This window comes from Lynx rufus, unplaced genomic scaffold, assembly GCF_022079265.1.
Source record: "Lynx rufus isolate CCGP_SWC_20201006 ecotype Redwood Valley unplaced genomic scaffold, mLynRuf1.p SCAF_22, whole genome shotgun sequence".
Classification (NCBI taxonomy): Eukaryota; Metazoa; Chordata; class Mammalia; order Carnivora; family Felidae; genus Lynx; species Lynx rufus.
Genome location: NW_025814837.1, coordinates 11,085,426 through 11,157,514, shown reverse-complemented (window position 1 = coordinate 11,157,514; position 72,089 = coordinate 11,085,426). Strand labels below are relative to the sequence as shown.

General features: G+C 36.2%; 1 pseudogene; it reads left to right on the top strand.

The window, feature by feature from the left end:
• Positions 1-20,564: 20,564 nt before the first annotated feature.
• On the top strand, positions 20,565-56,891 carry LOC124517543 (sterol-4-alpha-carboxylate 3-dehydrogenase, decarboxylating-like; annotated as a pseudogene).
• The last annotated feature ends 15,198 nt before the right edge of the window (positions 56,892-72,089 follow it).

The window sequence follows — 72,089 nt, the reverse complement described above, 5'->3', positions numbered from 1 at the left end:
ACAAGCCTATCTCTAGAAAATTGATCTGGAAGGAAAATAAAAGACAAAGACATTGGTGAACTTCCCAATGACTCATTTTTGAGGCCTAGATATTGATTTATCATCAAGACAATGATCAGCAGCATGTGATACAAAATAAATAAAAGAAATTTTAGTTGAAAAATGATCAGTATTTAAATAATAGATGAACTTTACAAAATAAGATGGTACAGAAAGAAAACACTACTTAGCAAGTCTGTGTTTAGCCCCAACCACATTAATAAAACCCTTTTAACATCCTCTGAACTATAGTAATAAAAAGAAGCAGGTCACAGACTGTGTCAGAGCAATAAATATTTTATTTATCTCCCCTTTGAATAATATCTCTCGAGTTCCATAGGTGAAACTTCCCATTATTTCATTTCTCTGAGCCTGAGGGGTGAGACAGCCAAGAGAGGGAGAAAAATATAAAGGGGAAAGGAGGTCAGGACAGGTGAAGAAAGGACACTGTATCAAAATATTGTCTTCTTTTCTTACCTTTTCTCTCATTCTCCTCATTTTCTTCCTAAGTGTCACATTTGTAGCTGAATGCTAATTCCTTAGTAGAAAAACCAGATCCAAAAGTGTGTGTGTGTGTGTGTGTGTGCGTGTGTGTGTGTTTTATTAACATGAGAGGGAGGAAGAGAAACAGAGGGAACTGAGAACAACACAGAGGCAGAGACAGAGGCACAAAACAGAGAGATAGAGAAAAAGGAAATTAGGTGAACAAATGTCAAAGATAAAAAGCAAGAGAGGGAGGGTCACTTTCCACATTTATTCATCATGATACTGGAAGTCCTAGCTAGAGCAATTAGGCAAGAAAAAGAAATAAAAGGAAGTAAAATTGTCTCTTTTGGCAGATGATATAATTGTATATAGAGAAAACCTTAAAGAATCCATCAAAATACTGTTAAAATTAATAAATAATTTCAGTAAAGTTGTAGGATGCAAAATCAATAAGAAAATGTGTTGCATTTCTATATACCAACAATAAACTTTCATAAAGAGAAATTAAGAAAAGAATACATACAATAGCATTGAAAACACAAATACTTAGAAAAAAATCAGGGGCAACTGGTGGCTCAGTCGGTTGAGTGCTGACTTCAGCTCAGGTCATGATCTCACAGTTCATGAGTTCAAGCCCTGCATCAGGCTCCCTGGTGTCAGCCTGTCAGCACAGAGCCCGCTTCAGGTCCTCTGTCCCCCTGTCTCTGGCCCTTCCCCACTTGAACTCTCCCAAAAATAATAAAATACCTAAAAAAAAAAGAAAAAAATTAGCCAAGGAGATGAAAAACTGTACACACAAAAAAACTATATGATTTTGATGAAAGAAATTGAAGAAGACACAAATAAATGTAAAGATATTCTTTATTAATGGACTGGAAAAATTAATATTGTTAAAATGTCCATACTACCCAAAGCAATCTACAGATTTAATATTATTCCTCTCAAAATTCCAATTGCAATTTTCACAGAAGTAAAAAAAAAATAATCTAAAATTTGTATGGAATCACAAAAGACCCTGAATGGCTGAGACAATCATAAGAAGGAAGAACAAAGCTAGAGTCAACACACTGCCTGATTTCAAACTATATTACAAAGCCATGGTAATCAAAACAGAATGATAATGGCATAAAAACAGACACATAGATCAATGGAAAGAGTGACGTCCAGAAATAAGCCCATGCATATATGGTCAATTAATTTTTGAAAAGTTGTCAAAAATATAAAATAGGTAGTGTCTTTGATAAATGGTAATGGGAATGCTGAGTAGTCACGTGCAAAAAGAAAAAAAAAAAAAAAACTAGACCCTAATCTTACACCATACATGAAAATCAACTCAAGTGGGTTAAAGACTTCAGTGTAAGACCTAAAACTGCAAAAGTTTTAGAAGAAAAAAAAAAAGTAGCAAAGAAGTTCCTTGACATTGGTCTTGGCAATGATTTTTTTTTAAATAACACCAAAAGCAACAAAAGGAAAAAATAAATAAAGCAGGCTACATCAAAATAAACAGCTTCTGTCCAGCAAAAGAAACCATCACAAAATGAAAAGGCAGCCTATGGAATGGGAGAAAATATTTGCAAACCACAGCTTCAATAAGGGTCTAATTTTTAAAACAAGAAACTCACGCAACTCATTAGAAAAAGACCAAATAACTCAATTTAAAAAATGGGCAAAGGATGGAAATGGACCTTTTTTGGAAAAAGACTTAGAGATAGCCAACAGATACATGAAAAGGCGCTCAGCATCATTAGGCATCAGAGAAATGCAAATCAAAACCGCAATGAGACACCACCTCACATCTGTTAGATGCTAAGTGACATACGCCAGACGAGAAAGACAATTAGTGCCTGGTATCACTTAAGTGTAAAAATGTAAAAAAAAAAAAAAGTCAAACTGAGAAATAGAGAGGAAAAGAGTTATTGCCAGTGGCAAAGAGTGGAGAAAATAAAGAGAGGTTAGTAAAAATGCATACAATTTCAGTTATAAGATTAATAAGGTCCAAGACTCTAACATATAACTGGTGACTGCAGTTGATAACATTGTGTTGTATAATTGAAATGTGCTAGGAGAACGGAAAAATGTTCTTACCAAAAAAAAAAAAATTAAGGTGAATATGTGAGGTGGTGAATGTGTTATTTGACTCAGTATGAGGAATTCCTTCACAAAGTATATACATATCACATCATCACATACTGCACATTGAATTTTTTTTTTAATTTTTTAACGTTTATTTATTTTTGAGACAGAGAGAAACAGAGCTTGAACGGGGGAGGGTCAGAGAGAGAGGGAGACACAGAATCCGAAACAGGCTTCAGGCTCTGAGCGTCAGCACAGAGCCCTACGCGGGGCTTGAACTCACGAACCGCGAGATCATGACCTGAGCCGAAGTCGGACCCTCAACCAACTGAGCCACCCAGGCGCCCCTGCACATTGAATTTTTTTTTTTTTTTTTACAATTTTCTCAAGTGTAACTTAATGACACTGGAGGAAAAGTCAAAATGGGAAAGGCCATTTGCTGCTGTCTAGATCACCTTATAATAAACACCATTCAACTGACCTTTCATGTCACTTCTAAGAAAAAAAGGAAAGTTCTATATGCTGTGACTCTCACAGCTATTTGCAAGGCACTTAACTTTGTTAATAACATAATTTTATTACAGGTTAAGGGTCAATTGCTTTACTGTGTACTTTATAAAACTGAAACATAGACTTGTCACATATTTCCTACTTAATCTTTTAGCATGTTTTTCATCTGTAAAATGAGCTCTTAATATCTTCTCAGATTATTTTAAGGTATAAAATGAGGTAGCAGATAAGAAATTATTTTCAGATTTAAAGGTCTTAAGGGCAGGTTACTGATGCATCCATCCTTTAAAAGCAAAAAATATGTACTTATTTTTAAAAATTTTTTTTAATTTTTTTTCAACGTTTATTTATTTTTGGGACAGAGAGAGACAGAGCATGAACGGGGGAGGGGCAGAGAGAGAGGGAGACACAGAATCGGAAACAGGCTCCAGGCTCTGAGCCATCAGCCCAGAGCCTGACGCGGGGCTCGAACTCACAGACCGCGAGATCATGACCTGGCTGAAGTCAGAGGCTTAACCGACTGCGCCACCCAGGCGCCCCAAAAAATATGCACTTATAATGAAAACCTGGTATAAGACTATTGGCTATGTATTGAAATTGAGCCAAATATGTGTTTATCTAGAATGAATGTAATAAGATTTGCTTTCATTTTTGTTTGTTAAAAAGCCCCAAAACAAAATAACAACTTATATACATAAGTGACTAATGGACTAACATAATTTTCGGTGCCTGAAAATCACACCTCCTAGCAGAAATAATCTTTAGGAAATCTGACTTGGAAGAATTGTACATATACATCTTAACATCACAACATGTCAGAAGAAACATATAAAGTAATATTTGAATGTCGAATAGCACTTATCTATTTAAATGATTCTCATAAAGAAATGCAATAGCCTAAATGCTAAAGTAAACATCAAAAGGAACTATTTGGAAAATGAACATATTTATAGATGATTTTCACTAAGCTATTTTTAAAGGATGGATCCAATTCTTCAACTTTGAAGAAAGAAGTCATGCCTGCTCCATGCATGCTTTGAGGGGAGACTTGTTTTTAAGAAAGAATCTCTATTTTCAAGCTGTCAAGCCCCACTTTGAGGCAATTGAAGAACAAAGAAAATAGCTACATATGATTTGTGAGTCTGTTGTTTATAGCAACCATCAGTATTTTCTCCGGCAGGAATTCCCTGCTGTCATTTTTGAGTTGGCAAAATAAATTTTTACTTCATCTCTATGTTAACGATAGTTGCATTATCTTACCTACATCTACTGGACATCTCGACCTGGCTATACCATGGGTTCCTGAACCTCAACATTGTTATACCACTTCTCATTTTCCCCCTCAAGCCTGCTCATTCTTTTGTTTTCTTATCTTCCCTATCACCAAATACAGTAATTGTGGGATTATTCTAAACTGCTTTCCATCTTCTATAGAATATTATCAAATTGAATTGATCCCCTCTCTGAATTTCCTCTTTCATTTCTTCTCTCATCTTCTTCCACGTGGCTACTGTTTTAACTTAGGTCTTTCTATTTCCTGCCAACATTTCCAGTAACTTTAACTTGTCTTCCTATCCAGCATCTGCCTACTCCAATCTACTCTTCATGTGTGCCAGATTCTCCTAAAGCGCAGTTGATTTGATCACCTCCCTATTGAGAAATCATTTGGAGGTTCTATACACACATAAAGAAAAGTCTAGGTCTTTTATGTAGTTTAAACAGATTGTCCTTGACCAAACTCCTATACATCTGTTGAGACCCATCCCTCTCCCCTCCACTCCACTCTTCATAGTTAAAATCCTAGTCACTTCAGACTGTCCTCATCTCTCAGATACCAGCATTCACTCAATACCCTTTGTATCTGTGAAGATTTTCCACGGCTTTCTCCCTTGGTAACTGGTATAAAATTAAGCACTTCATTTATCCATTCTAACACAACCTTGTGTACATACTTCTATGACAACATTTGTCCCACTGTAATAATATACGTTGTGAGCCTTGGCTTTGGAGTCAGAGAGGCCAGAGTTGAATGTTTGTTCTGCCATGGACTTGGAGACTTGGAGCAAGTTAGCGTCCCTAAGCCTCAGTTTCCTAATCTGACAAATGGCATTCTGGTATCTACTTCATGGTATTGTAGTCATAGTTAAAAATGAGATCACTCATGAAAATAAGTACAGTCTCTGGTGCATAGTAACCACTCCAAAGATAAAAATTATTAACCTTTTTTTTATCATAGTTAGCAATAGTTGATGCACTGATCTCCTCCACTGTATAATCAGCTGTATGAAAGGAAAAATAGTTACATTTTCATCATGGTATCTCCAGTCCCTGATCACACAGTGCTTGGTATCTAGAAGGCAATTTATAAATATTTACTAATTTAAAAAAGAACATGGAATAAAAAGATCAGAGAAAAAATAAAATTTTATACTCCTTGAATTTATCCTTAATACATCCAGATTGGTAACATGATCTATTGAACAGAGTGTGTTACATTTACAGTATCACTAAGAAACCAATGACGTCTTGATTCCAAAAGACAAGAGACAGCGTATGTAAGTAACAATAACATACATTCTTTCTTTCTACTATCTCTTCCAGTTGAGACCGAACAACTTTTTGATGCATGAATTCAGCCCACTGAGACATGAAAAGGTGAGGCCTTTTCTTTACAAATTAAAAGGAATGGTTATTTTGGAAGGAGATGGAAATAAACAGTATGAGACTTTGCAAAATCATATCCTTCAGAAGCACAGAGTCCTATTATCAATTTTCAAAGCCCAACTGCAATATAAATTTTATTTTATTAATGTCCTACATATCATGTCTTTCTTTTCATTTACTTGCATTACTCATGCTCCATTTAATGATTTCTCTTTGCTCTAAAACTTACACTCTGTCACTTCTAGAAGATTCATAATTATTTTGTTTTTTATAAGACTAGAAAAGTGTTTGAAAAGTTAGAAGTGATGATATGATAGTGTTTGAGAAGACATATTTAGCATAAAGTATCCAGCTGTGTTAGAGTACATTCATCACTTAACCTCATAGATAGTGATGTCAGTTTTTCATTAACCTGTCAAAGACCAAAGAACTTGGGGAATGATAAGTGTGTGTGTGTGTGTGTGTGTGTGTGTGTGTGTGTGCAGGAGATAATTTTTAAATTGCATGGTTTTTCTTTCAAAAACAAACATGAAAAGAAAACCCTACATCAACCTGGTAAGATAATCACTGATACTTCTGTATTCAATTGGATTATTGAAGCATAGTACATGGCTACAGGGAAATTTAAAAGTACCAGAATATACTAAGCTTTAAATACAATTTTTGAGCAGGTAGCAGCATCAGGCTTATTCTCACAATTTATATATGAGAAAAGTAAGACCCAGACGTATTGTTTTTACGTTTAAATCAGATTGATTTAAGAGGAAAGACTAGAATGTGTATATTAACGTGTGTATTACTTTATCATTATGCCATCCCATGTTCATACTTTAAGTTGACCCTTCTCACTTTGTGAAAGAGAGGTTCATCTGCTTTAGTCCAAGAGGGCAGAGTGTTAGCATCTTTTTGGAGGCTGCTGAGTTAAACAAATCAAATGTATTCATTGATAAATTCCCATGCATGATGTTGATTGCATTAATTAGGGTGATGCAGAGCTAAATAATTTATTCATCAAAGAGAGTAGAAGAAAGTAATGATCATTATAGTGGTTCCTATACACTCATTCACAGAGTGGTTTACCAAAGGACCTAAAGTGTGACCAGCATTTTGGAGCTCTCTGGGGAGCAGAATCCGACCCAGATGAGCACTCACAACTTTTCTTGGCCAAAGTTACCAAACATCTCACTGTAACTCCAATTATGGCTTCTTGGCCAACTGCAGAAGCTTCCTGTGCATTCCAACAAGACTTTCCAATTTTTTTTTTACTTTTATCTGCTCATGAATATCCAAGATCTACAGGTAAACTTTTAATTTAGTTTAATTTTGTGCCAAATTATCACTTAAGCTGGAATTTCCTATATATCTCCAATATTTCTTCAGGTGAAACAACTCTCCTGTCAGGTCCTTGAGCTAATATTACTTCCCACTGAGTGTGACTCCACACATAATAACTCAAAATTAGCAATTACTGAATGAATAAGTGAATGAATGAATTCGAGGTTTCGATTCCCTGAGATATAGGGATTACAATTGCAGAAGTGTGCAGCATTATTTTGGTAAGAAAGATAATTTTAATGCCCAGAAGACATAAATTTATGCTGGTTTCAATGAAATCTAAATAGTATGATCACCATACACTTTTAGGAATAAAACTTTTAATCTCTTTGCTTCCTTAAACTGGGTTCAAACCCAGCATAATAAAAAAATATTGCCCAGATTTTGTTATCCAGTAAAAGCTTGGAAAATAAACATAAAGTTAAGTATGTAGGTAGTAATAATGCCTCACATTTATATAATGCTTTCTAAATTATAGAGTTCTTTTTCGTAAAGTTATCCAATTTGATCTGCAAAACTGCCTTTAGCAGAACTGTGCTGTATAAATATAGGTATATGGTCTTTCATCTGCTATTTCAAAATACAAAAACCTCTAAGGAGCAAAAGATGTTTATTTTTATTTTTATTTTTAAATTTGCTGCCAAAACTCATTTAAAAGTGAAACTAATCTGAGCTTTTGTGAGGATGTTACATATCTTACTTTCCCCACTTAGAATAAATATTCATGAATCACTGCAAATACATGAGTACTACCCTTTTGGGGATTATACCTCAGACCCCATTTAGTATTAAATAATATATCATAGATGCACTACATGATTTTTCTTAATCTGATTTTTTTGAGAGGAAGAGAGAGAGAGTGGGAGCACGTGCAAGGGGGAGGGGCAGAGGGACAAGAAGAAAGAGAATCTCAATAGTTTCCATGCCCAGTTTGGAGCCCAAAGGAGGGTCCCAGCCCACAACCCTGGGATCCTGACCTGAGCCAAAATCAAGAGTCAGATGCTCAACTAACTGAGCCACCCAGGCACCCCTCTTAATTTGAATTTAAACATGACTGGATCCACAGGTTTCAACTAACATGTTGTGGGCCATTGGTAATATGGTCAATTTAATGATGAAGTAACCAGTTCCTAGTGGTTATAAAAAAGAGCACCCAAGGTCACACAGCCAGGTAATTCTCATTTCAGGTCCAGTTTCTTGATGACCTTCCTCAAAAACATATTTGGTAGATAAAGAAGGGGATTTTTAGTCGTGCAATAAATATTTAGTGGAGATTTTAGATCACAGTAACTCCTTTTCAAATATACTACTTGCCAAAAATGAGTTGAAGGCAAAATATATTTTTCATTCTTTCATAAATAGACCTGTGGTCAACCCATTCACAAGTCCTCTGAGAAGAAAGCAAATATAGATATATTTCTCAATCTATAACTTACTGAAGTGATGGTCCCTCAAAAATTTAAGTGGATTTTACCCAGAGTGAAAGTCAACTTTTTAATGTACATGGTACACCTGCCAATAAATATTCAGCTAGTAGCGGGAATGCGCTGATGTTTTCAGAATAATCATATCAGAGGAAAAGGAACACATTACAGATCCAGCTATCCTATTTCTTCTACTTACCCTCCACAAACTTATAATTCCTTTTGGAAACATAGAAGTTTATGAACCAAAATAAATTAAAGAACTCTTTAGGGAGTTATTAATAAGTAATACACCACTTTATAATGTATCTTCGATTCACCAATAGATTACATACCACTGGTTATGAAAGATGGTTTGTGGATATGGGCATAAATCTTATTAATATATGCCAAAACTTCCCTGTTTTCCACTCTCAGTGTTCACTATAAGACAGATTTTCTCTTTCTTGATAAACAGAACAGAACTGGGGACCTATAGCATTATTGAAGGGATAAATAGATTCTTCTCTGCCTAAAAATATTACTCACAATCATATAGATCTTTAGAAACAAAAGACATCTCAGAAGTCATCTAGTTTAAAGGTTATCTCCTGTACTTCTAGAAAAGGAAACCTTTCTCCTGGAGTTACATTTTTGTCATTTCTATTTATGAGAAATTCAAAGTAAGTCTCCTTGCAGTTTGCATACACTTTAGCATACTGTCCCTGAAAAATAGCGAATAATTCCAATCTCTTTCACATAAGAGCCCTTCAGATGGTTGAAGTCTGCTACTGAGCCCTCCATTTCCCACAAATTTTCCATTCCTATGATACTCTAAATAGATATTTTTACTTGATTTTGTTAATCATAGTTTTCTGTAGCCACAAAGGTAATTAGGAAATGTATTGAAAGGAAATGATAAGTAGCAAGGTTGGATGAAAGACAAATAGCAGTTATGATAATAATTTACACTTACATGATTCTTTACTATGAGCCAGGAGCTTTTTTCGCATTATTCTAAGTATGTCCTGTGTAATAATATTTAATCCTCACAGTAATCCTATGAGCTAATTACTATTATTATTTTCATTTTATAAATGAGGAAACTGAAGCACAGAGAGGCTAATTGACTCCCTCGTGTCCACACAGTAACTGGCCAAGCTAGAATTTTAACCAGGGCTGTCTAACTCCATGGCACATATGCTTCTCCTCTCTGCCATACTGGATAACTTCCCGAAGATTAATGGAGCAAAGCAGGGCCCCCAAAGAATTAAGCAAATTGTCAATCAATAACCCAAATATCTGAGGACAAGGAGAAGGAACAAACAAGAAAATAAAGTTAGCACATACTATAGCTCACTACTTTCAGCATCCAGTGATGATTTTGCCTGCAAAACTTATTGCCATGATGTTTATTTAACATACAAAGAATACAGTTGAGCTAATATAGCAGTATGTTTAACTTGCAATTTCAACTGAATTTTAAACTTTTAATCTCCAATTCATGATTTTTCCAGAATAGTTTTTCTTTTTTCTTTCTTTTTTTTTGTCTGTAGGTAGGATCACGTGGTTTCAAAGCTGTATTATTAGTGAGAAGAAAAACCTAGAAATATATTAAATCGATGTTCAGCTGCATCTTCAGTGACATCCTAATAATACATACCATCCTCCTTTATAAAAATAATGGGATAAAAACAATTTTACTCTCTATTATTGGTTCACTTTACGTAAGGCCCAAACATTCATTATACGAATCGTTGTGTCATTACTATATAACAGGTACTACTGGGTATCAAAATCCCATAACAAAAGACACTATCTCTGTCTTAAAATCATTCATAGGTTGGTGGAAGGAACAGAGAAGTAAATCATAAATTACAAACCACTGTAAGTTATAGGGCACATGTAATCACAGCTATTACGAGAACAGAGATGGTTTACGTAACCCTGATGAAAAGAGGGAATCTTTGCACTGAGTCTTAAAGAATATGTCAAGTTAACTATGGGGGAAAAAAATGGAACAAATAAGCCTCCGAACAGAAGTTGGACAGAAGCCTAGAGGTAAGAGAAAGCATCGAGCATTGGGAAAATTGCAAGCAATTTGTTTTAGCCAGAGGTGAAGCTGTGCCTAGACCGATTGATAGCAGATGAGTCTGTCAAAATGTGGAGGAATCAGATAACCCAAGATGCGGGTTAGATGACTACATGGTTTGGCTTTTATTCTGCCGAAGATGATAAGGTATTCTAAGATTTTCTTTTTCTCAAGAGTCTCGACATAATTTTTTTAAATGAAAAATCTTAAATTAAATATATACATATATGTTATACATGTATATATTATATGTATATAATATATATGTATTATATATATATTTTAAGGACCTTCCCTTTTATTTTGAAAGACTTCCTATATGCCTTCACACAGCTTTTCATAATATTAACGTCTTTGTCTGAATACAATTATTGAAACCAGGAAATTAACATTAATACATCACTATTAAAAATCCACAGAACTGAATTCAAATTTCATCAGTTTTACACTGCCATTTTTATGGTCTAGATCAAATCCAGGATCCCAAGATTAATTAAGATGGCATGTCTTCTTAGTCTCCTTCAGTTCCTCAGTCCTTCTTTGCCATTTGTGACCTTGACAGTTTTGAAGAGTACTAGTTAGTTATTTTGTAGAATTTCTTTCAACTGGGAATATTTGAGAGCTTTTCATAATTAAATTGATATTGGGCCCTTCTTAGTGGATATATTAGGAGATATAGGATGGGAAGATGTCTCATTACTGGTGATATTAATTTAACTCACACTAAAGGTGGTGTATACCAGATTTCCTCATTGTAAAGTTAGTATTTTACCCTTTGTAATTGTAAGTGTGGGATGATATTTTGGGCCTGTATAAATTTCCTGTCCCTCATCATTTTTAGCTCACTATTTTCAGCATCCAGTGATGATTTTGCCTGCAAAACTTATTGCCATGATGTTTATTTAATTGTAACTCCCTGTTTCCATTTCTTCTACATATTTTTAAGTAAATTCTATCCCCAATGTAGGACTCAAACTCATTATTCCAAGATCGAGTCACATGCTCTGCTGACTCAGCCAGGAAGACACCTCCTACTTCTTCTACATTTATCGATTGGAATTCTACGGTAAGAAAGGACTAAACATTATCCTCTTATTAGTTCTTGAATTATTTATTTATACTAAGAGAGTCTTAGATATCCAGGTTATTCTGTGGGTAGTTTTCTATTGCTACCATTATTTTATTTTACAAACTGATCCAGACTTGACCATTGGAAGCATTTTTGAATTCACTCCTGAGCCCCTTTAACATGGGCCATCCTGCATCCTTTTTTGAGCACTTCTTTACTTTCTGATTTCTAGGCATATCTTCTATATTCCCTAGAATCAACCATTTCACCACGGAGTTCTGGAATCTTGTCAGTAAATGGTATTTAAAAACCAACCTCTGCAGAGATTTTAGATTATTTAACAACATCTATGACAGAATTATGGAATGTCGATCAAATACACGGTATAAATAAAATTAAGGGAAATTTGAAAACTATGTTCCAATGTGTGAGTCAGAGTATTTAAGGAATAGAATGAGCAGGATTTGATTAAATATATCAAAACAAATAAAAATAATGTTATTTAAAAGAGGGGCTCCTGGGTAGCTCAGTCAGTTGAGCGTCTGACTCTTGATTTCAGTTTAGGTCGTGATCCCAGGATCGTGGAATTGAGCCCCGTGTTGGGGCATGGAGCCTGCTTAAGATTTCCTTTCTTTCCCTCTGCCCCTCTCCCCTGCTCATGCTCTCTCTCTAAAATGAATTTTTTTTTAAATGTTATTTAAAAGAAAACCTTTTTTAAGCATGGAAGATTATTTCACCTTCCTGTCACAAAACACTGATTCGCATAACATGTCCGCTTGCTCACTGAAAGCTTTTCAGTTCAAAGTGATATGGAAAGTAAACTATATCTAGATCATTTTGTTCTCGTTTGTTTTCATAGCCAGAAAGTGAAAAAGAATACCCACACCATTTTAAATATGTACGTTTTTCTTCATTTCCTAACAACATGGCAGGAAAACCCTTTCTCAGAAGACAATTAGTTATGCCAGATAATACATAAGAAAGCTTATTTTTGAATGCAAAGTTAAGCCCCTTTAATGCAATCAAAGTCCTTGGGGCTGAAAATGAAGAGAAAAATGTAAATCAGAGCTGGCAATTTGTTGGCTGACAACGGTAATAAATTCGTGTTTGTGTGTAGTGCTTGCTACTATTTGTACAAGTTATGATGAGTAAAAGGAACAGATAGGTAAGTCCTTCCCTAGATCTTCTCCCAGATGGGTGTTCCAGAGGTGCATTTGTTATGGTAATAAGAGACGGAGTAACCAATCTTCTAAGATCGAAGGCAACTAAATAATGTTATCTTTGCACTAGCTCTTTTTCCTTCTTGCTGCACTCATTCTATCCTTAACTTTTGTCTTCCGGATGGCACCCCCCCAATAAGGTACTTGAACTTAATTAACCATTGTTTCAGACTCTATGTTTTTGGGAATCCAGGCAAAGAGAAGGAACCAATACTCACTACCAGAAGTGGAAGAGACATTACCATAGCTAAAGGTAAAATTTTAAAAATAAGAAAATATATTTTGATAAATTTGAAAAATAACAAATTATATTCCCAAGCTTCTTTATAATACAACCTGCTAAAACTGATTAAGAAACAGTGGAATGCCTGAATATACACTATTATTCATCTATCTATATGTCATATAAATAAAAGAAATGGAATTTAAAGAAAATCACACACACACACGTGCACACGCACACACACACACAGAGGTGCTGACAAGTCCAGATAGTTTTAGAGGTGAGCTTTGCAAAACACTCAAGAATCAGATCACAATGCAATATTCTGCAACTTATTTAGAGACTAGATAAGGAAAGAATGCTGAGTCACACTTAAAAAGTTTTTTTGTAATATTTATTTTTGAGAGAGAGACAGAGACAGAGTACAAGTGGGGGAGGAACAGAGAAAGAGGGAGACGCAGAATCTGGAACTAACTCCAGGCTCTGAGCTGTCTGCACAGAGCCTGACATGGGGCTCAAACTCACAAACCTCAAGGTCATGACCTAAGTCGAAGTCAGACGCTCGACCAACTAAGCCACAGGTGCCCATGAGTCACACTTTTAAACAAGATAGACTAAAGTAGAACATATTTGCCCTCTTGTCTTGAACAACCAAAAATAAATAAATAAAACACAAAATATGTGAAATAATTATTTTAAAAGATACTGTATATCAGCTAGTAATGGAAGGTGATTCCTGAGAGACAGAAAACAAACATTATGAGTCCCATGATTGTCCCAACTTACTAACCTGAGAATATTTCCAGGCCACAGTGCAGATACAGGAAAGTCAGCAGGATACCTGTGTTGAGCTGAGAGTTCAGGGTGACCAAAATGGCTAGAGCTGGCAGGACTGAGTACCAGTGAGCAGAGGGCTGCTCATAGAGCGTATTCAAGATATGTCCCCAATAATTATTCACCTGAGTACCGATAAACAAACACACATAAAGAAACTACTTTAAGGCAGAAGGCAGTCCAAAAGGATTGAAGAGAACGGTACTGGTGCTTACATGTGATAGAGAAGAGTGCCTGATCCCATTAGCTACACTAGAAAAACTCATGACTTGCTGGACATCGGCTAGAATACTCAGAAGAATCTTGCCTCTGAAGTAGAAAATAGTCACACTCTGAGTCCTGGCCTGGTCCCATGTAAGAAATCTTAAAATCAAGAACTTAAGGGATAAAACTGTTCTAAGTATCTAGATGCATACTACAACAAAGCTGAAAACTATTTATAGGAATACAAAAATACCCAGGATGAATGAGTTAAAATTAACAATGTCTGAAATTCAATAAAAAAAATTCAGGCTTGCATAAAGACAGCAAGTATGCCCCATAATAAGGAGTAGATTGATCAATCAAAACCAACTCATAACTGTCACAGCTATTAAAATTAGAACACTAACACATAAAATTAGTCACTATAACTATATCCTCTATGTTCAAAAAGTTAAGTGGAGGCATGGAAGACTATAAAAGATCCAATTTGGAAATGAAAACCATAATGTCTGAGAGAAAAATATACTATATAGGATTAGTGAGATAGTAGAAATTAGAATATCGAGAAAAAAATCGGTGAATTTGGAAATAATAATGTAAACTATCTGAAATGCAACACAGAGGTAATATAAAATTTTTAAAATGAACAGAACATCAGTGAAGTGTGGGGCAAATTTATGTGACCTAAGATACATATAATTAGAATTCCTGAAAGAGAGGAGAGAGATGGGAATATAGAAAAAGTATTTGAAGAAATGATGGTTGAAAATCTTCCAAATATGATGAAAACTATAAAAACAAGACTTCAATGAACATCAATCACAAAAAATATGAGAAAATTTATACCACCACACATTATAATAAAATTTCTCAAAACCAGTGATAAAGAAAAAAAATCCTAAAATCACACAGAAAAGAAGACACATCAAACACAGAAGAGCAAACGTAAAAAATATCATATTTGTTGTTTGAAACAAAACAACAAGCAAGACAGCAGCAAACATCGTTAAGCATAAAAAGAAAAAAAAGTCAACTTAGAATTCTATGCTCAACAAAAACGATCTTAAAAAATTATAGTAAAACAAAGCTGCTTCATATGTTTTTCAGACATAGAAGTCTGAAAAACAGTGTGAGTTGATAACCACAAACTCACACTACAGGAAATGTGAAAAAAAATTTCTTCAGGCAGAATAAAAATGATTCCATATGGAAATCCTAATATACAGCAAAAAGGAAAAAAGGAATGAAATATATTGGATATGGTAACAGCATGAAAGATATATAATTTGTGCCTATTATTTTACTTTTTTAAAGTACTTACCATTGTACATAGCATGGATTATTACTCAGCCCTCAAAAAGAATGAAATCTTGCCATGCAGATGGAACTAGAGTGTATTATGCTAAGCAAAATAAGTCAGTCAGAGAAAGACAAATACCATATGATTTCACTCATATATGGAATTTAAGAAACAATACAGATGAACATGGGGAAAAGGGAACAAAGAGGGAAACAAACTATAAGAGACTCTTAACAATAGAAAACAAACTGAGGGTTGGTGGAGGGGAGGTGGGCGGGGGGATGGGCTAAATGGGTGAAAGGCATTGAGGAAGGCACTTGTTGGGATGAGCACTGGGTGTTATATGTAAATGATGAATCACTAAATTCTACTCCTGAAACCAATATTATACTATATGTTAACCAACTGAATTTAAAGAAAAGTTTGAAAACAATAAAAATAAATAAATAAAAGTAATGATCTGTTTAAACAAAATTAATGTTAATTTTTGTGGTGTTTATTATATATTTAATTCAAAACATATGATAACATCACGACAGGGATGGGAGAAATGCAAGTATACTACTGAGTTTTCATATTGTACATTCAATGCTATAATGCCACTTGAAGATATACTGTGATAACTTCAGACATCAGATGTACACTATAAACCCTAATACAAATGCAAAAGTAACAAAGCAAAGAATTATAACTAACCAGACAACAAATGAGATAAAATAGAATCATAAAAAAATATTTAACCTAAAAGAAGAAAAAAGGGGAAGGAAATAAAGAATTGTTAGAACAAATAAAAAAAATCAAAAAGAAAGATAACCAATCTTATCAATAATTGTATTAATACACTGCCTAAGAATCCTTTTCAACTGCAGATATTTTCAAATTTGATAATAAAAGCAAGGCATTACTGTATGCTGTTTATGAGAAACATGCTTTAAATGTAAAAACATGGATTAACATTTAAAGAATGGAAAATATATATCATGCTAATATTAATCCAAAGAAACTTGGCTATATAAATATCTAATAAATCAGAGTAAAAAGCATAGAACATGGCCAGGGATAAAGAGGATCATTTCATAATGATAAAGAAGTCAATTTATTAAAAGAATGTAACAATCCTCAAAGTTTATGAACCTAAAAACTTAGATACAAAATGTTCATAACAACTTTGTAGAAAAAATATTTTTAAAACTTCTAGCCTACAAGAAAATTAATTATCAAACTGTATAATGGAGTCATATGAATACTGAGAAAAATCTAAACCTATCACAAAATGGGAGAAGCCTATTAGCAAGAAATTAGCAGAAAGAAGATATCCAAATAGCCAATAAGTAAATTCTCTCATTCTCTCTAGTAACCAGCAAAGGTAAATGACATTCTCTCTAGTAATCAGCAAAGGTAAAACAAAAGTAAGATAGTATTGGGGCGCCTGGGTGGCTCAGTCGGCTGAGCGTATGACTCTTGATTTTGGCTCAGGCCCTGATCTTGCGGTTTTGTGAGTTCGAGCCCCACATCGAGCTCTGCACTCGCATGCAGCCTGCTTGGAATTCTCTCTCTCTCCCTCTCTCTCTGTGCCCCTACCCTGCTCACATTCTCTCTGTCTCTCTCAAAATACATACAAAAAGTTTAAAAGTGAGATAGTATTTCACAATCATCTGTTAACAATGACAACAAAAAAGTCACATAAAACCAAGTACTGGTGAAGATATGGGGTAATTCGAATTCTCAAGCACTTGTTATGAAGTACAAATAAGTAAAACTTTGGAGAGTATGTTTTTCAGCTAGCCTAACTGAAAATGTACAAAACTTGACCAAGCAATGCCATAATCCCACATGTGCATGGAAAGGATGTTACATAAGCGTAAATTGCAACATTATATATATAAAAAAGTTTAAAATGCACACAACCTAAATCTACTATGAGGATACTGTAGAAAAATAGTCTTATTTGTATACTATAGTATATCTATATAATGTAATATTATATGAGCCCAAATACCATACATTCTATTAACCATGCCACCCACTATTTTGAAAGATTATTTAAATGCTTTGACATTCCATCATTTTCTGGTTTCTAACTGTGGATGAAATTTGTCAACCCTTTTTCTCTTTTTGTTTTAAATTTTTTTCACATTTATTTTTTAGAGACAGAAAGAGACAAAGCACAGGCAGGGAAGGGGCAGAGAGAGAGAGGGAGACACAGAATCCAAAGCAGGCTCCAGGCTCTGAGCTGTCAGCACAAAGCCCTATGCGGGGCTCGAACCCATGAACCATGAGATCATGACCTGAGCTGAAGTCAGATGCTTAACCAACTGAGCCACCCAGATGCCCCAAGCCTTTTTCTTTTTAACATATCCTAATTTTTTAAGACTAGAGATCTACTAGTGTAAGTTGTTGCAAGTCATTGTTATTCCATCCACAGCATGATAGGTTAGGCCAAGTAATTCAGATTATTACATTTTATGGAGCAAATGAAAAAAAAATTAAGGATAATCAGTTTTTAAGTCAGTGGACGTTTCAGTGTAAATAGGAAATATTGCGTATCTCATGTACGTGTATCCTAATGTAACTCTAAATCATGACATTTAAACATAATTGTGACTTTTAAAATAGCACAGCCAAGGGGCGCCTGAGTGGCTCAGTCAGTTAAGCACCTGACTTTGGCTCAGTTCGTGATCTCACTGTTTGTGAGTTTGAACCCTGTGTCCAGCTCTGTGCTGGCAGCTCAGAGCCTAGAGCCCGCTTCAGATTCTGTGTCTCCCTCTCTCTTTGCCTCTCCCCTGCTCAGACTCTGTGTCTCTGTCTCTTTCAAAAATAAACATTAAATAAATTTCTTAATAGCACAGTTGAGGTGATACATTATTTAGAATCTCTAATTTCAATTATATGAGAATACAGCCATGATGTACTTCCAAAATATTATACTGATTATAGTCCCTGTTTTTATTCATATGTGATTAACCAGCCAATAATGAAAAGAAATTTCTCTATTACTATAAATATGATGATTATACTAATCTAATTTATTTTGTCATGAGATCTCTCCTTTGCTTTCTTAGGCATTAATATATACTGCTTGAATTACTGCGAGTGGATTTTCTATTATTATTGTGCAAAAACTAATAAAGACATTAAAAAGACAAAAGACTTAAGAGCATCTACTGCCAACTCATGATTACTCATGAAATTTATTGTCAATGTGGGAACAATGTTTTAAAGCTTTAAAAGTCAATAAAATTATAAAAATTTTAAAATATAAATCTTTGGTTTTCATAGGAGAATACAATTACTCATTATCTATGCCCCTAGTGGCAGTTAAAGATTTAATTGAATATTTTTATCATCAAAAATCTTAGCAAAGAAGTATAATAAGACACATAGATTCTACTTGCTGTTAAAGTAAAAATAAGGGGCGCCTAGGTGGCTCAGTCAGTTAAGCGACCCACTTCAGCTCAGGTCATGATCTCGCGGTTCATTGGCTCGAGCCCCATGTCGAGCTCTGTGCTGACAGCTCAGAGCCCGGACCCTGCTTCAGATTCTGTGTCTCCCTCTCTCTCTGCCCCTCTCCCACTCACATTCTGTCCCTCTCTCTCTCTCTCTCAAAAATAAATAAACATTAAAAATTTTTTAAGTAAAAATAAAAGACGTAATGACCTATTTTATACAAAGACAATTTGGGCAGGGGCATGCCATCATGAAAGTACCACCCACCTCTGTTTGCCATCACCAAATTCATTGAACGAATGTCTGTCTCTGTGCTCGAACAAGTTTCTTCCACTAGAGTAGGTGTACAACCTGACCATGATCTATGTGGAATTTAGAGATAAATTTAATTTAAGCATCCACATAGGGAACTTGACTAAATAAATAAACTTTTTGTAAAAATGTAAAGTTGAGCATGCTATTTATTAAAAGCATAAAAGAGATTGGCAGTCATAGGTCACTTACATCTCATCTTTATGAGAGAAAAGTTGAGTTTCCACATATAATTGCTATATTCAAGTCCTAGAGTTTAATTACAATGTATTCTTCTAAACGTTGTTTCTTATTGCAAAGACAGCCACATTCTCTGGCTGAATGCTTTGCTAAATCAGGCAGCTCTTGTGGAATCTGGTTGCTATGAAAAATTCTAAACACCCCTTGTTTTATTGGACAGAGTTGCATTCATCAGGGAATGAGTCATTAAGATATGTATATCCACCTCAGCTGTGTTATCACTGAAAGGGCCGAAAGCTAAAGGCAAAAACCAAACCCTTCCAATATTTCAAAAGTGGACATGTGTCTTTTTGTAGTCAAAATCTGCATAATTGACTATGCCTACAAAGCGAATTTTCATTAGCAATTTTAAAAGCAATTATTCCCTCCCATGATTTTTTAAATTTTCATTACATTCATATAAGAGATTATGTAGGGAACACATTAATATTTTCAGAGTTCTTTACTGATTTTTTATCATGTCATTTTCTTTTGCCTTAGAGAGTATGAATCGTACTTAAATTCTGAAATCTGTTGCAGCTTCTAATATTTCTCCTACTTGAGCCTAAATTGAAGAACTGTTTAAAATTGTCAAAATAATGATATGTCCACATACAATGTTGAAAAAGAGATAATAAAAATATAAGTGTAAACCCATCAAAACTATGTTTTGACTTATATAATCATAGTCAAGGCATGAAAATTTAAATACCCTTCCATCTAAGCAATTGGTATATTCCAAATACTTGAACATGCTACAGTTAACCTTCGGTAAAAAGAATATGAGAAAAAATAACCCAAAACTTATTTCAAAACATGGTGAAATATATGAGAATGTCCTTTGTCTGTGCAACATTTTATTAATTTTGTGCTATCTTTAGATTCCCAACTTCTTGCTCTACATTACATTTTCCACTTTGCTATATAATACAGTTCAGAAATGGTGCAAATTCTAACAAATGTACTTAGGAACTTTTGTAATATTTTCTCCAGGCCCTGTCAATATATGAGAACTATTTATCAAAAAACAGCTAATGATGTCCAAATTACTAGAATGAACCTTACATGAGGCAGCTCTTAACATGGCAAATGGGATCCATTCTCAAAAAAACACTCCACACCATCTTAGACGCTATGTCCCCACCTTCCAGTCTTCGGGCCATCACCTCTTCCCTGTGCCGCTGTCACTTCCCCTTGACTGCTTCCACAGAGGTATTTCTTCTGTGTGTCTTTCCTTTACATTTTCCGCATTACAAAACTGCTAGGAAGATATTTGAGCCAAGATGTGCTGCCCTTGAAGAATTGTGTTTTTTATTTTATTCAACTCTCTCTCTGTCTACCTTCTTTTCAATAAGGGACTGCTGTTAGAACTACTCTCACTGATCATGTCTTATCCATCTCCTTTCCTTGGCAGAAATTCTTTTTCGTTCCAACTTTTATGATTGCCCCTCTAAAAACACGGCTAACTGAATGGGTAGGAAGTGGAGGATGGATAGTAAGCTGGTGCCCTCCACCCTGTTCTCCTGCAAATTTCTACTTCTATTTCTATTTCTATTTTTACAGTTACTTTAACTGGGATGAATGTTACTTTAAATTTTCTTATAAGAAATGGGTATATACAATGGAATATTACTCGGCGATCAAAAAGAATGAAATCTTGCCATTTGCAACATGAATGGAACTGGAGTGAATTGTGCTAAGTGAAATAAGTCAGTCAGAGAAAGACAAGTATCATATGATTTCACTCATATGTAGATTTAAGATACAAAACAGATGAACATAAGGAAGGAAAACAAAAATAATATCAAAACAGAGAGGTAGACAAACCGTAAGAGACTCTTAAATACAGAGAACAAACTGAGGGTTGCTTGTGGGGTATTGGGTGGGGGGGAAGGGCTGAGGGCATGAGAGGCATTAAGGAGGACAGTTGTTGGGATGAGCACTGGGTGTTATATTTAAGTGATGAATCACTAAATTCTATTCCTAAAATTATTATTACATTAAATGTTAACTCACTTGGATTTAAATTTGAAAAAATAAATAAAATTTTAAAAAAGAAATGATTACTTCAATAAATAAATAAATAAGCAATGGGTAAAAAAATCCACAGTACTGTTTAATTTTCTACAATACCATTTCTCCTTTGTAATCATTATTTTCCTGTTTCTGTATCTTTCCTCCTATTTTCTGATATTCAGCAGGAGATTTAAGGGATTAGGCTACCTTTTAACCTCAGTTATCCTTCTGAAAGTTTCTAACAATTTTTATGTGGAACTAGTCCATCCAGACAATGTGTACATTATTTATCTTGTTCATGCCTTTAATACCTTGACTGGATAGTGATACTTGGAACAAAAAGAATGGTTTTGTTCCATTGCACTTTATTGTACCTATACACTTTATCAGCTATATGACAGATTAAAACAGCCTTTCTGGATTTCTCTAGGAACTTAAACCCATTAATGATACAATGCTTGATTAGAATACAAATTGACAAACTGGGAGTTGAAATTTTTAGTAGGAGATTTTAAACCAACCATTAATTAATAGTCTTATCAACTTTCTATTTTAAAGACAACAAAAGATCTGGGTTTTTTTAGTATTAAAAGAGTATCTTACATTCATTCCCTAAGTAGGAGCCTATTGACACTAAGAAGCTCATAACATGGTGATGATGGGTTTTACTCTTTCTTTGAAAGTCATGGTTTTCTGTCTGTGTACAACTTATTGCTAAGAAGTTTCTTAGAATCTAACCCTATAGCACTGTAGCTGCTGAACTAGTATTATGATCCAAATTAATACCTGAGAATTACTTATCCTTGAACAGCAAAAGCTTACTTTATCACCTGCTTTACGAAAAGGAAGAAAGGCACAAAGGATTGGTGAAGTCACTAGACTATAATGACCTGCTTTAAATTTTCTATGATCTGGCTTAGTTTATGGATTCTATGATTTAATTCTTCATTAAAGGGAAACAAAACTGAGCTTTAGCCACATACCAGGAAGGACTCAGGGAAAGTTGAGTTGATTTGCCCGAGAGCTTTGGCAGAATCATGAGGAGCTAAGAAATGTAACTTAATTATGCATGAGTAAGGAAGAGCCAGAATTCACAGTACAATCACGCGTCAGTGATTTAGCTCTGGCTGAAGGTTTCAGGGTCTTGGAAATGATAACTTTATGTAGGCATTTCTTTCCTCAGGACTTTTCTTTCAAGTTTTTATAGATTTGAAAAAAAGTTATTCAGCTGCTAAAGTACTATTCACATTTAGAGAAGAATGATCTTAATATAACTACTGATATGGAACTATCTTCTTCACCTTAGCAGTGAAATCTCCTCATGGAAGAATCCACTGTGTTGGGGGCTGAGGAGAGTGGGGCGGTTATTTTGGTAGGCATACACAAAGACTGTGTCTCCATTTCCTGGCCCTGGGGTAATCTTTGATAAACCTGCAAGAAAGCCTTTTCTTTGTTCCAGAAGGGCAGATGTTCACAGGAAGTACCAAAGGGATGGAGGGAAGGGGGCCTTTGAGGGAACTTAGGATTGTATGTTTTGTGTGACCTAAATTCTTATCCTTTGTCTCCCGATAATTCTTTAGTAAAATCTACATCGTTCACTAGCATGTTGCAAAATCAGTTTTTTTTTAATGTTACAAAAATGTTGTTTCAGTGTTGGCACAGAGGGGAAATAGAGGCTGCCTCCAGGACAGCCAACCACAACTGGATGAAATGTAGCATGAAATAAAGAGGTTGTTAAAAAGCAGCCAAGATAAATCTTAAGTCTCAAACTTGTTTGCCTGGATTTGTGGGAAAGCTGATAGCTGGAATGCTCTCTCAGCTTGGACAATAAGGATATTAAGAGCTCCTCTTATGGGTGCCTGGGTGGCTCAGTCAGTTCAGCATCCAACTTCAACTCGGTCATGATCTCATGGTTCCTGAGTTCGAGCCTGCATCAGCTGACTGCTGTCAGTGCGGAACCCATTTCAGATTCTCTGTCCCCCACCCCTCTCTCTCTCTCTCTGCCCACCCCCCCTCAAAAATAAATAAACATTAAAGGGGCGCCTGGGTGGCACAGTCGGTTAAGCGTCCGACTTCAGCCAGGTCACGATCTCGCGGTCCGTGAGTTCGAGCCCCGCGTCGGGCTCTGGGCTGACGGCTCAGAGCCTGGAGCCTGTTTCCGATTCTGTGTCTCCCTCTCTCTCTGCCCCTCCCCCGTTCATGCTCTGTCTCTCTCTGTCCCAAAAATAAATAAACGTTGAAAAAAAAAATTAAAAATAAATAAATAAATAAACATTAAAAAGAAAGAGCTCTTCAGGGTGCCTGGGTGGCTCAGTCAGTTGAACTTCCGACTTCGGCTCAGGTTGTAATCTCACTGCTCATGAGTTCCAGTCCCAAGTCGGTCTCTGTGCTGACAACTTGGAGCCTGGAGCCTGCTTTGGATACTGTGTCTCCCTCTCTATGCCCCTAACCCACTCGTGTCCTGCCTCTGTCTCTCTCCAAAATGAATAAACATAGAAAGAAAGAAAGAAAGAAAGAAAGAAAGAAAGAAAGAAAGAAAGAAAAAGAAAGACAGACCAAAACTGCAAAAAAACACTCCTGAGAAGGTTGCAGATACGTCAAAAAACGTCAGGATGATGGTGATCGAGATGGTCTTCAAGGTCCTCTCAGCTTGATGAAACTTTAGACAGATTTCTTTCTGACTATAACCCCTGACCTCCCTTTTCTTAGAGCATTTACTTTAGAAAACTTACAGTTGTAACTTCTCTCTCTGCCTCTTTGAAATATATGTAAATCTTCTCCCCATCTCTTGCAAGTTTTACAACTCAGGAAACATCTTTCTCAAAGACCTGAAAACCATCTCCTTAAATCATAAACATTATGAAAGGACTTAACACCCTCCCAGTCTCTGTGGGAGGTCAGAAGCCTACCTTGGATGAGAGTCAGTTAGCAAACACAGATGACCTAGTCATAAACACATTTACAAACTCAGGGAAAACTCAGTGCGTTCCACTTATACCATTGATCAACTTCCCCACAATGTATTCCACATCTTTTCCACTAACTCATTTCAGCACTTAAAGAAACACTCCACCCTTTGTTTCAGCAGAATTGACTATTCAGACTTGGTCTGTGTTCTCTCCCCTCTTGCTGGCAATAATACTGGAATAACATCAACTTCTGCATACTCCTCTTTTCTGGTGCAATGTTTTCTTTAACAATGGGTAATTAGCTCTGGAAAGATACCAAACACTGAAGAGAAATGTGCTGAGAAAAAAAGAAGTGAGAAAATAACCAGCTATTTATAAGCAAGCCTCCTTGTTTTTAAATACTTGCTATAAGGCAATGTTTTATTACATAACTCTTTAGAGATTATCATTTAAAAATTGTTCAAATACATTCAGAGATCTAATTCTATAGAAAGAAAATAGATGTATTTCTGACCCACCAACTTCAGAAAAGTTTAGTTCCTATCCTAACATAGCCCCCTGGGTAACACACCTGAATTGTAAGCCTGAGCTTCCAAGAAACACATTTAAAAAAATAAATAAAGAAATAAAACCATATCTAAGGACATTTAATATAGCTCAAGTCTTAGAAATCATCATTTTAAATAGTGGATCTGAGTATTAAATTTAATGATGCAGGTGAAATTTTTAGCACAGTGCTTGGCATCTAAAAGATGGTGAGAATTTAGGCAGTCATCCATCATCTATGAACCTCAGTTTCTTCATCTGTTAAAAGGGGATAGTAATAATGGCTATTTCATAAGGTGATCATGAGGAATAAAGGAGATAGTGTGAATAAAGTACTTAGCAGATTGTTAGGCACATACTAAGGGTTACCAAATTTTTCACTGAGTTGCTATTATTAATAGGATCCTTGGATCAAAAGGAAACCAAGTCCATAACACCCACGTAGACTTAGAGATTGCTACTCCAAGCTACTTCTTGTATGAAGCAGTTCTGTTACTGGATTTGTTTTCTAACCTTATCCACCAGAGTCCATTGATACTTTCAAAAATCCTTTTATGACCCTGAGGTTCTAGGAGAGACCAAGCTACAATGTTCTTCATTCATAACTTTCTCAAAGGAAATCACAGAGCGAGGTTTACTGGGGTAAAGAAAACATATTCTGAGCCTTGGAAAGTCCATAGTATGCAATATGTGTTTGCCAACAGCTCCTTTCAGGAGCCTACCCAGGTAGACCAAAGTCTATCCACCCAACAACCTTCTTCAAGCCCTCCCTCATCACACTTCCTCAAATACTGAGGCTCTTGGAAAATCATGTAAAAACCAAAGAGCCTTTTATGAGAACTTCTCCAACTATTTCCTCTTAGAGGATAGGGATATTCAATCACTTATTCTAAAGTTCTTCCACTTTCCTTAGGCTTCACCTGTACTTAGGGATAGAGTCTTACTAAGAAGAATAACTTCATTTTTCTTTACCATCGCCTTAATATTTCTTTCTTTCTTAAATATTTGTGTATTTATTTTGAGAGACAGAGAGAACACAAGCAGAGGCGGGGCAGAGAGAGGGAGAGAGAGAGAATCTCAAGCAGACTCCATGCTATCAGTGCAGAGCCCAACGGGGAGGGGGGGAGGGGGAGCCTCAATTTCACAAAGTGAGATTATGACCTGAGCTGAAATCAAGAATTGGGCGTTTAACTGACTGAGCCACCCAGGTGCCCCTGCCTTAATATTTCTGATGAAGGATTATTGGTCGCATGAAATTTTTCCCCTGAGTATTTCTTTGATTCAGGGATTCTTCATATACACCTAGAAATATGTCTATTTCATCTAGCACAGTGTTGCTTAAGCAGTGTAGGGGGTGACAGGATGGGTAGGCAGCTCCTTCTGAGCACTACAGAGTCTCCCAGAATGCTACCATGATGACAGTGTCCCTTTGGTGACTTCTGTGGTTTTAGCCACTTACAGTGCTCTGACAGCAGCATGTGGTAAAGTGGGGGGAAGGAATGCTTGGTTTCTACTTTCCCATAATGGTTTATTAATGGGCCCTCATGGTTGTATTTCTTCTGCTCCCACAGTACTGGTCATAGGCCAATAATTCAATAATACCAAAAAGGATGTACTTGAAATATCTATTCTTTTCAGAAATTCATGTTTAGTATTTATGGCTTATTCTTCCCTCTGGTTGAATGAATTTTCCTCAGAGGCTCCTCATTCCTCATGTAGCTAGAACACCGGCAACAAATCAGGATTCTGGTCTCATCCATTTTGCTAGACATACCCAGGCCCATCGGATTTTCACTTGGTCTCCAGAGGGGTGTCTGATACTTCAAAACTAAAATTATGGAATTTTTACCTGCTACATTTAAATGTAAAGTATTGGTCACCTTATTTTCAAACTATCTTTCATTATATCATTTCACGTTTTAATTTAAATTATCTAAACCTAATAGATTTCATCACTTAACCAATTTTTCTTATCAATCACTTTCTTACATTCTCTACTCAATTACAGCTCAACTTGATTGTTTTAATTTCAACTTTAAAAATACGTTTATAGGGGTGTCTGGGTGACTCAGTTGTTAAGCATCCCACTTTTGATTTCAGCTCAGGTCATAATCCCACAGTTCGTGAGATGGAGCCCTGAGTTGGGCTCTGTGCTATCAGCAGGGAGTCTGCTTGGGATTCTCTCTCTCTCCCTGACTCCCTGCCCCTCCCCCACTCTCTAAATAAGCATTTTTTAATAAAATAAAATGATAAAAATACATATATACTTTTGATTTCAACCCAGACACAAAAATGATAATATTAAAACTCATGTATGTGCTAATAATACTGTGCTAGTAATAAAGATGAACTCTCTAAAAACAAAAAAATACATATTGCTAAAGCCCTCTTTTAAGATATGTTTTGATCTTTTTTTTTCCTATGGGGTACTGTATAAGAACTTAAATATATTTGCTGTTAGCAAATACTTCTTTATATTTAATCATACTGATATTTGACCAGATTACTCTTCGTGTAAATATGCATAAGTGACTGCACTCTCAGATATTATATTTGTGCCAGACAATCAGAAAAAAATTGAGACAGAAATAATTTATAGTTTTTAAAAATAGTTTATTACATAAACATATCTTGAAAATATGCTTATTGGCTTCTCTCTCGGACAGTGTTTATTCGGCATCTCCAGGGCAGGGGTTCTAATTTGCTTGGTGTATCTAAGCATGTGTCCAATGCTCAAGAAAATACACTCTCTAGAAGGTGGAAAAGTCCTCCTTTATTATATCAGAAAATGTTAGCATCTTCCAATATGTGGTTAGAAATGAAATTGGTATTTTATATGATTTTTTCAAGTTTTATGGAGAAGAAGGGTTTTAAGAATCAATTAATGCTGCATCCTCAAATACAACTTATCACTTTGCTTCTCTATCAGGTAAAATCAAGTGTTTGGATTAAAAATAAATACAAAATAAATAAAAGGAAACCTCTAAAGAATAATACCGTTTAGTAGTTCTAAATCAAATCTATTTTGTCACCAAGGAGATAACATGCTTTCAACTTGTTTTTCATACCAGATGTCCATTAGGCCCATTTCCAATTTTACATAAATCTGAGACATGAATGGATCCTAATTAATCTGATTCCACACACAAAGGTGAGCAACCATGTCATAAAAATTGAAGGAACTCAACAAATAAAACCGAAGTGTAAATACTTAAAATGACATGAAGGAAAAGAAGTGTTGAAATTAAAGAAGTAAATCCTGCAATATTATCCTAAATCCAAAATCAGCAAAGCATGAAATCCTAGGTCTTGGAAGGATTTTGAAAATGTATTTAACCCAGCAACATTCCTTGAGCTCCATTCAGACCTACTTTTGCTCTCTGGTTTACACTGTGCTAATCACATAATTTCATTTTATCTTTGCAGTAACCCACGGAAGAAGATATTATAATTACTTAGCAAGTTGGTACAGCAAGGCTGGAACATAACTGCAACCTTCAGTATCATCTTCTGCATTCTTTCCATTATATAACATAAGCAACGATTTATCCTGTCTTTATTCGGCTCCAGTGACCACACTTTAATTATCAAGAATTATTATGCACCATCTGTTATAATAAATATGTACAGATTTAGTCATGGAGGAAAGGTAACCCAGCCTAAGGGGTTTTGTGCAAGCTTGACTGTTGAAATAGGACCTGAACTCACTGAAGAATAAATAAAATATGATTAAAGGGGAAAAGAGTCTAATGAAGTTTGGGACTGGAAACTTGGAATCAAAATCAGAAATTTCTGCTAGTAGCCTTTCGTCCCTACTCTGCTACTATTAATTTGGGCTATACTTATGTAAAGGCAAATGCAAATTAAAAATAAAAGGCTTTATTCTCCCTGATAAAAATAAGGAAAGAGATTCCTCACCTCCCATATCATACCACTTATTTTAGAAAACTTATAATAAGTTCTTACTCTGTCTCTTTGAAAAATTTGTAAATCCTTTTAAAAGTTAAATTAGGCTTTTGCCACCTTAAGGACCCAAAAATGTCTTTTTCAAGGACCTGGGAAATATCCCATTAAAAAGTAAACACCAAGAAAAATAGCACTGTAGTCTCCCAGTTTCTGTGGAAGGGCATTTATTTTAATAGTTACATACTTATTTTATTTTTCCATTAGAGCAATGATAATTACTACCTCAAAACTATGATTTTATGGGCATTTGTCCTTGATTTGAGAGTTCCCCTAACTTGAGGCTAAAACAATATAGTGAGTTGGTTTAAGGTAAATTTAAAGAAAAATACAGCTATCTTTCAATGGGACCAAAAGATTTGCAATTTGGTAAACTATGGTCAATAAATTTGAAATCACACTTGTATGTTCCTCAAAACCCTAATTAATACATTTAGAGAAAAAAGGGGAGCCTGGGTGGCTCAGTTAAGTGTATGACTTAGGCTCAGGTCATGATATCAGGGTTGGTGAGTTTGAACCCCACATTGGGCTCTGTGCTGATATTTCAGAGCCTGAAGCCTGCTTGGGTTTCTGTGTCTCCTTCTCACTCTGCCCCTCCCCGTTCGGCTCTGTCTCTTGCTCTCTCTAAAAAATGAATAAATATTAAAAAAATTAAATATATATAGAGAGAAAGGAAAAAAAGAAGAAAGAGGAGAAATAAAATATTCTTGTAATCATTGTATAGAATCTATTATTTTTAAATTTAGGTTAGACTTGTTTTCAAATATTTAAATTACTAAACACAAAACCTAATTAAATATTATCATATGAGAGAGCTGTTTTGATTCTACCTAAAAAGTCACCATAATTCATAGAAAGCTGGTGTATACAAGACTGTGTACAGGTCTTTTATTGAGCACAAACAGTAGGTCTTGTTATTTTTACAATTGTTTAATATTCATTCATTAATTCATCCATTAATTAATCAATAAATATTCCTTTTTTTAAAGCTTCTCTTACACACATATAAATGTATGCAAGTCACAAGTTTTACAGCTCACTGAATTATCACAAAATAAACACACCATGGTAGCCAACGTCCAGACCAAGTACCTTTGAAGTTCACTACCTCTCCTTCCCAAAGTCATCACTGTCCTAATTTCTGACCCCAGAAGTTACTGTTTCTTGATTTCTGAGTTTTACATAAAGGGAATCACAATATGTAATTATTTTGTGTCACGCTCGCTTTATGGTAGTCGATTGTTTGAATACACCACAATTACTCCATCCAATCTACTGTTTTTGGAATTTGGGATGTGTCCAGTTTGAGACGATTACGAAGAATGTTATTCAGACATTCTTGTATATGTCTTCCGGCGCACACATGAATGCACTTTGCGGGGCACCCCTAGTTGTGGGCACCCCTAGTTTGCCAGCGTCAGCTGTAGAGAAAATGCAGGCAGCGTTCCGAAACGGTCACACGTTCACACTCCCACAGGAGCTTCCAAAAGCTGCTCCAGATCTCGGCCAGCTCTGCAGATTTTACTACTCTGGCAGTGCTCGGTGCCACCTCCTGATGCTTCCGGTACGGTTTTCCCTGATGAGGAGGTGGAACACCTGTCCATCTGTCAGTGGCCTTTCTGGTACCCTCGTTTGTAAAGTGTTTTCTAGCCTTTTGCCCATTTTTTTAATTGGGTTGCTAATTTATTTTATTTTATTTTATTTATTTTATTATTTTTTTACTGATTTGTAGTCATTTTTTATATGCTTTATATGTCTGGATGCGAGTTACATCCAGTTACATGTGTTGCCAGTTACATGTGTCTGGATGCAGTTACATTGCCAGTTACATGTGCCTCTCCCAATCTGGGTCTGGTCTTTTCATTGCCTAAATGTGTATTTTGACGAACAGAGCTTTTAATTTTAACGTTGTCCACCTTATCAATCTTTTTTATGGCTGATGCTTTTTCTATTCTGTTTAAGAAACCTTCTTTGGGGAACCTGCATGGTTCAATCTTAAGGGTAAGTGTTTGACTTTTGATTTCAGCTCAGGTCATAATCACACCATTCCTGAGTTGGAGCCCCCACATGGGGCTTTGTGTTGACAGTGCAGAGCCTGCTTGAGATTCTCACTCTCCCCTCTCTCTCTTCCCCTACCCCACTTGCTCTCTCTCTTAAAATAAGTAAATGGACTTAAAAAATAAAATAAGAAAAGAAAGGAAAGGAAAGGAAAGGAAAGGAAAGGAAAGGAAAGGAAAAGAAAGGAAAGGAAAGAAAAAGGAAAAGAAATCTTCTACCTTAAAATTTTAACCCCCTTCCCCTATTTTACCCATCTCCCCCACCTCCTCCTCTCTGACAACCACCAAATTATTCTCTGTATTTATGAGTCTGTTTTGTTTCAGTGAACAAATATTCTTATGTAGTTATTATAAGCTAGACACAGATCTAGTGTTAGGAATATAATGATGAATGAGAAAGACATAGAATCCGCCCACATTCTAGTATGGAAGGCATGAAATAAATAACTGAATGTCTACTTTGTTATAAAATACTACTGGGTTTTGAATTATCTATAGATTTTATACTTATATTCATTCTATTCTTCTCATTGGAATGGTTATCATGTTAGTAAATTTTTTTCATAAATGTTTTGATATAGATAATGCATTTTTGCTCAATAAGGTCAATCTGAAAGATTCAAACATGTGGGCATAGACTGTTTTTTAATATATATATTTGTAAAATATAACAGTTAATGTGGGTTTTCAGTATTAGAATTTCAATTGTGTTAACTCAAGGAATACTAGCTACATCTGTTTCTTCTTATCAATGTTGCAACCACTTTTGTTTTAGAGCTTCTATTTAAGTCATCTTTTAATCAGTTCTTATTTAAAGAGCAGAGAACACTTCATTTATAGTCTTCTCAAAAAAGCACAATTTCTTTCTTCTAAAGAGCTCAGAACAATGATCTTTTAGTCCTGTGTCACTCTGATATAACTGTTTAATTTTGATTTTAGACTGCCTCTTTTCAGAATGAATACAAAAGTTAGAAAAAAAACAATTTTTTATAAACTCATCTTTATTTTTTATTGTCCTTAAAAAAAAAGAGGCTCAACCCCTGCACCAAATTTAAACTTAGAAAAATAGGTTGGACACAACTTTGCACATATAAATCCTGATTTGGTAGAATTGATTAGTGAAAAACAAACATTTCAGAGCATTTCAGAGAACTGATGGACATATGTAGTGCCACACTACTGCCTTAACTTCAAGTAAGGAAAAGTAATTTTCTTTAAAGAGCTGTCATAGAAGTGAACATAGCTAATGAATTATTTTCTTAATTGCCACTATTTCCACAATTAAGATTTCGTTGCCAAGAAACCAATTTTAGGAAAGCCTAAACTTTGATCAGATGAAGTTATTTTCTTCAGCTCACCAACTTCAGGTTACCTTGACGTCCTGGATGTATTTCTTCAATTTGCTCACTACAGTAATTGGGATTTTTGTGATAATTCCAATACAAACTAAGAGACTAGACAAGGAGCTTACAGTATTGATTTCACTCAAGAGAATTATGATAATGTTGGGCAAAGAAGTACTATTTCTGTCAGAAATTGCCAATGTAATGACTTGAGAGATTGATTTATAGAACTCTTCCAGAAAAATCAGTAAGACAATTGATTATGCGTATGTGGAAGTTAAGGCATTTTTTGTTTAGCAAAGGTAGGAAGATTGTGCTGAGTCTTCTGAGTTTTACAACATGACACACTGTATATTAAAATCTAAATCGGTGTGATCCGGAGAGCTTTAGTCATTTAGGAGATCTTCATGGAGAAGGTAAGACCACATATGGCTAAAGAAGAAGCAGGAGATGGGGGGCAGGTAGGTGAAATAGATAAAGGAGCTTAAGAGGCACAAACTTCTAGTTATAAAATAAGTCACAGAGATGAAAACTACAGCATATGGAATATAGCCGATAATGTGGTAATAACGTATAACAACAACCACTGCACTTATAGCGGCGAGCCCTGAGTAATATATAGAGATGATGAATCAATATTTGTACACCTTAAAACTAATATAACCTTGCATGTTAATTGTACTCCAATACATTTTTAAATAAAAATTAAATGATCTTAAAAAAAAAAAAAAAGAATCAGTAGACCAAAGTATTATAAATATCAGAGGACATAGCAATGGTAACAAAACGTGAAAGCATAAGAAACCCAGAGCATTGGGTTTGTGTAGAAAAGTGGTGGTTGTTTTAAAAACAGGGTTAGAATTCTGCATAAAATGCTAAGAAACTTAATGTAATACATAGGAATAGAAAACTTGATTTTTTTTTTTATTTTCTGGCTGGGGAATTAATTTAGAAGATAAACGTGTGTTAAAGAATATCAAAGTGATACTTCTAAATAATGACTCATGACCAAAAGTTTATTTTTTCTATTTCTCTAAGAGTATGTAGTAACTGTCCTCTTTGCCTGTTGGGAGGACCGCCATATCGTGATGGAGCCAGCTAAGTGGGCAGGGTCACATTCTGCCTTTTGGAAAGCAAATTCATTGGGATGAACAAGTTCTATTTCGGGCTTGAGCCACAGGCTAAGAATTTGGGTATCCTGAGGATGGGCACACGGACTCTGTCTGGGAACTCAGAGCTTGGAGCTGCAGTGCAAAGTCCTAAATCCACAGCACAGTCATTGTCCGCTCTGGCATTCAGAAAGCAAGTATTTTAGAATAAATGCTTCAGTCAAAAATAAATTTGGCGAGGGCCCATGCGTCACTCAGTCCCTTAGGCGACTGACTCTTGGTTTTGGCTCAGGTCATGATCTCATGGTTTGTGAGTTTGAGCCCTGCCTTGGGCTCCACGCTGACAGCACAGGGCCTGCTTGGGATTCTATCTCTGCCTCTGTCTCTGCCCTTCCCCTGCTCGCATACACAAGCTCTCTCCCTCTCTCTCTTTCTCTCTCTCCCTCCCTCCCTCAAAAATAAGTAAACTTAAGGGGCGCCTGGGTGGCTCAGTCGGTTGGGCATCCGACTTCGGCTCAGGTCATGATCTCACGGTCTGTGAGTTTGAGCCCCGCATCGGGCTCTGTGCTGACAGCTCAGAGCCTGTTTCAGATTGTGTGTCTCCCTCTCTCTCTGACCCTCCCCCATTCATGCTCTGTCTCTCTCTGTCTCAAAAATAAATAAACATTAAAAATTTTTTTAAAATAAATAAATAAACTTAAAATTTTTGGAAAAAGAAGCAATCAATATGAGTGAAAAATCCAGAGATTTTAGAGAAGAAAAAAAAAGTCCCCAAAACATGAACAGGAATATGAAAAATATGGAGAGGTTTGACAGAACGTGTGCAGAAACGGATAGTGGAGACAAACTCTGTTCAATATAATGCTGGTGAACTAAAGGATAAATAAATCTTGTTAACTTAGAAACTTTCACAGATAGGAAAACCTTTCTTGCCAGAACAGTATTTCTACACTGCTCTGATATGTTAAACTGGTGAAAAATATTCCTGATCTTGTATCCCCAGAGTGGAATGAAACCAGAAGAAATCTCTAAAAGGCAATGTCTCCATCTCCATAATAGCTATGCATTTACAATTTCACCATTTTCTGTTCATCAACGCAGTCAGAACTTTATATTAGTTCATGCAGAGAGCCTCATTCCCCTCAAGTCTTGGCACAAGAATCTGGACTTATCTTTGTGTTGCATAAATGTTTTCCTGACAGACTGTTACCCTAGGGGAATCCAATATTCCAAATGTAAGGCCCTGGATTGAACCACCTGGTCTCAATTTCAAAACCTTCAAGTTAATATCTGTAAAAAATTCAAAGTTTTGGATAACAAATTGTACATGCTAAACTTTCCAAGATTCAGAAAGGAAATAAGAAAAGGGAAAAAAATTATTCATTTAACAAATAGTTGTTGAGCTTGATTAGCATAGAAATAGTCCTCCCATATAAACCTCATATGTATCTCATCTTACAAGGTTTCTCCTCTGGTCAGTTTTTGATATTTGCTATTACATGCCAGAAATATTTGCCTGATTACATGCCAGAAATTTCCATTTAGGTTGAAACAGAGTTTTATAAATATGACTCGTGTCCATGACCAATTTGGAAAGCAGGGAGTAATACATCCATAGGGGAAAATTTTTCATGGGGCTATAGAGGGAAGGAAGTCACTAAGAGGTAGCACAAAGGTTCACCTTTCAAGAGGCATTGCCTACCTCAGAGGTGAGGCCAGGACATCCCAAGCCATCTTGTAGACTGAGATATGGAATTGAGCATCCTTTCAGTTACTTCACTGCATGTCTCTGAAGTGTTCAAAGAAATAGCACATCTGAAAGTTATGAAGCTAGAGATTTGGGGACTGCAACGCTACCCTCGGGCATTGAGACTGCAGGAGAGACGTAGAAGAAGCTCTTCTCCCATCTGTCACCCAGCACACAAGAGAAATGAAGAGCACATTTCTCATTTCAGATATAGAGACCAGAAAAGAAATACTTCAAATTTAGATCATTGCTTCGTGTTTAGCATTCCTGCACGTGTATCACTGTGGTCCTATTAAACCTGATTGAATACTCAAAAATAAAATCCTCAAGTATGACTAGTCGAGAATGTCTAGTTAAGGAAAAACAATTTATTGTTTACCTCAGTCTTGCCTGTATGCAGAACTAAGTTTAGATCGTGTTTGCTTTAATAACTTCTAAACTTTTAAGCTTTAAAGTTTAAACTTTAAACTTTTAAACTTTTAACTTCTGAGTTGAAATATAGTTAAAATGTGATGAATGTAACTGACTATACAGTTATTGATGATGCAGATGGAATGAAATTATTAGAAATTTTTCAAAATGGTAGAAACATCCTGAATTAAGAAAATGTAGGACTTCTGGGAAAGGTGGCAGTGTAAGGGAGGACCCTACACTGACCTTTTCCCATGGATACAACTAGATAACACCCACATTAGCATAAATAACTTAGAAAATGACCCAAAGGCTGGCAGAACAGACTCTCTACAGCTACATAGAGAGAGGCCACATCAAAAATGGTAGGAAGGGGGCGCCTGGGTGGCGCAGTCGGTTAAGCGTCCGACTTCAGCCAGGTCACGATCTCGCGGTCCGGGAGTTCGAGCCCCGCGTCGGGCTCTGGGCTGATGGCTCAGAGCCTGGAGCCTGTTTCCGATTCTGTGTCTCCCTCTCTCTCTGCCCCTCCCCCATTCATGCTCTGTCTCTCTCTGTCCCACAAATAAATAAACGTTGAAAAAAAAAATTAAAAAAAAAAATGGTAGGAAGGACTGAGACGCAGTCGGGAACCAAGCTGACATTTTATTCAACATAGTACTGGAAGTCCTAGCCACAGGAATCAGACAACGAACAGAAATAAAAGGCCTCCAAATTGGTAAAGAAGAAGTAAAACTCACTATTTGCAGATGATGTAATACCACGTATAAAAAACCCTAAAAGGGGCGCCTGGGTGGCGCAGTCGGTTAAGCGTCCGACTTCAGCCAGGTCACGATCTCGCGGTCTGTGAGTTCGAGCCCCGCGTCAGGCTCTGGGCTGATGGCTCGGAGCCTGGAGCCTGTTTCCAATGCTGTGTCCCCCTCTCTCTCTGCCCCTCCCCCGTTCATGCTCTGTTTCTCTCTGTCCCAAAAAAAATAAATAAAAAAACGTTGAAAAAAAAAATTTTAAAAAAACCCTAAGGAATCACCAAAAAACTACCGGAACCACTAATTGAATTCAGTAAGGTCACAGGATATAAAATCAATGTAAAGAAATCGCTTGCATTTCTATACACAAATAATGAAGAAGCAGAAAGAGAAATTAAGAAAGCAATTCAATTTACAATTGCACCAAAAAGAATAAAATACCTAAGACTAAACTTAGTCAAGGAGGTGAAAGACCTGCACTCTGAAAACTATAAAACATTGAGATAAGAAATTAAAGATAACACCAACAAATGGAAAAATATTCCATGCTTATAGATTGGGAAACAAAATATTGCTAAAAAGTCCATACTATCCAATGTAATCCCTATCAAAATACAAACATCATTTATCACAGAGCTAGAAAAAATAATTCTAAAATTTGTATGGAGGCACAAAAGATCCCAAAAGTCTTGAAAAAGAAGAACAAGGGGTGCTTGGGTGGCTCAACTGGTCAAGCGTCTTTCTCTTGATTTTGACTGAGCCCGTATTGGGCTCTGGACTGACAGCACAAAGCCTGTTTGGGATTCTCTCTCTCCCTCTCTCTCTGCCCCTACCCTGTTCTCTCTCTCTTTCCCTCTCTCTTTTTCAAAATAAATGAAAAAAAAAATTAAAAGGAAAAAGGAGAACAAACATAGAGGTATCACAATCCCAAATTTCGAGGTGTACAATAAAGCTGTAGTATGGTACTGACACAAAAATAGCACATCGATCAATAGAACAGAATAGAGAGCTCAGAAATAAACCCACAATTAAATGTTTATGTTTGTTGGTCAAATATGTTTATATTTGACAAAACAGGAAAGACTATCCAATGGGAAAAAGTCTCTTCAACAAATGGTGTTGGGAAAACTGGATAGCTACCTGCAAAAGAATGAAACGAGACCACTATCTATCACCATACACAGAAATAAACTCAAAATGGATTAAAGACCTAAATATGAGACCTGAAACCATAAATCCTAGAAGAGAGCACAGACAGTAGTTTCTGTGACATTGGCCATAGCAAAATACTTCTAAGCATGTCTCCTGAGATCAGGGAAACAAAAGCAAAAATAAACTGTAGGGACAACATCAAAATAAAAAGCTACTGCACAGCAAAGGACATAATCAACAAAGCATTAAGACAACCTACTGATTTCTACCAAACATTTAAAGAGGAGTTAATACCTATTTTTCTCAAACTATTCCAAAAATGGAAGGAAAACTTCCAAGTTGATTCTATGAGATCAGCATTACTCTGATACCAAAACCGGACAAAGGCATTATAGCAGAAAAGAGAGTAATACAAGCCAATATCTCTGATGAATATTGACGCAAAAATCCTCAACAAAATAATAGCAAACTGAATCCAACAATACATTTAAAAAATTAATTCACCATGATCAAAAGGAATTTATTTCCAGGATGCCAGTGTAGTTCAATATTCACAAATCAATCAGTGTGATGCATCGCATCAACAAGAGAAAGAATAAAATCCATATGATCATTTCAGTAGAAGCAGAAAAAGCATTTGACAAAGTACAACATCCATTCATGATAAAAAACACTCAACGAAGTAGGTTAAGACGAAACATAGCTCAACATAAAAAAGTTTTATATGAAAAACCTATAGCTAACATCATTGTCACTGGGAAAAAATAAAGCTTCTCCCCTAAGGTTTTTGCATTAAATTAACCTAACACTTAGTGGCTTAACATAACATTTTGACTGCACCATTTCTGTGAGTCAGGAATCTAGGCATAGTTTGTCTTGTTCCTCTGGCTCTGGGCCTCTCACAAGGCTGCAATGAAGGTGTTGGACAAAACTGTAGTCTTACTTTTAAAATTATTTTTAGTAGTTTTATTGAGGCACAATTTACACACAACTGTACATATTAAATGCGTACAGGTTGATGAGTTTAGATGTAAGCAAACACCTGTGATACCATGATTGCAATTAAGGTAAATATACACATCACCTCCAAAAATTATCTCATGTCCCTGTTTCTGTTTTTATTTTTGTAGCAAGAACAGTTAACACGTGATCTACCCTCTTAACCACATTTTGAAGCTCACAATACCTCTATTGCGAACTGTAGGTACTGTGTTGTATAGTAGAATTCTGGAACTTAGTCATCTAGTATAGCAGAAACTATGTCCTTTGAAAAACAGCTGTCCATATCCGCCTCATCTCAGTCCCTGTTACTATTGTGTTCTCTGCCTCTATGAGTTTGACCATTTAAGATACCTCACACAAGTGGAATCATACAAGTGTTTGTCCTTCTACACCTGGCTTATTTCACTTACCGTAATGTCCTCCAGATTCATCCGTGTTGCTGAAAATGGCAGGATTTCCTTCCTTTTTTATGCCTGAAAGATATTTCATTGTATGTATATACCATATTATCTTTACTTATTGGTTGACACATACAAGTCATTTCCATATATTGGCTATTGTGAATAATACTGCACTGAACACGGAAAAGAGACATGGTGTCTCTTTAAGATTTGATTTCAGTTCTTTTGAATATACACTCAAAAGAGGGATTATTGGATCATATGGTAGTTCTATTTTTAATTTTTTAAGAATCCTCCCTACTGCCTTCCAAGGCTGCCACAGCATTTTATGTTCCCAAAAACAGTATACAACTGATTTACAATAGCATCAAAAAAAATATGATACTTAGGAAAAACTTAACCAAAGAAGTGAAAGATTTCTAAACTAAAAACTATAAATATTTATAAAAGAAATTAAAGGAAACACACTGAATGGAAAGATATTCCCTGTTTATGAACTGGAAGATTTAATATTGTTACTGTCCATACCACCTAAAGCGATCTAGAGATTCAATGCTACCCCTATTAAAACCCCAATGGTATATTGTACATAAATGAAAAAAAAAAAAACAGAATTCATATGGAATGATAAAAGTCCCAGTGTAGCCAAAGTAATCTTGAGAAAAGCTTGAGGCAGCACACTCCCTGATTTCAAAGTTATAGGGCTATAGTAATTAAAACAGTATGACACTGGCATAAAGATACACATAGAGCCCAATGGAACAGGTTAGAGAGTCTAGGAATCAGCTCATCCATATAAGGTCAGCTGTTCTTTGACAAAAGTTGATCTTTGACAAGAGAGCCAAGAATACACAACTGGGAAAGGATGGTTTCCAATAAGTGGGATAGAAAAAACTCTGGATATCCACATGCAAAAATAAATATATAAACAAAATTGGACCACAAGATTGCACAAAAATCTACTCAAATTGGGAGTGCCTGGGTGGCTCAGTTGGTTAAGCATCCTACTTTTCTCAGGTCATGATCTCACAGTTTGTGGGTTCAAGCTCCATATTGGGTTCTATGCTGATAGCTCAGAGCCTGGAGACTGCTTCAGATTCTGTGTCTCCCTCTCTCTTTCTACCCCCCCCCCCACTCATGCTCTGTCTCTGTCTGTCTCCCAAAAATAAATAAAACATTAAAAAGTTGTTTTAAAACTCAAATGGACTAAGAACTGAAATGTAAGGCCTGAAGCTGTAAAATTCTTGGAAGAAAACAAAAAGTAAAAGCTTCTTGACATTAGTCTTAGCAATGATGTTATTGGAGGACATCAAAATAAATCACAGGCAATAAAAGCAAAAATACACATCAAACAAAAAAGTTTCTGCACAGCAAAGAAAACAATAAACAAAATGAATGGCAAACTATGGGATGGAAGAAAATATTTGTAAGCCATGTACCTGATAAGAGATTAATATCCAAAATATATAAGGAAATCCTACAACTCAATAGCAACAAACAAACAAAAAATAACTTAAAAATGGGGAAAAGACTTGAACAGACATTCCTCCAAAAATGGCATCCAAATGGCCAACAGGTATATGAAAAGATGTTCAACATCATTAGTTATCAGGGAAATGCAAATGAAAACCACAATAAGACACTACACTGTTAAGATGGCAATTAATCCTGTGAAGATATAGTCTTGTTTTAAAACTTGAATTGGAGTGAATTCACAATAATGGTTTTGATAAGATTCAGTGCCTCACAAGCTTTTGGCTTCAGATCCTTGTTTCCCTGCCATGGAGAACATACTACTATGTAAGCAAAGGGGAGAGGGAAAATAAGTAACAAGACAGAAGTCACTATATTCTTTAATTTGATCTAGGAACCAACATCCTATAATTTTTGCCATGTGCTATTCATAAAAAGTAGGTCACTAAGCCTATACCTTAAACAAGGGCATAAATACCAGTAGACAGAGATCACTGGGAGCTATTTTAGATTCAGCCTACCATGTATTAGAAAATAAAACTGCTTCACTGAATCTTAGGAATAAAACTACGCATACTTTTTCAGAGTTTTTTTTTTTTTACTGTTTTCTTACTTATTTGTAGGTTTTCTTTAAAAATTACTGCTCAACTACTTTCCACACTTTGGTTCCTGAACTCAATAGTTTACCATTGCTTATTTATTTAGAGTGTATACTTCATCCTGAAAGACAATATCCTTTCTTTTAGGGTAATGTCTCAAACTGGCACATCAGCAGAATATTGAAAAGACCATTCAACTATTTTATCAGGTTGGCAACTTCAGAGTGTGGTATGTGATAGACCAGTGTGGAACCCACCCACGCTCTTCTGCCCATTGCTGTGCCTCTTTGCTAAGAAGTGGATGCCTTAGTTTGAGATGATGTTGTGAAGCATTCAGTGTCAATGGCTGAAAGTGTTTGTAAGTTCTCAAAGTTCAGGAAGCAAAGGAAAATGCACACTTGGAATGTGTTTTATAAATGTTCGTGTTCCCCCCAATTCATATGTTGAAATATCAACGTGATGGTATTAGGAGGTGGGGCCTTTGAGAAGTGCTTAGGTCCTTAAAGCCATCATGAATGGAATTAGTGACCTTATAGAAGAGGTCCCAGAGACCTAGCTCAATCCTTTCCCATATGAGGACACAGCAAGAAGTCACAGTCTACAGCACAGAAGAGGACTGTCACCAGTACCTGACCATACCGTCGTCCCAATCTTGGACTTCCAATTTCCAGAACTGTGAGAAATAAAGTCCTATTGTTTAAAAATTACCCAGTCTTTTTTATTTTACTATAGCATCCCAAACAGACTAAGACGATGTGTGAATCTCAATCAAGAACAATTGATTTCAGGGGTGCCTAGGTGGCTCTGTCACTTAAGCATCCGGCTCTTGGTCTCGGCTCAGGTCATGATCTCACAGTTTGTGGGATGGAGCCCCCTGTGGGGCTCTGCGTTGTGGGTGTGGGGTCTGCTTGGGATTCTGTCTCACCCTCTCTCTCTCTGCCCCTCTCCTGCTGGTGCTCTATTTGTCTCAAAATAAATAAATAAATGTGTTTTTTTTTTTTTAAAGAGGAATTGCTTTCAGGGTAGAAGGGGTTCAAGAGAATATATTGCCACCAAATTGGCCTTCTTAAGATGGTGCCGTATCAGGGGCTTACCACTGGTCTCTGTTGCTGGCAGTTGGGATAGTCAGCAGCGATGAGTAGCAGTCTTCATGAGGTGATCCAGGCTTTCGGGTTTATGTATAGCCCTCGTCCCTGTCATCATGGTTACTGCATCCATTTGTTTAATTTGCCAGCAATGGTTTGCCAATAGCTAACTACGCTGTGCGGTGTAATTTTATCTATTTGGTTATTTAGTGCTTCTTCTATTGGTAAAGGTGGATCAATTCTACAAGGCATTCATTTATATGAGTGATACAAAAACCTTACACACTTTGTACCCACTCCTATCTGTCCATCCTCACACCTCTTCACAGCCCTCCTTACCCTTATCTTCCAAACTTTATCCTCCAGTCCCCTGACTAATCTGTCTACATTCTTGCTTTAGGCACATCTCTTGCTCCACCATGTTGATGACTACATGCATAGTGTGGAAACTTTTGTACAAATTCTCCTTCTGCATCATCGTTCAGAGCCACTTCTAAGTATGAGTATTGTGCATCAGCATTCCATTTTCAGTTAGCCCCAACACACCAAACTGACATATCTATGAACCAGCCTTGATTTTTTTCCCATTTCCGTCAGCTTGTTATAAGAGAACTCACTCCATTTTGGCATAGGTGTAAGATGAAGATAGGCAGATAAGCAGCATGTAACTGTGGTGGATGACTATAGTTAAGGCCTGGCCCATCTGCTAATGCAACTTCTTGTACCTTTTTTTGTTTAAGCTTATTTATTTATTTTGTGAAAAAGAGAGCATGCATGCACACAGAATAGTGGAGGAGGGACAGAGAGAGAGGTTGAGAGAGAGAATCCCAAGCAGGCACTGCAATGTCAGCACGGACCCTGATGTGGGGCTTGAACTCACGAACTGTGAGATCAGAACCTGGTCCGAAATCAAGAGTTGGACACTCAACAAGCTGAGCCACCCAGGCACCCCATCTTCTTGTGCCTTTGACATTGATCATGCTTATCCTAGACATATCACTTTTATCTAACAGGGGATTGCTACTGAGCCTACCTAAATTTATGATTTGATTCATTTTACCCATGATGGCTATCTCTGATGGCATAGATGCTTGGTGTCTCATGGTTACACAGTTCATCAATATTAGTTCTTAACAAAACAACAGAATGCCTTATGCTTTATGAGTGGTGCTACAGATGGCATGGGGACTTTCTCTAGAAACACAAAAGTATTTGTTATAACTTTTCTATTACAGCTTGCATGACATCTTTTCCCACCACACATACAAAAAGGCTTCCTATATCTGTGACTCAAGAGACAAAGCTCCTTGCAACACAACTTGGATATGCCTCATAGCCATACTGGAAGCTAGTTCTCAGCCTTCCGTGTCACTGGGTAAATTAGTTAGAGTAATACTCTCAAGTACACAATATGCTACCTTCAGAACTTGAAGATGCCTAACAAATGTTCTCTGCCTCTTCCTCAAAGTATACCTGAGAGATGTCCTTTCAGCCATAATAACACACACTTATCCCACATGCAAAAAAAAAAAAAAAAAAAACAAAACAAAACAAAAACAAAAACTCATCCCCACTCTATCAAAAAATCCTTGAAAGTCTTAACGAATCATAATATCAGGCTTAAATTCTTGGATCTGGTAAAGTATATCAAGTCTAAACATGTATTCTCTTGATTTAGAGACCTATAAATTTAAAGAGAGAGAGAGAGAGAAGAAAACATACAAGTAAATTTTTTGACCTCATGTATACATCACATAGTTTTGGGAATAGAAACCAGAGAACTCTCTAAAACACACTCCCATTTGAAGGAAAAAAAAAGTGCACAGAAGTCACTACTCCTTGGCAACTCAGAATTCCTGCTATGCAAGTGTTTCCATGCCTCCGTCCTCTGGAAGTCAAAAATGTTCTTTAATTAGGTCCCAGTTCTGCTTCCTGGGAGTGGTTCTCAGCCACTTAAGGGGATTAGTCTTTTGTCATCATCTTTCTCCAATTCTAAAGAGGTTGTTAAAGGATGTGCCCTCTTTCCTTTGACTAATTTCTGCCTGCAAAATTGGGAACCCAAAAGTTATTTTAGATATTAAACAGCTTCAGTCCTTGTTAGCCCTGGCTAGTGGTACTTTAGCCAAGCATCCCCAAATCCAGGTGTTTTATTTACTTGATCCCAGTCAACTACATTTACAAAAGAACAAATGTGTGGGTTTTATCATGTATTCTGTTTCCATGAACCGTATTTCTAAGGCCACAGACCTTTGGGTGCTTTGAGTAGTATGGCCCATTAGGAGTCTGTGGGGCTATGCTTTCTAGAGGCCCTTTTATTCTCTGCAAGACATACTAGGTATAACCCTAAATCTTTTAAATAGTTTAGGAAAGCACAGGAGGACTACTCCTTAGGGTCTACATCCCTAAGCTACATCTTAAAGGCCCTTGATTTTTTCTTTGCCCCCAAACTGCATCTATCTTAATTTGATAATATTTTACTGGTTTGCAGGGTTAGAGAGCCTGAAGAATTTTAAAGAGTTTTATAAACCAGTGCTTTGTGGAAACTCTCTATTGCCCCTTCATTCTGTTTACTAACTGGATAGTGCTTTACTGAGCTCATGTCTCACTTTCATTACCTGATTACATCCACCTAAATGAAGTTAGATCTCTCATTCTGCACTCTGCCTGGAGTCCATCTTATCCAAATCTACAAATTATTACATGTGATATCAGTCTTCCCAAGAATCAAAAAGAGCACTTTTTACAAACATTTCATGACAGCATCATATGGGCTACCATTTTCTAAGCCTCCTATATCAGCTTCTTTCTCTTGCCATCAGGCTTAAAATCAGTGCCCCATATTTTAGGTTTTTTTATCAGCATTCCACTTCAAGTACCACTTTTTGCATCAGATGACTTTTGCTTTATAACAACCACAAAAATCAGCGAGATACCAAAACAATAATTTACTTCTCACACATCTTACCAGGTTCCCTCTACCTTTGCCAGTTGAATTCACTCACACGTCAGTGGAACTACTGAGTTTGGGTAGTGCTACTTCAAACATAGGTCCCTGGAGTGGCTTTTCTACATGATTCTCACAACCTCGTTGGACCAGCAAGCTAGCCAGGGCATGGTATTCTTACGGAAATAATAAAAGTGCCAAAGCATATGTTCAAGCACATTTCAGTCCCTACATGCTGAAAAAGCTCTAGCTTTTAGCCTCCCATTGGCCACACCAAGTTACTTTATTAGCTAGCCCAGAATCCAAGGGGACAAATATACTTTGTGTTTTGGGGGAGGATTTGCAAAATTACATGGAAACAATGTCAACTGAGGAAGCAATGATATCTACTTTACTACTAAAGTAGTTTTGTAGAAAAGATAATGAATATGATGCATTTTATACTCCAAAATACATATAAACATCCAGGGTATATCCAGGAGGCAACTGAGGTCAAAGGCTTGGTGATATCAAAGCTAGAGAAGTAGATTTGGGCAACACTGGTATATGGATATGCAACAATTTTGCAGTACATACAAAATCATTAGGATAAAAAGATTGTATGTTATAATAAATACAAATTCATTGGGGTAGACAGTAGATGACAAGGCAGAAGAGGATGCTAAAGTGTATAAAGTACAAGTGAGTATATGGTGGGCGCCAGAAATAAAAGAGTTTGAGAGAAGAAGTTGTAAGATGTGCAGAAAGGTAAATAAGGCTGAAACCCAGAAATAGATAATTACGTTTGACAAGTAAGAGGTCTAATTTCCATGTTACAGACGTATGAAATAATCACATAATTTATACGTGGGTTTAATGATATCTAAATACAAATCATGCATCATAGCATCTGACTTTAGGGCTGCCTGCCCTAAGATCAATTTAATAAACATAAGACCTTGCTCATCATATTCCTAGGGGCAAATTAAATATTAAAATTCTTTGATATCTACATCTAAGAAACCCTTATAATTAGATGCATATGGAAGGAGAGTAATTCAAATGACAAAAGCTGAAAAAAAATTAGTATGACAATGCCTCTTCAGCCTGTCTCATTTACAATATGAGTAATAAAAAATATAATTAGAATAAAGCACTTTAGGAAGAACAAATTCCCCAAGCCTACCCTACAAGTTTCAACTCTGTGTTCCAGGGGAACTTATCTAAATGAGCAAAAAGAAAATGCAACCCACAGGGAATAACAAAATCATAAGTAATATCAGTAAAGTTGTTTGCTCCCCACAAGAGCACACTCAATAATATCAGTTGGAATTCCATACAAGAAGAGATAAAGTGTTAGATTCTGGTCCATTAGGAATAATTTGCTATCTATCCGATTCTAACTTGTTCAGATAGATTAAATAGTTAAAGAATGCTATAATGGAATATGCCTAGCAAAGCTTCATCTATTTTTTTTACAAACATGGCACAAAACAAAATTATTTTGATCACACAGGTTGATTTTTGTGTATGCAAGTATTATAAGTTGAACTGTGTTCCCCAAAAGGATATATTAAAGTCATATTCCCCAGTACCTAAGAATGTAAATTTATGGGGCGGGGGGGGGGGGCACCTGGGTGGCTCAGTTGGTTGATCATCTGACTTTGACTCAGCTCATAATTTCACAGCTTGTGAGTTCAAGCCCCACATCAGGCTCTGTGCTGACAGCTCAGAGCCTGAAGCCTGCTTTGGATTCTCTCTCTCTGCCCGTCCCTTGCTTGTGTACACACATTCTCTCTCTCTGTCTCTCAAAAGGAAGGAAGAAAGAAAGAAAGAAAGAAAGAAAGAAAGAAAGAAAGAAAGTTATTGCAGATGTAACTAATTAAGATGAAGTCATGCTGGAGTAGAGTGGGCCTTCAGTATAACATCACTGTTGTACATATAAGATGGTTCCTTGAAGATGGAGACACAGAGAGAAGACCATGTGAAACAGAGGACTGGAGTGACACATGGATAAGCCAAGAAACATCCAGGATTGCCAGCAAACCACCAGAAGCTAGAAAGAGGCAAGGGATGACTCCTCTATATATTTCAGAGCCAGCATCGTTCTACCAACATCTTGACTTGAGACTTCCAGCTCCTAGAACTGGTAGAAAATAAATTTCTATTGTTTTGAGCCACCCAGTCCATGGTAGGTACTCTGTCATGGCTGCTCTAGACAGCTAACACAGCACGTCTCAATCTGACTGAATATAAGCAACTTACACATACATTTATATCCTATATGAAGATTTGGTGGGACTTTAAATGTGCCCATTTCATAAAATAATTATCCAGACACAAATTTTTAAAAAGCAAGATTAGCAACGTTACTGGTGAATATTCAAAAGGGGAGGATGTAGATTAGCAATTGTTTAAATGACTTAACAGAAAAATATGCCCTGTTGATAAGGAGGCAAATTTTAATATGATGTTTGGTGGCTTTAAAGTCAGGCAATCTTGATGTAAAAACATCCAGTTCCACCATTAACTAACTGCTTGAGGTCAAGCAGTTTATTTGATTTTCCCAAGAGCCAGTTTCCTTATGTGTAGAATGAAGATTATAATAATATCTGTCCCACAGAGTTTTCATAAAGACTTAAGTATATTTTCTTTAAAGCATAGTTCCAGTGCATAATGAGAGTGTTATTCTTATTCTCTTACCTGATAAACTTTTGTATCTTTTTAGAAATCCTCATTCCTCATTAATGCAAATTAGAATATTTGCCTTTCATTTTCTTTTTTTTAATATTTTTTATTTATTTTGAGAGAGTGTGTGTGTGCACAAGTCAGGGAGGGGCAGAGAGAGAGGGAGATAGAGAATCTTATGCAAGTTCCACGTTCATTGCAGAGCTCGACACGGGGCTTGATTTCACGTGTCATTTTCTTTTATCATCATATTTCCACATCCTCTAGCCAACCTGCACTTCAAAGATGAAATGTATGTTCTATCCTATCAGTGATTAGGTGTAAAAATGTACAGTCTCTACCGTCAGACAAATCTAGTCTTCCTCCCAGCCCGGGAAGACTCAGACAATGCATCTAAACTCTCAAAGTATCTATTTGTTGTGCTATATAATAACATTATAATAATGTGTACCTCATATTAAGTGCAAAATATACACAGAGTGTCTGAAACATAGAAGCTCAAAAGTTTCTGGGGCGGACCTCTCCAACCCCTCAATTCATTCAGGCACCAGTTTCAATTCAGGTTATCTCCATGGTTTTTAGCTTTACCAGGGCCTCAGCCCTCATTGCCTCACGACAGAATCACTCAAACACTTTTCTAAACTAACTCCCTCAGCTTTGATCTCTCCACCCAGTCCTATGCATCCAGCATACTAGTAATGGAATGAACTTTATGGTGCTATTATGCCTTAAAAAAAAAGACACCTGTTCACCATTGATAATCCTTCTTTCTGACTTGCCATAGTCGTTATAGTCTAGTTTCACCCCACTGCAATCAACACTGTACTACACCACCCAGATCCCTACCGATGAAGGAGTACATCATTGAAGTTGCCCCAGTTACAGAGTGCTGACAGTAGACAGCTCTCAACTTCCAGGAACATCAGAGATTGCCTTATTGCACAGAGTCACTGCAGATGTTATGCCCCCTTCCCAGGCTTCCCAACACCCAATGGCTCATCAACGAAGGCATACAGAGTCCGGATCAAGTTGACCTATAAAGCTGAAAGGTCATTCTAGCTCCAGAGCTCTCTCCATGGGTTTGGCAGAGGCTATGATTGGAATTGCATTCTCAACATCTCCTTCTTCCCACTCCTGCCTGAGTGCCTTTCTTTCACAACTGTGGATCCCAAGGGCTGCCCCTAAAAATCACCCTTCTTAACAAATTCCATCTCACAGTTGACTTTCCAGGATATGAATCTGACACATCCACCTAAGCCAGCTTTGTTTCAAAGAAGCCATCACTATAAATGGTTGTCAAGGTCGGCTTTTCTTCTCTCTTTAGCAAACTAATCACACACATACAATCATTTGTTCATCTATGCCTTCATTTTTTGAAAATGAGTAGAGCATGCTTCCTTCCCTGTAGGCTTCTTTCCTGTAGACTAGGAGGGGAACATAAGCATTTAAAATAAATGTGATGAAAACAGGATAGTAGCTCTTCTAGAGGTAGGTGTGACGTCCATATGAGCACACATAAGGAGCTAGAAATTGTTATTGCTGTGCTGGTTCATAGGCAATTCTGCGGCATCTTTTTTCTTCTCTCTGTCAATGACAAACTCAATATTCACCTCTTTGAGGGAGTTCCTCCTGGCAAGTCTTCTCACGCCATTTATTTAGATTTTTTGCTGCCACTTATGTACATCTTTCTGGTGAAAATATCATTACTTTTACTTTTAATTTAAAACATGTGCCTACAATAGGCAAATGTATAAAGAACAGAGTTTCGCAGAATTGATTGGGGAGATGATATGTGTAAGTTAGGCATTTTCCCAGATACCCCAGCTGTCAGTCTGAACAACTCTCTGGAATGTATGGAAATGGCAATAAGAGATTTCAAGATAAAACATACAGGTTCCATTGAGACAGGGTTCACTATTTTCAAAAATAAAATAATATTGATCTCTACAGCTCTGCTAAAATGTTCTCTCTCTTTCCATATCTCCAAATAAAGGCAGGGAAGTTTTTTAAAAAGCTGGGAACACAACAAAAGTTAACTTTCACTTTACCCAGTAATTCTTCACTTATTACTCCAATACTAAGATGTTCTACCTATGTCAAAATGACACCCTATCACCTTACCCAGAACCCATAGAACAAGTTAGGAGCTCAATAAACATGTAAAATGAATACTTGATGAATAAATTAATAAGTTACCTGCAGCTTCTTTTCCATTAAAAATCTGAAAAGCATACTCTTTGAAAAGCATTTTTGCATGCATATACTGTAAATATATTATAAGGCTTTGCCTCTAAATTTCTAGAGTTAAAGGAATAAAAAATAGAGTGTTAAGGTAAAACCAAATAGGCAAGTAAGAAGCCATGTCACATAGGATTGTAGAATCACTACCATATCCCAAAAGAAAGAGTAACATACACAGAAGTTCTAATTTGCACCTTTTTCGGTGGGTAATTGCATTTTCAGGACTTATATATTTAAAGTTATTCTGTACTATTTGCTTTATAGAATTTTTCAGTGATAATTATGCCAAAAGTCATGTCTAAATCACCACTTTTGTATGAACTTGCTCTAAATTTAATACTGTACTCAATAGCTGTTCCTATGTTTTCTTAGCAACATTTCAATGATTTAAAAAGAGAATATTTTAAAAAGTTGTAGATATTCTATTTGGGATGAACATACTAATCAATTATTCTTTCCAAGACACTTAAGTATACTTCAAATAAAAATTCTTGACTTTTTCATTATAGGTGTGGGTAACATTAATAGCTTTAAAATAACAAATTGCAGTGAGCTGATTACTTCACCACGATTACACTACCATAAATTACAGGAAGGAGGAACCCAAGGCTTAACCTCCTGCGTGTTTCTCCTACAATGAGATTCTTACTGATTGTCCAAGACTTTTAAGGAAGCACTGATATTAAAATATTTAGTGTGAGCACTGTAGGATATCGGATCAAATGGAGAATTTAGGGTTGGAACAACACAACTGGATTTGGGATAAAGCAGTAACAGGAGGTGGTGGACTTAAATCTAATTCTAACATTTAAACTCAAATGTGATCCTTCCTAAGCAAAGATGGCAAAAACATTTGTTTGTTTCATATGTATATATATATATATATATATATATATATATGTGTGTGTGTGTGTACAATTGCATATACTATGTATGCAATTACATATGCTGTATATATAATTGCAAATATGTTTTGCATATTCATATTAAATTTCAACCTTCTTTCCACTTCTGAACTTCTGTCCCCCTTTACCCTGTTCTGCTCTTTTGATAGGACTTATCCCCTCCAATTACATAGAATTGACTGGTTGTTGATACTGATTGTCTGTCTCCCTTAGAATGTAAGCTTGAGGAAGACCAGGATTTGTAGAAATTTGTGTGCCTTTTGTTCATTGAAGTATCCCAAGCACTTACAGCTGTACCTGGCACATAGTGGGTGCTCGATAAATATTTTGTGGGTAAATACCAAAAAAAAATCTCAAATGTGATCCAATACTAATCTCTCTGGCATTTTATCACCTACAGTTACATTAACCTAGAAAGTCAATCATTAAATGCAACAAAGAAAGGTACATTTCTATATAAACTGTACAAGTTGACAACAATTCATCATATGCTTTTTTATATATTCTGCATTTATTAATTTTAGTACATTTGTATACACAGAAAAAAATCTTACTAAGAGCATCTTCAAAGGGCAGAACTGCAAACTGGTTGAGTATATTTAATTTGATGATGCTTAATTGCAGGAGATGTGAAAGCAGGATGATGAAAGAGAATAGGAAAAATATAAAAAGATAAAGAAAACGCCCTTCCTAAAAAGATTTTAGTCCTTCCTTCCCATTTTTTCATGTCTAGAGGCTGGAACACTATGTTTCATTCTTTGGTTGACCTTTCTTTCCCACTTAATAACTAATGAAGCAAAATCTACAAGGCATGTTTTCCAGAATTAAAATTTTGTGAGTATAAATAACTGTGAGTATAAATAACAAGCAAAACGTATAAGGAATTCGCTGTAAATATCTCCCCAAGATATGTTAATCTTGAAAATGAGTATAAAGTGTATTAAATTTTATAAATTCTTTACTCTTGGTATCTCTTTATAGTGAAAGATTTTACACAACACTTAAGTGTTACCTAAGCTCTTCCTGTTATCAAGCCTAAGATCTTTGAGGGAGGATATTACATATGATTTAGTTTGTCCATTTATAATGTGTGTGTGTGTGTGTGTGTGTGTGTGTGTGTGTGTGAAGTAAAAAGAGAGTAAACAGAGAAAAAGAGTGAAACAGAATAAAAAGAACCAGAAAAAGATCAGGCTTGGGCAGGCTGGTCTCTTTTAGGTAACCATCATAACTGCAGAAATGAAGATAGAAAGAATGAATGTTTAGCTTTGGTATAAAAAGTTTAAAAATCAAACTTTTGGCAGATTCTTTAGCTTTTTAAGTCACAAGAAGCTAGATCTTTACAGCATCAAAAGCCAAGTTCTTGCTATCAATATAGGCATAGAGTGAATAGATAATTGATCAGTAAGTGATATCTCCAGACACTTGAAACTGCAAGTTGGGAAGAAGTCAGAAGAGTCAGAGAGTGAGTCATTGAAGGAGCACTGAATCTTGCCCTACCTATCGTTAAGTTCACCATGTATGCACACATGAGGGGTAGATTGATCTCACTGATGCTTCAGGAGGACACATGTTTCTTGCATGTCAGGAAGCAATCTGAGGCAATGTCAGGAGAGTCCTCACATGCTCTGATAGGACATAAGGAGCACGCAATCCCTCAGACCCTTCTATGCTCCTTGGCTGGGAGTGTCCAGGTGCAACACCCGAAGCTGGTTGGCTGAAAAGATTTGCAGTGGTTACAAAGACATGCGTTGGTGGCCATGGAGAATGAATCAGATGAGAGGTCTCTCAGCACAAGCTAATGGTAAAGATGTCAATAGCAGTGACTGGGTGCCTCCCACTCCTTCAGATATGATGATGTTTTTGGTACATCCAGGAAAAATGTCTCCCCCAAAAATGCAAAATAGAGGAAGAACCTAAATTCATTTTTTTTAAATTTCAAATTGATTAAGTTTATATGAATTGACTAAGAAATATTATGTTTTCTCTCATCAAATTGAATGGGAGCATTTCTTTTTTTTTTTTTATATATATATGAAGTTTATTGACAAATTGGTTTCCATACAACACCCAGTGCTCATCCCAAAAGGTGCCCTCCTCAATACCCATCACCCACCCGCCCCTCCCTCCCACCCCCCCTCAACCCTCAGTTTGTTCTCAGTTTTTAACAGTCTCTTATGCTTTGGCTCTCTCCCACTCTAACGTCCTTTTTTTTTTTTTTTTCCTTCCCCTCCCCCATGGGTTCCTGTTAAGTTTCTCAGGATCCACATAAGAGTGAAACCATATGGTATCTGTCTTTCTCTGTATGGCTTATTTCACTTAGCATCACACTCTCCAGTTCCATCCACGTTGCTACAAAAGGCCATATTTCATTTTTTCTCATTGCCACGTAGTATTCCATTGTGTATATAAACCACAATTTCTTTATCCATTCATCAGTTGATGGACATTTAGGCTCTTTCCATAATTTGGCTATTGTTGAGAGTGCTGCTATGAACATTGGGGTACAAGTGCCCCTATGCATCAGTACTCCTGTATCCCTTGGGTAAATTCCTAGCAGTGCTATTGCTGGGTCATAGGGTAGGTCTATTTTTAATTTTCTGAGGAACCTCCACACTGCTTTCCAGAGCGGCTGCACCAATTTGCATTCCCACCAACAGTGCAAGAGGGTTCCCGTTTCTCCACATCCTCTCCAGCATCTATAGTCTCCTGATTTGTTCATTTTGGCCACTCTGACTGGCGTGAGGTGATACCTGAGTGTGGTTTTGATTTGTATTTCCCTGATAAGGAGCGACGCTGAACATCTTTTCATGTGCCTGTTGGCCATCTGGATGTCTTCTTTAGAGAAGTGTCTATTCATGTTTTCTGCTCATTTCTTCACTGGGTTATTTGTTTTTCGGGCGTGGAGTTTGGTGAGCTCTTTATAGATTTTAGATACTAGCCCTTTGTCCGATATGTCATTTGCAAATATCTTTTCCCATTCCGTTGGTTGCCTTTTAGTTTTGTTGGTTGTTTCCTTTGCTGTGCAGAAGCTTTTTATCTTCATAAGGTCCCAGTAATTCACTTTTGCTTTTAATTCCCTTGCCTTTGGGGATGTGTCGAGTAAGAGATTGCTACGGCTGAGGTCAGAGAGGTCTTTTCCTGCTTTCTCCTCTAAGGTTTTGATGGTTTCCTGTCTCACATTTAGGTCCTTTATCCATTTTGAGTTTATTTTTGTAAATGGTGTGAGAAAGTGGTCTAGTTTCAACCTTCTGCATGTTGCTGTCCAGTTCTCCCAGCACCATTTGTTAAAGAGGCTGTCTTTTTTCCATTGGATGTTCTTTCCTGCTTTGTCAAAGATGAGTTGGCCATACGTTTGTGGGTCTAGTTCTGGGGTTTCTATTCTATTTGAATGGGAGCATTTCTATTGAAAAACAAAAATGTCACCATTGAGCACATTTGACTCATAGCCTGGAACTGTGTTCATACTACATACATCTTTCTTTTTGTGAGCTTTCCATAATTCTCTTAGGCTGTCTTTGAAAAAATCTAGTCTAGTCTTTTATTCAATTTACCTGTCCTTGTTATAACTCTGAAATCTTGAATTGGGCCTATAGCATTAAATTGGCACTCAATAAACATGAAGGAAGGAAGGAAGGAAGGAAGGAAGGAAGGAAGGAAGGAAGGATAGAAGGAAGAAAGCTATAAAACTAATGCCTCCCTATATCTTACTCAATATTTCCAAATGCATTTGAAATTTACTAATTATTTTGCCATCATATTTGTTATATGATCTACTTGTTCCATTTAAAGAAGAAAAGGTAAATTACATTTGGGAAGGAAAAAGATACTAGTAAAGACAAGTGCTCCCAAGAGAGGGAATTCTGTCCAGGCATCTGGCTTAAACTACATGTATTATGGTTTTTCAGGGCTCTAGAAGAATGTTTTAGGTTACTATTTTTTAAATCATGGTGAAGGGTGAATTTTCTAAAACATGAAACCAATACAGATATCATTAAGAGAAATATTTTAGGGTATATAATAAAATAAGCAATTGAAAGGTAGACTTCAAATAGAGAAAATTATTGTGTGCATAGGACAAAAGATTATTGTAATAAATCTTTTAAGTCAAATAGAGAAATATAAAATTAAAAAGAGAGAGATAAAAAAGGGAGAAAATAGATAATGAGAATGTGTAGGACATAATTATGAGATCATTTTAAAAAATAGTCATTAAAATATGAGTAATATACAACTTCACTAGCCATTCAATAAGTGCAAATTAAATTAGTTTTTTTCTGAAAATAAGATTGGCAAATAAAAAATTGATAATAAAAAACAAAGACATAATAAAAATGATAGTAAAAATGATAGCACCCCAATGCCAGGTGCAACATTTTGGAGGACAGTTTAACAATAGGCATCATGGTACTTAATGTGTGGATACTTTGACCTATAAATGTCACTTCTGAAAATTTAACCTAAATAATCAGACATATTATAAGGAAAGGGTGCAAGGATTTGTACACCTGAGTTGTTTAGAGTAGTGAAAAATAACATTAGCTTAAATGGTCATCAACAGGATTTAGATACATAGTCTAGATACATACAATAAAAAAATACTCTGTGGAAATTAAAAATGATTATGTAGTTGGCTTTTGGATGTATACAAACTATAGTAAGTGTAAAATGAAAGTCCTAAAAAAATGCAACCTATGAAGGTTATTTTTGTTTTAGAAGCTGAAGAGGAGGGAAAGAGAAAGGGATGGGGCAGGAAAAGAAGGGGAGAAAGAGAAAAACAACATAAACTAGAAAGACATTCTGCAAATATATTGAAAACGATTACTCTTGGATTGTGGGTAATTATAATCTTCTTCATTAAAATTTTTATTTAAAAATTTTATTTAATAGCTTACAATGAAGGTGCATTAGGTTCAATGTCAGAAGAACAAGCTAATAAAGACATTTCTATTCTGGAAAAAATAGAAGTAATTAACAAGTTAATTGTTTATGGAAAAATAAGGTCCTTGACATCAAAATGACTGCATCAGGGTAAAGGGTGGCACTGGCAGCTGGAGGTCTTTGGGTGCAAGCTGAAAGCACTCTGAGGCTGGCCAGAGGAGCTCCCATGGGTGGGAGACTGGGAAGTGAATAACCATTATTTGAAGGGCCAATAAGTGCACAGTGATAGGAGGCTCTGGATTCCTGGGGGAGCACGCGGTGGAGCAGTTTCTAGCCAGCTACTCTATCAATGTATTTGATATGCAGCAAGGGTTTCACAATCCCTGGGTGCGGTTCTTTCTGGGCGACCCCTGTAGCTAATAGGATCTGTACCCAACTCTTAAAGGTATAGGACAGTTGTCCACTGTGTGTCACCCCCACCAACCAGTAACAACAAAAACTCTTTTATAGAGTGAATTGCGTTGGCACGAAGAATGCTATTGAAACTTGCACAGAGGCTGGGGTTCAAAACTCATTTTAACCAGAAGTACCAGTGTCATCTTTGAGGGTGTCAACATCAAAAATGGAACTGAAGATCTCCCTTGTCCCATGGAACCCGCAGACCACTACACAAAGACCAAATCTTACAGGAGAGAGCAGTCCTGGGCATCAACAATCCTGAGAGGCATTGCTTAGCCATGGCCACCTGCTGTCATGGCATTTTCAGCCCAAGAGACCCCCAGTTGGTCCCCATCCTCATCAAGATGGCTGGGAAAGGCAAGGTGAAGTTTGTGATTGGAAACGGAGAGAACTTGGTGGACCTCACTTTTGTGGAGAACCCGGTGCACAGACATATCTTGGCTGCAGAGTACCTCTCCTGAGATGTGGCTGAGTGAGAAGGCACTTCACATCATCAACCATGAAGTCACCCCTTTCTGGACATTCCTGTCCCACATCCTGACAGGCCTCAGCTATAAGGCCCCCAAGTACCACATCCCCTACTGGGTGGCCTGCTACCTGGCCCCCCTGCTTTCCCTCCTGGTAATGGCGATCAGTCCTGTCATCCAGCTCCAGCCCACTTTCATACCAATGCCAGTCGCATTGGCCAGTACGTTCCACTATTACAGCTGTGAGAACCAAAAAGGTCATGGGCCACCAGCCACTGGTCACCATGGATGAAGCCATAGAAAGGACCATGCAGAACTTTCACAACTTGCATAAGGTTGAGTGAAGCACCCCAGAGTCTGGACCCTCTCAGCGCATTCCCTGGCTGCTAACTTTCCCCTGTGGACCAACAAACTAACCCTCTTCACATGAGTTTCTTCTGAGCTTAGGTCTCCTCCTGCCAGTTAGATGAGAGCCGACTCAGCTCTTCCGTGACCACAAAGTGGGAGAAAACAGCAGACATTTCTCCTTTTGTAGGCTTGGATTTGAATTTCTTAAAGCAAGCAACTTCATATTCTACTATTTTGTGTTTTCTCCTTCCTTCCTCACTTTTTCTCTCCCTCCTTCCTTCTCTCCCACTCCTCCTCTCTCCTGGGATACTCATCATTCCAATGTCCTTGCATTTAATCAAGGAAGCTATAGGAAAAAAACAACTCATTTGCTGATTAATGATGGGAAACTAAATTTACTTCCAAGGAAACCCACACTAAAGGAGAAGCCTAGTTCAAAGAAACCCATATTACAAATATCTTAGAAAAAAAAATCAGAAGTTACAAACACTTCAAATGTACATTTCAAATAGATGCAGAATTTAGAGCAAAAACTTTGAAAAAGTTTCAGTAATTATAGCCACACCACCACCACCAATCTCCAGAAGGAAAAGACTGCTGGTTGTTCACCTCCTTCCATGCTTCCAAGTTCCCTCTCATGTACAGCTGGTGTGCCTGCCTGCATTGTTTTTTCATAAAGCATTCTCTCACAGACACATCTCTGTTTATCAGTGGAGCCCCATTGTCCTTTTTCATTGCAAGATTGTAGCCTGCCCCAGTGGCCTGCCATTTTAGCTGTATAGCTCCTCTTCTGACATGGGACATGGGGCTGGTTGATGGTAAGCCATTGAAAAGGTCAGAGAGAAGAACCTCCTTCATCTGCTTGGAGTTTAGGCAGAAACTCCAGGAGATGATGCAGAAAGGGCTGTTTCTCTACAGCTCATGCTCACAGAACCCTTCAGGCCAGTTTCCAAAAGGTAAATTACATAAAATGCAGTGTTCTCTATTTTCTGGTGACGATATGCTTACAGAACGTGTTTTTTTTCCCAGACTAATCAAAATGCAATGTTCAAAAAAATAAAAATGATTTTATTAAAATGATGACTCCATTTGCTATTTTAGCAAATTCATTTCTATATGTTCTTTAAATATTGTTTATGTGTTGCAAATGTTTTTGGAGTTTGTTGTCTCTCATTTTCTGATGTGTTTCGGTAATGGCATGTCTATTTTATTGTCATATATTCTTTCTGTAGGAATTTTTTGTTTTATAGTATCTTTAAAATGATAACCAGCACTCAAAAAATGGGAAACTAAATTATGTTTTCTTCTAGCATTTCTATTGTTTACTTATACATGTAAATTGATACAGAGTTAATTCTGATGCAAGTAACAACATATTTGGGTTATAGCTTTTAATCTGTTATTTAATTGTCCATAAATTGGAGAAGATATTTGCAAATGACATAGCAGATAAAGGGTTAGTATCCAAAATCTATAAAACAAACTTATGAAACTCAATACCCAAAAAACACATAATCCAGTAAAGAAATGGGCCAAAGACATGAACAGACACTTTTCTAAGGAAGACATCCAGATGGCTAACAGACACATTAAAAGATGCTCAACATCATTCATCATCAGGGAAATACAAACCAAAACCTCAATGAGATGTCACTTTACACCTGTCAGAATGGCTAAAATTAACAACTCAGGAAACAACAGATGTTGGCGAGGATGCGGGAAAAGGGGAACTTTTTTACTGCTGGTGGGAATGCAAAATGGTGCAGTCACTCTGGAGAACAGTATGGACGTTCTTCAAAAAATTAAAAATAGAGCTATGCTATGATCCAGCAATTACACTACTAGGTATTTATGCAAAGGATACAAAAATTCTGATTCAAAGGACCACATGCACCCCAATGTTTATAATGGTGCTATCAACAATAGCCAAATTATGGAAAGAGCCCAAATGTCCAACGACTGATGAAGATAAAGAAGATGTGGTATATATGTACAATGGAATATTACTCAGCAATCATAAAGAATGAAATATTGCCATTTGCAACAATGTGGATGGAACTAGAGTGTATTTGCTAAGTGAATTAAGCCAGTCAGAGAAAGATAAATGTCATATGATTTTACTCATATGTGGAATCTAAGAAACACAACAGATGAACATAGGGGAAGGGAAGGAAAATAAGACAAAAACAGAGAGGGAAGCAAATCAAAAGCAACTCTTAAATACAGAGAACAGAGGGTTACTGGAGGGGTGCTGTGTAGGGAATGGGCTAAATGAATGATGGGCACTACAGAGGGCACTTGGGATGAGCATTGGGTGTTGTATGTAAATGATGAATCACTAAATTCTACTTCTGAAACGACTACACTATATGTTAACTAGTTTAGATGTAATAAAATATAAAATAAAGTAAAATGAAATGAAATGAAGCAAAACAAAGCAAAACAAAACAAAATAAAATAAAATAAAATAAAATAAAATAAAATAAAATAAAATAAAAACAGCCCATAATATCCCTATTGACTCCAAATGACACACTTATCCAATGTTATGATAAACATAGGCTACTCCTGGGCTTTGTATCCTAATCTCTTGATCTGTCATTTTATTTTTTTTAACTTCTTTCAATGTTTATTTTTGAGAGAGAGAGAGAGAGCACGCGCACGAGTGTGAGTGGGGAAGGGGCAGAGAAAGAGAGGGAGACACAGAATCCGAAGCAGGCTCTAGGCTCTGAGCCGTCAGCAGAGAGCGCAACGTGGTGTTCAAACTCACAAACCACAAGATCATGACCTAAGCTGAAGTCGGACGCTTAACTGACTGAGCCACCCAAGTGCCTCTCTGTCATTTTATTTTTTAGCATTCTGTTTTAATTACCTAGTACCATTCTCTCTGTTCTCCTGAATTCACATGTTTATTTCTTATTTTTTATGGTCATTTCATGTAAGGAGATATTTTGAATATGAGCATATTTCAGTAAAAAATTATTCTAATGTAGAAAATTATGTATAGTTTTGCAATGTTGACAACTCTTGCCTATTCAAAAGGAGAGCTAGAGTCATAGGACTAATCTATTATTAAACTACTCTTACTAACCAATAATATTTCTTAAATCTCATTTAAAGAAAATGGAAATTATATGAATAACAATTTCACAAAAAATGAAAACAAGATGGGAATAAATTTAGAAACGGTCGGATCATTCACACACATACACATGCAAAAAAATATATTCTATCAAACAGCAACAATGCCCCATTTCCAAACTGCCAAAATGATACCAGACAAAATATTTTATAAGATCTTATGTTAGTGAAGCTATGACAGAATAGGTATTGTCATTTTTATAGATGGAAATGTCTATTTTTGGAAAGCAATTTAGAAGTATAGATACAAAAATTCATATTGCAAATCAACACATCCACAAGCCCACTATAAGGAAATACCCAACAGCTTTCTCAAAGATAAAAATGTTTGAAAATTCAACTGACAATGTTAATATCAAGAAGTAGGAGACAGACCTAGTAAACTACTATAAAGCTGTACAATGGAGTATTATGCAAGGGATTAAGAAAAATATGGTAAATTGACATGAAAAGGCACAAAAAGCTGATTGTAATAAGTGACCAGTAAACATAAAATGAAGGGCCAATCACAGAATGGTAGGTTAAGAATGATTCTATTGTATAAATTAAGTTATTTATAAGCCATGTTTCTATCATACAAAACTGACTGTGGGAAAGGGAAGCGATAATCATAAAGACTGACTTTTTTAACCATTATTCATATAATGTACCTTCTGTATCTTTCTCTGTGTGCCATTATTTTATCATATACTGAAACATGTATTACCACTTTTTCAATAGACCATTTTAAATTGTGAAATATTTAAATAAAAGATGTCAAGCAGTGTGGTAAAACTAGTAACCTTTTGTGTTATGGTTAGATTTCGATTTCTATACTTATTCAAATATAAAAGCCATTACCAAATGGCTTTTAAAATTCAAACAGAATAATACAGTCTAATAAATTGATGCTTTTATAACTTTATGTCTTAATATTCTTAATGCTAAAAAGGCATAAAATTAAAGTATTTTGTGTCATAAATGTAAAGTAATTGTTAGTACTAATGTAATAATAGTATTTATAATATCCAACATTTTTTAAGTTGTCAAGGGCTTGTACTGTACATTATTATCTTATTTGAGCTTCATAACAGCCCTATAAATTATAGATGAATATAATAAAATTTTAATAGAAATTACCCCCAAATCCCCTATATTCCACAAATATAAACATCTTAGGGACGAAATGTTGCATTTTAAAATGCATTGTAAATATTAGCTGAAACACAGATTTCAAAAATGTACCAATCTTACAATTTACCTCACTAAAGATCCGGATGAATAAAAGGACCACATTAGCATCTCCTATGTACAACAGTAAATTGTTTATCCGCATTGAAAACCAATGTTTGGGGGAAAATAAATAAATAAAACCAATGCTTGGAATTGTTTTCGTAACTACTAGTTTGCTCCACATGCAGAGAATTGTATAAACTCGGGTAAAAACGAACTTCCCTTCTTCCTCACTGCAGCCATGTCTGAGGCTGCTGCCAGCCATAGTTTCCACCTGGAACACCACACAAGTCTGACTCTCAGATGCCATCATGAAATTTATTTACTTTTCTTCCGCTGTTCGTACACACCCTTTCAGTGAGGTTTAATTTTCTCCTTTTCTGGATGAATCCTCAAGCAGAGCCCATAACTTTTCCAGCCATTATCTGCTTTATAAAAGCCTCCTGTCACATTAATGGCTCCAATGGATGCAAATGATCCATTTCAGTAACTGTTGTATTCAGGCAGAGTAATAACCAAACTCCACATTTTTCTAAAATGCACAATTACTCCCTCCCTCTCCTTGGGTCTGCTGAAGGCAGAAGGGGATGGGGCGGGGGGGGGGGGCTCTTTGACACTTCTCTTTCTTCTTCTCCTCCTTCTCCCTCTTCCTCCTTCCAGCTAGAAGAAGCAAGGGGTCAAGAGAGTCTTACTTCTGTCTACTGTGAGAATATGGTAAGTTGTCCACGGATTCCCTCCCACTTCCTGGGAAATATGTCTCCAATCTAGGCGTTCTGGTCCCTCCAACATACTTCATGTCACTCCAGATGACTATTGAATGGGAAATATAGTATATGTTTCCTTCTAATTCGTCAACGTGAAACACTGGGGAGAAGCATAAGAGTGAACATGGCTGGTGATGTCAGTGCCTAGACAAGGAAGGGGAATCTCTAAACACATGAACCAAATGCAACTGTTTGGGAGAATCATTTTCACATATGACTACACCTAAGCCAGCATGTGTGCTTGAACTCTGAAAGTTTTTGTAAAAATTTAGTATCCAATTTAATCTTATACTACTTCTCAAACACCCATCCTCTTATTTTAATCTTGACTATAATAACATTTATGTGTCTATACTTAAAGGCATGATTTATGCACATGTGTATGTTAAAGATATGTGATGTCTTTAGGCTCTTTAAAACTAACTTAACTTTGTTTTTTGCATTGGGTGGTACATAAGAAATTTTTAAAAATATTCTCTGGATCAGGAAAGATCCAAGAGTAAATTATTTTAATGATATTTCTCCTATGTATGCATAGATTTAGTTTATCAGGAGGATGATAACAATTAGCAAAAGAGGCAATTTGTCAGGTGAGGAATCTTCAAGTCATAGTTAGTTGACACTATCACTTTGTATTAAAATGTTGGTGAAATTTGCCACTTCAAATAAAAGAAATTCAAGTTTCATATTTATTAACAAAACTAATATAAGGATGCATAAAACGATGCTCACTTTTACATCCCTAACAACCACCTAACTCTATGTTATCTCATCAGGAAATTCACTATCCACCTGCTATAATCAAAATCTATGTTTTTGAAATTGATATGTATCTTGTCTTATTCCTTGCAGGGGAAAACAGAGATGAGTATCTTATCATTCATTTAATGCCTTAGGGAGATAAAATGTACGTTTCTACTACAATTTTGGTGTCACAGAACAAGTATAAATATTTGAATTTAGGATTTCTACATTTTAATAGATAAGATTTTCTACCTGATAGTCTCACAACCAGTGGGAAGCAATTCCCTTATTACTGTTTATCACCATTGGCAAAAATTGTGGAAATCTCAGCATTCTGTTGTACTTTGTTTCTTGAAAAAAAAATCATTTTAAGAGCTAGGGATCATAATGCAGTTATGAATGAGGAATTATTTAATATTAATCACAATTTGGAAAACCTATAATGTCTTTTTATATTTTTGCAGCCATACAAGAGATTATTTGGCAAATTTGTTTATTTGTACTGTACAAGTTTGTTTTATTTGTACAAATTTGTACCTGTTCTACTCCATTCAAGCTGTATATTAGGTACTCAGGACACAAATATGGGGGGCAGGATTGGCCTCTACCTTCTAAGACTTTATAGAATGGAGATAGAAAGTATAGGCACACTGACCAAAATTACTATGCAATGTATTCTTGCTATATTAAAGTTATATGCCAGATGCAGGAAGAACTTAAGTCAGATTGATGATTGTTATCTGAGAGAATCCAAGATGTATTTAAGGAGGAGAGGAGCCTTGAGCTAAGACTGACAGGATGAAGAGGCACTTGGGTGACAATCAGCAGCAGACATGACAGATGAAAGGAATATCAGGTATGAAAGCATGAGTTTGACAAGGTCTGGGAACACTAAGTAATTCAGAAGGGGAAAATGGAATGTTGAATCAGTTGAGATAAAACATTTAAGGAAGCCTCACGCTAAGCAAAATTTGATATATTTTGCAAAACATCAGATTATTCTCTAATTAAGTTTTCCAAAATTATATTTCCATTCTTAGTTGACCAGTCAGATATCTGTGTTGGAGAGATCATCTTGGAGATGATATCGAGCATGGACTAGAGAAATATAAGCATAAAGAAAGAAAGATAATTTAAATTTTTTTAATGTTTTTTAAATTTATTTTTTAGGAAGAGAGAGCATGAGCAGAGAGAGGGGGAGACACAGAATCCGAAGCGGGCTCCAGGCTCTGAGCTGTCACCACAGAGCCTGACAAAGGGCTTAAACTCATGAACCATGAAATCATGACCTGAGCCAAAGTTGGATACTTAACCAACTGAGCCACCCAGGCGCCCTGAGAAAAAGAAGATAATTAAGGAGAGCAATACAATTAATCAACTGAGAAGAATAAAGGAAGAGAATTAGGGTAGGTAGGTACAGTGAGGATGAAGAGGAGGGGACCAAGAAGAGAGATTTTTAAGACTGAGAAAGGGCCAAGTTACTGACTCTGGAAGGTAACGAAGAGGAGAAATCTAGGATCAAGTTCTTCTGATGAAGAAGAACTAATGAAAGGACAATGTTAACAAGATTAGAAATATAAAATGGGTATAAGTTTGGTTTGAGTTTTAGTGAGAGTTTGAGGGAAAGAAAGTTATACTGAATTGGAAGTTCCTATGAAAAGCTTTATGGATTTTCCCATTGTGGAATAAAAAATATTTTTAAGTCTATTTTTCTCTCTGTTTTACATTATTGGAGATTTTCATGAAATTACTACAGATGATTAAATAAGGTTGGTATCAAATGTTAATATTTAAATCACAGATATTAAGGTAATTGAACCACAAGCTGTCTTAGAACTACATAGTTTAAAGAAAATATAAAGTAGTGATTCCCTATGCCTTGAAAAAGACTATTAATGCCAAGGTGACCTTTGTAGTATCATTCTCCAAGGCTTTGCTTCTCAAATATTTTTGAACAAGGCTCCCATAATGTACCTTTTCACACTTTCCACTGGAGTCAAAGGGGGGTAAAAGTGAGAAAATTCAGTGATAATAAGAGTGTCACCCCTTCCACCAAATTATACCAAGCTGGAAGGAAATGGACACAGACCCTGGAGTGTAGCAGGATGGACAACAGTGTGCTTACCAAAACTCATCTTAAGCAGAATATTGGATGTAGCTGAAAGGAAGATATTGATAAATCATGTAGGGTCAGAGTGGAGGTTAATGAGAATCCCATGGACCATTCTTGAACAATAACAGATGGACACTAAACGGTCTTTCGAGAAAGATGAGTCCCATTATATTCAAGTTCTTTCTTGAAAAAAAGCATGCAACTTCTCAGACAGAACTAATTTCTTAGTTACAATATAGGAAACCACTGATTCTATCTCCATGGGTCCTGCCATTCTGCCTTGGCCTCAGCCTCTAGGACAAAAACAGTCTAACTTGTGTTTAGAAGGATCGTATCTTACTTGGCTTGTGTGAGGCACCCAATTATTTATATTCCTAAAGCGCCCATACATTTAATCCCCTTATTCCAAAAATATTAATTTAAAATATTCTTATTTCCTACCCCCACAAAAAAAGCCTTTAAAGGGCTCAAAGATTTTGTCTTTCCATTTTTTTAAACCTCTACCATTTATTATTATCTATTCTATGTTTGACTGTGAGAGAAACACCTCTTTTAGGGTCAGCGTGTTTTATATTGTCATGTTTACCTCTAGTATCCAAACTTGAACAGTTTTATGATTATGAAAAAGAGGCAATATGCTGGGGATATTAGTACATAAATCATTGTCAGGAAACCAATGCTGTGTTTCAAAGCAGGAAAAAGCTTTTAAAGTATTGATATAGGTCCAACCAAAAGGGCATGCAGAATTTTCTCTTTTGTTCTAACTTGATATTTCCTAAGCACGTGGCTTTTAAGTCAGGAGAAACTCAGCTGATTAAACATTCTTATAAGTAGATTCATTTAATGGACCTTAATTAAAGAAAGGCTGTCAAAACTGAATTTCTATTCTTAATATCTGCCATTTTACACATCATTTTTTAAACGTTAGAGTTAGAAATGTAAATTGTTCTTTTAGAATTAAAGCACTTACCCCAAACAACAACTGAAGCATTTTTCTAAAACAGCAGGAACAAAGACAGTCATTCTAATCCATGTTAAGAATTTAGAAGAAAAGGAGTAAAGATTTATTATTAAATTCTAACATGTCAATTATGCTGAGACATGCAAATAGTGTATTTTTAAAGCATCATTCAAAAAGTCTCCATTAAGATGTTTACATTTAGCTTATAATTTCATCCCTTGACTTTATGAAACAAGTTTTCTGGGTGATGTGATAAAAATGATCTAAATGATGATGTTAAATAGAACTTTTAGGTCTCAATTTATCTACCTTATTATGAAAATATTTTCACATTTTCTCTGTATGTAGGACATGCTCAGAAGAGGAAAATATTTTTATTTTTATTTATTTTTTAAATGTTTTTAATATTTATGTATTTATTTATTTATTTAAACTTTGCTTAAGAGTTTTATTTTTTATTTTATTTTTTGTTAATATGAAATTTATTGTCAAATTGGTATCCATACAACACCCAGTGCTCATCCCAACAGGTGCCCTCCTCAATATCCATCACCCACCCTCCCCACCCTCCCACTCCCCCATCAACCCTCAGTTTATTCTCAGTTTTTAAGAGTCTCTTATGGTTTGGCTCCCTTCCCCTCTAACTTTTTTTTTCCTTCCCCTCCCCCATGGTCTTCTGTTAAGTTTCTCAGGATCCACATAAGAGTGAAAACATATGGTATCTGTCTTCCTCTGTATGGCTTATTTCACTTAGCATCACACTCTCCAGTTCCATTCACGTTGCTACAAAGGGCCATATTTCATTCTTTCTCATTGCCACGTAGTACTCCATTGTGTATATAAACCACAATTTCTTTATCCGTTCATCAGTTGATGAACATTTAGACTCTTTCCATAATTTGGCTATTGTTGAGAGTGCTGCTATAAACATTGGGGTACAAGTGCCCCTGTGCATCAGCACCCCTGTATCCCTTGGCTAAATTCCTAGCAGTGCTATTGCTGGGTCACAGGGTAGATCTATTTTTAATTTTTTGAGGAACCTCCACATTGTTTTCCAGAGCGGCTGCACCAATTTGCATTCCCACCAACAGTGCAACAGTTCCTGTTTCTCTACATCCTCGCCAGCATCTATAGTCTCCTGATTTGTTCATTTTGGCCACTCTGACTGCTGTGAGGTGGTATCTCAGTGTGGTTTTGGTTTGTATTTCCCTGATGAGAAGTGACGTTGAGCATCTTTTCATGTGCCTGTTGGCCATCTGGATGTCTTCTTTAAAGAAGCGTCTATTCATGTTTTCTGCCCATTTCTTCACTGGATTATTTGTTTCTCGGGTGTGGAGTTTGGTGAGTTCTTTATAGATTTGGATACTAGCCCTTTGTCCGATATGTATGTCATTTGCAAACATCTTTTCCCATTCTGTTGGTTGCCTTTTAGTTTTGTTGATTGTTTCCTTTGCAGTGCAGAAGCTTTTTATCTTCATGACGTCCCAATAGTTCATTTTTGCTTTTAATTCCCTTGCCTTTGGAGATGTGTCAAGTAAGAAATTGCTGTGGCTGAGGTCAGAGAGGTTTTTTCCTGCTTTCTCCTCTAGGGTTTTGATGGTTTCCTGTCTCACATTCAGGTCCTTCATCTATTTTGAGTTTATTTTTGTGAATGGTGTGAGAAAGTGATCTAGTTTCAGTCTTCTGCATGTTGCTGTCCAGTTCTCCCAGCACCATTTGTTAAAGAGACTGTCTTTTTTCCATTGGATGTTCTTTCCTGCTTTGTCAAGGATTAGTTGGACATACTTTTGTGGGTCCAATTCTGGAGTCTCTTTTCTATTCCATTGGTCTATGTGTCTGTTTTTGTGTCAATACCATGCTGTCTTGGTGATTACAGCTTTGTAGTAGAGGCTAAAGTCTGGGATTGTGATGCCTCCTGCTTTGGTCTTCTTCAAAATTACTTTGGCTATTCGGGGTCTTTTGTGGTTCTATACAAATTTTAGAATTGCTTGTCCTATCTTCGAGAAGAATGCTGGTGCAATTTTGATTGGGATTGCATTGAATGTGTAGATTGACATTTTAACAACATTCATTCTTCCAATCCATGAGCACAGAATGTTTTTCCATTTCTTTGTATCTTCTTTAATTTCCTTCATAAGCTTTCTATAGTTTTCAGCATACAGATCTTTTACATCTCTGGTTAGGTTTATTCCTAGGCATTTTGTGATTCTGGGTGCAATTATGAATGAGATCAGTTTCTTTATTTGTCTTTCTGTTGCCTCATTATTAGTGTATAAGAATGGAGCTGATTTCTGTACATTGATTTTGTATCCTGCGACTTTGCTGAATTCATGTATCAGTTCTAGCAGACTTTTGGTGGAGTCTGTTGGGTTTTCCATGTATAATATCATGTCATCTGCAAAAAGTGAATATGGATGCAGAAATTCTCAGTAAGATACTAGCAAACCAAATTCAACAGCATATAGAAAGAATTATTCACCATGAACAAATGGGATTCATTCCTGGGCTGCAGGGCTGGTTCAACATTCGCAAATCAATCCATGTGATACATCACATTAATAAAAGATAAGAAACGTATGATCCTGTCGATCGATGCAGAAAAAGCATTTGACAAAACTCAGCATCCTTTCTTCATAAAAACCCAAGAAAGTTGGGATAGAAGGAACATACTTAAACATCATAAAAGCCATTTATGAAAAGCCCACAGCTAATATCATCCTCAATGGGGAAAAACTGAGAGCTTTCCCCCTGAGATTAGGAACACGACAGGGATGTCCACTCTCACCACTGTTGTTTAACATAGTGTTGGAAGTTCTAGCATCAGCAATCAGACAACAAAAGTAAATCAAAGGCATCAAAATTGGCAATGTTTCTTTATTTTTGAGAGACAGAGGCAGCGTGTGAGCAGGGAAGGGTCAGAGAGAGAGGGAGACACAGAATCTGAAGCAGGCTGTAGGCTCTGAGCCAACAGCATAGAGCCTGACGCAGGGCTTGAACTCACGGACTGTGAGATCATGACCTGAGCTGAAGTTAGATGTTCAACCAACTGAGCCACCCAGGTGCCCTGGAAAATATTTTTAAATGTCGAATTAAATTAAATTAATTTTCTAAAAATCATTGAAATTCAAGTCAAAAGAATTGAGACCTGGTTGTCTTGTGGGTTATTTGCATCTTGACTCCAAACAACTTTTAAATCTTTGGATCTCAACCTTTCCCAAAAACAAACAAGTGGGAAAAAGTAAAACTATTTGTACACACTCACTCTTTTCCACTGTTCTATGGCTCTATGATAAAATAAGTTTAAACAATGAATTATTACACTATTTATTTCCTAATTTTATATACTTCTACAAATTATCTGACAATTCTTTTTTTCTTTAAAGTAACAACACTATTCTATATGACGAAGTAAAACACTTTGACAATAAATTTACCTTCACCTGAATAGACACCACAGTTATTTCTGTGGAAACCTAGTGTACGAAAAGAAACCCACATCAAAGAAAGCATTGGAAGAAGTGGAAAGAAACAAAATATGACCTGGAAACATTTCCTGCCCAGATGTAATACATGCTACAACAGCATGGTTACCAGATGATGGAAATCGACCTAAATTTGAATTATGATACTGTAATACTATAGCTTCCGAATTGTATGACCTCAATCAGATAAATTACCCATCCCTTTAAACTTCAGTTTTCTAATCTAAGCAATGGGGTTAAAAATAAAAATCTTTGAGGGTTAGATTAAATACTATGTTAACGTTGCTTAGCACAGTGCCCAGCATGCGTTCAACGACTGGAATGGGTTTCAAGCATTCTGTGTTATTGGCTGGAGATCTTCAAGTGAATGATATGTTACCTTTAAGTAGCTACCCCCAAACTGTGAGAAATACTTAGCCTTTTGTTGTATGTTTGGTGGTGTTTGCTTCTAATAAAGATGTTGCTTGTCCTTTCAAATATTGTCTTTTGTATCAAATCCAAATGCCCTTAAATGGGATTATTACTGTCATCAAATTAGAACAAAAAAACAATATCCAAGGAAAATTTTAGTTGAAGTGAGATTTTTAACATTAACTCTAATTTTGAGGGGATGAAAGTTTTTAGTGAATTGTATGTTGTTAAATTCAGCTTTTCTTAGTCTCGGCAAAGTGAATTAGAACAACAGGAAACTGTCCAAACTTCTAAATGTAACATTCTTGGAAACAAGCCCTCTGTTTTGCTTGGTTTGTTATTGCCCATTCACGCCATGACTATAGTAAACACTTTATATGTGTTTTGTTGAATGAGTCTTGACCAAATTCATACCAACACCATATAAATCATGGAGAAGAAGGGACATTTATTTATATTGCAATATCTGAAGTGATTTTCTACACTTATCTAATTAAAGAGATAATTGGTTTTTTTGTCCTCTTCATTCTGTCTAGTAGATTGTTTTCACCCTCTCCTCCTTCGTTGTTATGGGGTTTTTTGAAGGGTGGAGTTTGGGGGAGCTCATATTACAAATTGAAACTTTTTAGACCATTGAACAAGTAGTAAGTATAAGTAGTAGAAAGCTAATAAAATCATTGTGAATTAAATGACCATCAGTTTTGAATAACAAGAGCAGCCACAAATATATATATACATATATACGTGTATATATATATACATATATGTACGTATATATATACGTATATATATACACATATATATACGTACATATATACGTACATATATATATATATATACACATATATATACGTACATATATATATATATGATCCATAAGTGGGAGTACTTGGATGCTGCTGTCTAGAAAGGCATTCGAATTATTGCACAAGCTTAAACAATGAACACACTGACACTGCCAGGTTTATTCCTGTCTTTTGGAAATTTCAAAACATGAAACAAATACATGCCATCGTAGTCTTTAACTATTGAAATGAAAGAGTTTGGGAAAACATAAAGTTAACATTTTGTAACTTAGGGAGTCTACAATAATCATTAACACTGTGATAAATTTGTGAATTCACGGTAACACTTGCGACCAACTCAGTGATCACAGTTAAAAGGTCAGCATGAAGAAAAAGCTAAAAAAATTCAGATTTACATAAATATCCAATGAGCTTGAGAAGAAGAGCAAAGAAGAAAGGCCAGTGTAGTTTTAGGTCGCCAGCAGCTCAGGAAATAAATGTTTCAGAGGGAAAATCTTCGTCTACAGAGCTGGGTACAAGGGCATGACTTATAACAGTGTAGCATAATCCAATAAGAGAGGAGACTACTAGGTTAGGAGGCATTCTCAGATCACTCAGCAGTAATTACAAAGGATCCATGGACTGCTCAGACCAAAAATCAAACTACACCATCAATTAACTTTGAAAACATTATGCTGAGTGAAAGAAGCCAGTCACAAAAGACCACGTATTATATTTTTTCATTTATATAAAGGATCAAAAATGGGCAAATCTAGCGACTGCCTTGGTCTGTAAAGGACTGGGATTAGAAAAACATGAGGAGTGATCACCAATGGGTTCCTCTGGGGGTGATGAAATAGTCCTGTGAAATTAGGTAGTGAAGATGGTTCCATAATTCCTTGAATACATTAAAAAACATAGAATTGTACATTCTAAATGGGTAAATTATATGATAGCTGAATTATATTTCAATAAAGCTGTTATAAAAAATGAAAATAAAGAAAAGGCTTCCCACAATCTTGGAAGAGATCTGAGAGGTAATTGGAGTGCTCCCTGCTAAAATAATTCCTGTGGTTGGGAAAATAACAGCATGGGTTGGCAAAGCCTACGTATTGCAAATCTATGCATAAGACCAGGGATAGAATCAGTTTCTAAAGAACCACACAGATCTCCAAAGGCAATTCAGGAGTTTGTGAAAGGAGAGAATGGGGGGTAAATGATGCTATTGAGGCATTTGTAAGTGTTATCAAATATAGTAGTCGTTTTTTTCTTTTTATTAATTTTTTCTTTTTTTATTTAAATTCAAGTCAGTTAACATATCATGTAGTATTCGTTTCAGGAGTAGAATTTAGTGATTCATCACTTACATAGAACACCCAATGCTCATCCCAACAAGTGCCCTCCTTAATGCCCATCACCCATTTAGCCCACCCCCTCACTCACACCTCCCTTCCAGCAACCCTCAGTTTGTTCTCTGTATTTAAGAGTCTCTTACAGTTCACCTCCCCTGTGTTTTTATCTTATTTTTCCTTCCCTTCCCCTATGTTTATGTGTTTTGTTTCTTAAATTCCACATATGAGT